The sequence below is a fragment of the Pholis gunnellus genome, assembly GCF_910591455.1.
Source record: "Pholis gunnellus genome assembly, chromosome: 7".
NCBI lineage: Eukaryota > Metazoa > Chordata > Actinopteri > Perciformes > Pholidae > Pholis > Pholis gunnellus.
The window spans coordinates 24,067,861-24,139,949 of record NC_136533.1 but is presented as its reverse complement, the minus strand read 5'-3'; the positions used below and the strand labels follow the sequence as shown (position 1 = coordinate 24,139,949).

The 72,089-nt window shown below is 40.8% G+C and overlaps 1 protein-coding gene across 3 annotated transcripts; it reads right to left on the bottom strand.

Moving 5' to 3' along the window:
• Nucleotides 1-22,272: 22,272 nt before the first annotated feature.
• LOC306699151 (paired box protein Pax-6-like) lies at nt 22,273-41,722 on the bottom strand (the record flags this gene model as incomplete). 3 transcript variants are annotated; one of them, XM_079163669.1, is made up of 10 exons in its annotated part: nt 41,683-41,722; nt 35,447-35,613; nt 34,683-34,898; nt 33,087-33,249; nt 29,364-29,516; nt 26,275-26,357; nt 25,930-26,080; nt 24,883-24,992; nt 23,482-23,623; nt 22,273-22,358 (listed from the first exon to the last, which is right to left on the bottom strand). In XM_079163669.1, exons 1-10 carry the CDS (start codon nt 41,693-41,695, stop codon nt 22,273-22,275), a joined length of 1,284 nt encoding a protein of 427 aa, XP_079019795.1. In that variant the 5' UTR covers nt 41,696-41,722. The 3 variants fall into 3 exon arrangements, with proteins under 3 accessions (XP_079019795.1, XP_079019796.1, XP_079019797.1); XM_079163670.1 differs by having other exon boundaries at nt 35,483-35,613; XM_079163671.1 differs by having other exon boundaries at nt 23,482-23,620; nt 35,483-35,613.
• Nucleotides 41,723-72,089: the final 30,367 nt, after the last annotated feature.

Here is a 72,089-nt window from a genome sequence, read left to right as displayed (position 1 = left end):
AATGTTGACAACATCTTTCAAACCAGGCTGTTCATAGCTCTACTTACAGAAAGTAATACAACATAATTCATATATAACTGATGGAATCAGTTTGTTTCCTCGTCATTTTAAACCAGAACCAGGATCTTTCCCCAAACCTAACCGAGTAGATTTTTGGGCTAAACGGTAAAGTATTTAAAAACCTACTAATTTTAACACATACCACTGATCGCTCAGTTTGCTGGAGGCACAAGAAAAATAACAAAATAACATTTCTTTAAGATATACAAACTGTTGAATTAGGATACGTTCCTCAAACACTGAAGAAATTCAAAGTGCTCTATAGAGGGCAAATTAATTAATTAGAACAACGTTGGTGTTTTTCTATATTTTTATATTTTATCAACAAACTACTCACTATGTGTTACTCTCTCCCAGAATACTTCCTGACTTCCCTACTCGGTGTCAAGCCCATTGGTTCCTTCTACGATATAAATCTTTAAGATCTCACAAGTATATCAATATATTTTCAAAGCTCAGTTACTTCCTAAAACAACTTACCGTAGTTTTAATGAAACGTTACTATAAGAGGACTGCTGCATTTGTACTATTGTAAGCTGTGGATTAATCTACAATTGGTGCTCCAGTGAGTGTTTGTGGCAGCAGGACGGTGTTTGTGTGTTCACGGTAATGAAAGAATGCGTCGTTCAGTATTTTTTAATGAAAATGGAGCTCTATGTCACAGAAGAATATGATATATCAGGCTTTGATTCACACACAATACCTGTTTGTACATTCAGTGATGGTTTGGATCTGCATCTGTGCTGACTAAGAACAATGTAACAATACGTTGAAGATTTGTTTTGAGTGATGTTACACAGAAGTCAAGGCACTGAATACACAATACTCAATTTACTAAAATTACACATTGCCATAATTTTGTGTTTGGCAACTGTAATAGAGTTTTTAGCATAAATTCAAGCAGGGAGACTATCGTTGTATTTCTTCATCACCTCTCAGTTATTATCCAGTGTCCTGTCTTATTGTTCTCGTATGTTGAAGTTTAGGGAGTTAAACCCAGTTTGTTCATTTTGGGGAAGGATGATGGCCATGACTAAATAATAAAACATATCTAAATGATTATGAGATGGGAAGTGAACCTGACGGTAAACCTCCTAACAGCACACTGCCTTTGAACCACTATAGCACAGTTGCAGTAATGCAGCTGATTGGGGTTCATGTCATCACTTTCCTGAGTTAACGTCTTTATTTGCTAACAGTTTTATACGAGCACTGCTTTCAGTAATATCCCTGCTGAACGTTCCCTCACGTTCCCTGGGAAAAAACAATAACATTTTGTTCATGTTGCTCTGCCTGTCTTTGTCTCCTCCTGCCTGTGTAACACGTAGTCCCAAACATTTCCAAGGATTTGGTGATTTTTAATCTTTATTGCACCTCCTCTCCTCCTCAATAAATCCCCTCCATTTTATTAATGAAGTCCCCATCACAGTAATGAAGCTTTAAGTGTAATTGTGACACATCTGACAGTGTGTGTGTGTGTGTGTGTGTGTGTGTGTGTGTGTGTGTGTGTGTGTGTGTGTGTGTGTGTGTGTTGTACTTGCTACACAGTGAGGACTAAAACACATTTTTAACCACAGAGTGAGGACATTTTGGCTGGTCCTCACGTCAGGCCTTGTACGTGTAGTAAACCATTTATCTGCCTTTATTTGAGCTTTATCTTTAAAAATACCTGATCAAGAAAAGGTTTCTTCATTGGCTCTTAAATGTGAACATTTGACAAATACAAGGCTTTCATAAGCCTCTTGGTCACTCGTTGGATGCCATTTACTGAATCATTCTGTTGAGGGATTCTGTGTGTAAAACAGTTTGTATACTTTAATATTAATAGTAATAATATATATAATATTGATGGTAAATAAGATTATATTATTACATATATAATATTAATATACTGTCTGTTGGCTATGTATTGTTTTAAGTGGGTTGCAGCTGTGTGCAGCATTATTGCCCAAGCAAATCTTCCCCTAAAGTCAATGTAAATGAATGTGAAGGTGGTCTAAAGTGCCTTTGATAAAAAGGTATTAAAAAAGGGTCCATAATAGGTCATTGTAGCATTTTGCATCCTCTTTTTTCTTTAAGAAGTTTGTGCATGCAATTTAAGGAGGTCAAGATGAAAATAAAGCCTGTTTGAAGTGATGAGGAAACTGTTGACAGCAATCTGAAAAGGTCAGTTCCCATCTAATATCACGTTTCCAGGGTGCTTGCTCAATGTCGAAATGTTAACCTTCAAACTATCTACCTTGTTTTTAGCGTGAAGCCTGTTTGTTAAGATTTTGGCAAATTTGCATGAAAAGTCCTTCTGCTTTGGTTAGGAGCAGTTCAAGTTCACACTGAATAGATCACGCTGGTCATGATGAAAACATCTGAATCTGATGAATATGAGAACAGATCTTTAGTTAGAATGAACACCATTTTTACATTATTTCTAAATAGATCTATGGATGTTTCTTCCTATCATCATTAGCATCAATGTGTTCCGGCTACCTTTGCTATGTGTCGTTTTTCCTCTTATGTTTCCTGTCTTTCTCTCTTCTGTGAAACGGTTACCTGTTAGGATGCATGAAAGTCAAACACTCTATACGTAAACACAAAGGGCTTCTCCACCAGGAGATCATGCATGTGTAAGTGTGTGCGTCCACAGCTTATCTTGCATACTAATGGACCCACCAGCCTCATTTCTTTTTAGCTCAGTTGTGGTTTATATTCATTCAATCAAACATTAAAGCAGTGGCCATTGCCGATACACCTGGTGGAAATCTGCATTTTTCTTATTAAAGCTGGTGTGACTGGGCCCTTAATTAGGCTGTAAGCCATTGCATTCCATGGCTTGGATATTTAATGTTTGTTTTTTCAGATAATACATTACAAATCTTCTTTAAACACACAAATTTGAATTAAATTATCCCCTACAGCCCACCCTTCTCACATTATTGACAAATGTGGCATGTAGGCATGGCGTGTATCAAATGCATCGACACATGGTTAAAAGGAAGCCACTTTTCCTTCAAATGAGTCCCACCTGATCGTTACAAGCTTAGTCAAAGTGTTTATTCTTCCATTCAGAGCTCAGGAGAGGACAGTAAACACTGGCACACATTATTTGGGGTAAATGTTGATCCAAGGCGGTGTTAGCCATTCTTAGGACGACCAGAGCTGGCCAACATACTTCAGTTAGCGGCGCTGACACCCATTCAGTTTGTTAAGTCAGCGTTAAGCTCCCATCGTTATGAGTCAAGCTGAACTCTTGACTGAGCGTCCCGACTGGAATTCTTTCCATTCTGTCACTCATTCTTCCACAGCAGCAACAAACGGAGTCCAGCACGTCGAGGGCTTCAGGTAGAGACTCTGAGCTGCTGAATGGTCTCTTAGACCAGCTCTGAGGACGCATTTAGATGTGCTGCCGCGGCATTGAGATGTACTGAGCCGTATTAAGATGTAGGGACGGAGTATTGAAGCTGCATTGAGAAGCACTGAGGTTGAATTGAGATGTTTTGAGCCATATTTAAATTCTGCTGAAGCCGTATTGGAGCTGTATTGAGATGTATCAGAGCACAGCTAATTGAAGCTGAGCAGCAGAGAATGTTGTGCTTTGTAGCCGGACGGGATTGTCCATGCTGCAGCAGCACGGCATTGTGGTCTAAAGGGATCCTCCATGCTATTGTGGTGTAAGGAGATTGTCCGCAGTAGAAGATAAGAAAAGGAGAAAAGCCATGAAGAGAAGGAGCACTCGAGCTGCCAGAGGTGATGTAAGTCTGCTGGGCTGTGTGTTGTCCGTCTGAGCTCTCTGTCCCAATAGGAGAGCCAGGGCTCAGATTAAATGTGTCCAGTGTGTGGCCCGGTACAGCCTCGCTGTGTGATGTGTGGCCCGGGCCAGCCCCTCCATTTAATACGTGGATCAGTTTGACCTCCACATTTGATGTGCAGAGCAGCCTAACCCTTCTTTTGTCCCAAAGAAAAGCCCCTAATACTGAGAGCAAAGACCTTTACAAGGATCCGCTCAGGAGTTAGTGTGACACACCAGAACTCTGCCTGATGTTCACACTGAATGGCCATTTGGTTATCACTCCATTAGGCAGTCGAACATTTCAATCAGTCTGGTGTCAACAATAAATCATTCAAAAGTTAATTCTTGAGTTTAGGAATTGCAGTTTGACAACACAATTCTAAGGCAACTTATTAGCTTTTTTCAGCACTTTCAACAGTCTCACACTGTCTTCATCAGTCCTAAAAGTCCTACCATTAAAACCAGCAGCCCCAGACCTGGCATCACTGAGTAAACTCCATCTCCTGAGGCTCCATGAAATCTCAAAGATACAGCTGAAAGCTCCAAAAAAGCTAGCAAAGCTAGCAAAGAAAGCTAGTAAGAGGGCATTGATCCTGCTTTATGTTTGGTTCCGTTAGCTGTTAGCACTGTTAGCCATCCCACCAGCTGCTAACAGCTAACCTACTACGGTTCAGTTTGTCATTTTCTAAGCGGTAGTTACACATACATATTTACATACATATGTACGTATATACATACATACATACATACACACACACATGCAATTGTCTTACCAAAGACAAGCAAAGGAATGCAAATCTGGACAGGAACAATTCCTAATCCGTAGCGAAAACAAAAGTTCAAACTGAAGCAGTCGTTCCGGCCCGTGCAGGCTGGTCCTTGGTAGTGAGGAGTCAGCAGTCAATTACAGTATAAAACAGTCAATAAAATATGTTTTCAAAAAGTGTGAAACACTTAAATCACAAGAGGTCCTTGAGCATACAGTCAGACATGAGCACATACATGGGCAAGATTAGCCGTGGACAAATAGACAGACACACACACACACACCCACACGAAGATACATCATTTCCTGGCGAAGGTAAAAGAAGACAAGACAGCGTCAGAATGAGTATTAGTAGGGAAATTAGTAGTACTGAAACTAGCTGCGATAAACACTATTGAAATGTGCCTGTGAAGTGTGTCTGAACAGAAGGCCAGAAGATGCTCTCTTTCTTTAATACTTTATATGTATGATTGGGATCGTGGAGCAACCAGAATGCTCAGCCAAATACAGTGGACATGAAGGATTATGTTTTCATTAGTATTAAAGCACATTATCCATATTTGCTAGAGGCATGTTTGAATATGTGTAGGTATATTTTGGACTTCAGGCAATGTTTATGCTCCAGGTCATTGGAGGTTTTTGGTTTGGTATTGTTCTTATATCCACTGCTGATTGGCTGCTTGTGAACTAGAGTTGATTCCAGTGTTTACACTGTTTACGGTTCACATGTATATGATATGAAATTGACCTGCAGAACTAAGCCTTTGCAGAAGCCTTATAATGTCCATATCTGCAGTGGGTTCAAACAGGAGAGAGATAAAAAACTGAAGGTGGAAGGGAATAGTACTACTTTTTTTAAATAGATTTAAAAATAGCATCCATTAAAAAATCCTTGAAAAATAGTTATTTAATAAATATCACGTGACTATTCACGTACACTGGGCATGCAGTGGGTGCCGGTCCTACTGGTTTCAAACCTATTGGTTTCCTTCCGTGCGTGTGTTGTGTTCGCGTAACAGCAGCAGCTGTTTTCTGCCTCTGTTGCCAGATTCGTCACACATTCACAAACATATTCCTGGAGATCTAAAAGCCACATCTCATATATATTGCGGGGATTACGATTGTATAAGTGTAGCACTACATCACAGCCACGTATGAAGGAATACATTGAAGAAAATATATTTATGGAAAGATCGCATCAACCTGGATTCGAACTCTGTCGAGCTAAATAGTAAAATATTCAAAAGCGGCCGCGCTACGTGATCCGCCTCTTGCATCTTACGTCGCTGTCGCCTTTCCCTAACGGTGCCTAATCATGATCTGCAGAGCCCCGCCCTCGGTAAACTATCACTGGATAAATCCATAAACAGAAAAGTCAGGGAGGAAAATAGAGAGTTTAATTCTGCGTGGACGTATTCATTTGCTTTCCCTGCTCTCCTCTTCATAAGAGTTTGATATTGTTATAACAGGTAAAATAGCAATAACATGTCAACAAGTGTCTTTATTCTTGTTCTATAATTTCATAAATACAACAAACTATAGTTTTTGTATATATAATATAACTAAATATAAAACTTTATAAACTGTGACATCAAATAGCTTTTGCGGCTCCAGATGAATTTTATTTGGTGGAAAATAGGGCAAAATGGCTCTTTGGACAGTAAAGGTTGCCGACCCCTGTCCTAAACAATGCAATCTTCAGTGTTGACAGTTTAATAAATCAGACACTGATGATCTTTTTTTTCAACCAAAAATGATTTGCGCTGGTTAGGGGGTACTTGGCTGGAAAAATATTTCACAGGGGGTACATCACTGAAAAAAGGTTGAGAACCACTGTACTAGAGTATAGTCCCAGGGGGGGGGGCCTTCAAGCACTTACCCCTATCTGTTATATGTGGGGCACAAAAGCAGAAGAACACAGTGACCTGAAAATTTATTTCTTTGCTTTAGATGATGGTGGCATGACCAGATATTGGACTCCTGCTGAACTGATGTCCACATGTGACCTGTAAATGGTCTGAAAATATGAAATTCCACATGTTTAACCAATGTATTCTTACCCACAACTCGTCAACTATTGCCACTTGGTCAGTGGCCCTTGGCGTCTGATAACAAATCATGCCTAATCTGTATGGGACGCATGGAGCTTTCGACTGACTCCAATTCAAACCCATGAAACTGCATCTTTAAAAAAAATGCATCTATTAATTCACTTTACTATTCATTTACTATTGGGGAACGTTTTAAATACAAATCGCCAATCAAATTAAAATCAGTGGTGGGTCGTCAGGGCCTTCAAGGCCTTCTCTGCTGGCCTCGACAGAATCACAAGGTTATAGCTATTTTATAATTTTTCATAAATACACTACATGTATTATACATTTTTTTCCCATTATCTTATTTTCTCATTGCACAGCTACTGTGTTCCTCAGTTGCTCTGCTTCCAGTGCAGCTTGTAAGTAGAGCTTTTATCCAATCAGATTTCACCTCTGTGTCTCTAGGTAGAAGAGACCCTAGGCCTGCAGACTCACCAGTGCCTCTATGTGCAGTTTAAGTGAATGGGGATGATAGGGCTAGCGTGACATGTTGGGCGGTGACAATCCTAATATCTGCTACCTCTGCTGAGCGGACATTTTCAGCCCTCAAACGCATTAAAACGTATTCTAGAAATGCAACTGGGGAGGCTTGACTGTCTTCACTGGCGTCCGTGAATCCAGAAGGACTTCTTACTGGAACTAAAACGCACGGATGTACTGTGAGATTAAACTCTTTGTTAACAAAGAAAGGAGGATGGACTTTGTCTTTAAATAGTGAACAGAAGCTCTGGTAAGGTAACTGCAGTAGTTTTAACTGCCATAAATATTATTTATGTCATTATAGTTTATATTATATATTATTATTTGTACAACTTGTTTTTATGAAGATGAATTTTCGTTTGGTTTTATATGTGATAGGAACTATTGTTACATCCTATGTTGTGCTGGGGACACATTTAGCCGGTACACAGCAACAAGAAGACGCGCGAAGCGTTAGCGGTCTATATACTCCGTGCAAAGTGTTAAAGTTAAAGTGTTTACGTTTTTAAGTGAGCTACTTTGAAGATTCATGTGTTTTAAAGTGGACTCATTGTCCCTCGCAGTGTTGACAGACGAATATATCCGTCAGTAACAAGAACTATGGAGTTGTGTATTTCCTGGAGGGACTGATAGGAGAGTTACTACTCTGTTAATTTGTCTATCGTGTCATTTTCATGATAAGGGTAATATTGTTCCCTCTGATATGAATAATATTTGAATGGTCCGTGCTCTTGAGTTTGTGGCGGAATGCGTGTTTTAGCTGAATTGATTTGGACTATATGCATTGTTAGTTAATGCCGCCGCATCCTGTCATGCGGGTATCGTCATGTATGTATCTGCACTCTGCAGTTAGTGTATCTGTGTTGAGCTTCATTTTTACGAGTGAAGGCCCAGGTATAAAATGCACGGCTCACCACTGATTCAAATTGTTACAGTTCTGTCGGCGGTGTACTACTATACACGCGTGTGACATAGCGTTATGTTGTGGCCAGTGTGTATGAAAATACTCTGCCCGGAAATTTGCTCGCTTTCCAGCACTGTAGGTCTGTAGCGCTGCCTGATGTCAACAACCCCTCCGGCCAAACATGAAACACGGACCCCGTCTTGTTAAACATGTTTGTGGGTCTGACTTTTTGAGATGTCGTCACCATTGATATCTTTATAACCATTGTTGTGATCCACTTGTACAATTTTTGTTATACTTTGTAGCAAAGCAATGCAAGTATTTTTTTATGACAATCCTTGGTAGAATTCACTAAATTTGGCCACCCACAAGGAAAAACATAAATCAGATGAACAAACGTACTAATTTAAACTCAAACCATTTTCTTTTCCTAAACCTAATTAGGTACTTTTGTTGCGTAGGTAAACCTCAAATCTAAGTAAACCTACATTTGGAAGTTTATTTTGAAAAGACACTATGCACGTAACGACCATAAGCTGACACGCTAAAAGGTTCAATACTGACACTAGAGGGGCTCCTAGAGCGTCATAGTTTGAAGTGTACGGCAGCAGTAATTGACAAGTTTGACGTTAGAATGTATTGGTTTTACATGTGCATAATATAATGATAATAATAGCAATGGAGAAGGCCCTGTCCCCCCAGGTCCAATGCGGGTAAGGAGGTTGGCTTCGGCGGATCTGAGGTTGCGAGTGGGAGCGTGTCGATGCAGGAGGTCAGAAAGGTATGAAGGGGCTCAGGGTTATGAAGGGCTTTGTATGTGATGAGAATAATCTTGAACTGGATTATTTGCTGTATGGGGAGCCAGTGGAGGTTTTGAAGGACTGGGGTGATTTTGATCAAAAATGATACCAAAGTTACGGATATGTGTGAAAGCAAGAACAGTGGTGCCATCGATGCAGAGGGAGAAGTTGTGATGGGATTTGTTTGGTGATGGTGGGGTGGGTGGATGGGGTGATGGATTTGGTGAAGATGTAGAGCTGGGTGTCGTCAACATAGCAGTGGAAATGGAGACCATGGTGGAGGATGAAGAGGAGGGGACTGAGTACCAAACCTTGGGGGACACCTTGAGAGACTGGGGCTGGGACTGAGGTCGAGTAGTCTTAGGATGTTGAGGGAGTGGTCATCAGAAGAGAGCAGGAGGTTGTTGGTGACTTTGATGAGGGCAGTTTCTGTGCTGTGATGAGATCTGAATCCAGATAGAAATGGTTCATACAGTTGGTTCGAGTCCAGGTTGGTTTTGAGTTGGTGTGCAACAGTGCACTCCAGTATCTTGGACAGAAAAGGGAGATTGGAGATGGGTCTGAAGTTGTTGGGGATGTCAGGGTCAAGGTCAGGCTTTTTGAGGATGGGTGTGACTGAGGCTAGTTTAAGGGTGGGATGGCCGAAGCCATTAGACAGGGAGCAGTTGATGACAGAGAGGAGGAGCGGGTGGAGACAAGCCATGACTAAAGTGGAAGGGATAGGGTCAGGTCACAGGTCGAGTCTTCATGCCAGAAAGTGATTTATTGAGATCTGAGGGGGATATTAGGAAGAATTGGGAGAGTGACCGGTCAGTCAGTGGGAGATTGACAGATACAGGGTTGGTGCAGGGCTGGAAGTGGCCAGTTGGTTGTAGATGGTATACATTTTTGCTTTGTAGAACGACAGGAAGGAGTTATATGTATCTGCTGTGGAGGAGTGGGAGAGATTGTCCATAGGTTTGAGAAGTTTATTTATTGTGAAGAAGAGGACCTTGTGGTTGGTGGAACCGGAGTGGATGATGCCAGAGTAGTAGGTGGAGCGAGCAGTGTTGAGAGCCAGTTTGTATTGCTGTATGTATTCCTTATAAGCCAGGGTGTGTACTGTGAGGCCGGTTTTGTTGGAGAGTCGCTCTAGTCTGCGTTTCCGGGATTTCATGAGGCGGAGTTCAGTGATGAACCAGGGAGCAGTGTGGGTGAAAGAGACAGTTCTGGTTTTGTGAGGGGCAAACTGATCAAGGCAGGAGGATAGTGTGTTATTGTAGAGGTTGACCAGGTCTGTGGGGGAGGGGCTAAAGGAGGGGTGAAGTTGGAGAATTTGTCAGTTAGACAGGGATGAGGGGCAGACAGACTTGATATTACGGAGAGTGATGGTGCGCCTGAGTTTGGGTTCTGGGATGGGGATGTCGAGCTCCATGATGAAAGCTAGGTGGTCGGAGAGGTGGTTGGTGGTGATTTCAGTGGAACAGACCAGGTCCAGGATGTGACCGCATTTGTAGGTGGGGAAATTGATGTGTTAAATGAAGTTGAAGCATCTAAGCATGTCCAGAAATTCTGAAGCTGTTTTACAGGCTGAGGAGTTGATGTGGATGTTGAAATCACCGAGCAGCAGGATGGAAGGTGAGATGGAGCAGAGCTGGGTAAGGAATTCAGATCGGTCGGAGAGGAAGAAAGGGTTGGGTTTCGGGGGTAGAAATGACCAGGGGTTTAGCACCAGAGAGTTTGAATGTCAGCTGTTCAAATGAGGATGGACTTTGGATGGTTAGTGGTGGATATCAAGATTGTTGTCAGTGATGAATTAATTCATTAATGATTGGGCTTTTGTTGCTTAGTGACCGGGTGTTGAACAGAGCAAGCTTCATGAAGTGTTTTGTGATTGGTTGTGAGGATTTGGGTTCTGAGGATGGCTGGATTCACATTCTGTTTGGTATGATGACGTAATAAGGTAGTGGTTGGAAGGTGGTGCTGAGTCCACAGAGAAGGAATGGAATTGACAGAAGTGGGGTTGTAGATGATGAACTTGCGCTGGGAGCCGATATGAACATCACTGGGACGGATGTAGCAGAGGTTGATTTTGTTTATGGCTTTGTTATTGCATTGTGGATTGTGACTATTGTCACAATAGTCTGGATGGGGAGAGCTGCAGCTGAAGGGGTTAATGACAAGGAGAGCCAAGAGGGGGAGCAGTCACAGGAAACTGTGCTCTGAGGTGGCAGCGTAGAAGAAGAGGAAGAGGGGTGTGTGTCTGTGGACAGTAAATAGTCAGTTGCGCGGACAGGATTTTATAGCGTTCTGCAAAAAAAAAACAGGCGGCAACCCAGTTTATTGAGATGAATACCATCATTCTTAAAAGAGGAAGAATAGTCCCAAAACTGCTTCAAATTGTCAATGAAGCGCCCTGCAAGCAGACTGGAGCAGGTGTGGAGTCTGAGGACTCTGAACCACTGTGATCCACGGCCAGTGTTGGCTGACATCGTACTCCTGGTTTAAAACAAATGGACGCATGCGCATAACCTCTAAAATTAGCTAATAATATCTAATATGTAGGTGATGTGTGCCAAATGTGGAAGCAAAAAGCATTTGTCTGTATTCAGTTCATGCTTTTGTGGAGCTGTGAGAATACTCAGCCTTAATAGGTATCAGCTAAGGGAAATTATTTATTTCACAGTGGAGCTCAGTGGAGGGAGATTGAATGAGTGAATAATTGCTTTGATAGGATTCCTCCGATGACGAAATAATTCTCTATTGACAGTTGACAAGCTTCCATTGTGATCACAACCCCCGGGTCTTTTATTTGGTTGTTATCAGAGGCTGCAGGACAGCAGCTCTCATCACAATAAGAGTTTATTTATTACAGTGGTCTCTGAGGGAAAAAAAAAAACAACCTTTCCCTGATTGAAATGAAGATGTCAAAGTGAATCAGACAAAGTGAGCTGATTCCCATCTGCTCTGTGCGGTTTCATATCAGTTTGCCTTTATCTCTGTCTGTCCGCTCTGTTCGTCAGTCTCTTTATTTGTCTGTGAAAAGGCAGAATGCTTCCCTGTCACAATACCGCCCCGCTGTGATTACCATGCAAATGTATTTCATTAGGATGTAAATGATCAACATAATGATGATTTTTAATTAGAATGTAAATGATGATTATTTGTATGAAGATATCAGCAGCTGTGGGAGAGGACTGTGACAGCAAGCTCTTGTCTCTGACTGACTGACTGACTGACTGAATGGATGGCTGCTCTTTCATTTATCATCTAACAGCATTATGTTCTTCCCTCTTTCATTCCTCCCTGTTTCTCTTTCTGTTCTTCCTGCCTGAGGAATATGAGACAATACACACACACACACACACCCCTTTATTGTATTCACTGTACACCAGTTTGCAGCAGATGGGGTTCCAATGCAACGCATTCTCACTCCCAACTCGTCAAATACCATTAGTTGCTCAGTGGCCCTAAGCTTAAGATTGTGGTGCTCCAGTGTCAGTTTTGGTCATAATGGTCAGTTTCCGGTCATTCCAAAAATAAAAATCCAATGTAGGTTTACCTAGATTTTAGGTTTACTTATGCAACAAAAGTCTAGGAAAAGATTACATGTTTTAATAAGTGTGCTTCTTACGTAAATTACATACATAGTGTTAGTTAAAGCTAGAGTTGGTAATCTTGACACACTAGCAACGGTATGATAGATTTGTAATATTATCCAACCTAGAAACCCAACCCAGTGTTGCCAACTGTTTTCTAATGAAAGTAGCGAGCAGCATTAGCTACAAGAGTTGCTAAATCTAGCATTTCAGTCTCCAAGTCATTAACACTGACCGGTCCCTTCAGGCCTCCCACCAAAGCCACTCCCCCAAAATTACCATAATGAACGTAAACAACCAACATGGATATTGTTAGTATTCACAGCTGTTAAGCTAGCTGTTTGTGGAATACAAACAAAGATTGCATGGGCAGGTAGACAGACAGACAGGTAGACCCTCTGTCAAAGTTCAGCTTCCATTCTCTCCTGTTTATCCATCTCTCACTCACCTGATCAGCTCATTCATGTTAGTCACACCCACCTCATCAGCTCATTACTCTCACCTGCTCACTCTGCTGCACCTACTATTTAGACCAGTCTCACATTATGATTGTTCTCTGCATTATGCCAGACTTTCCCGCGTTTACCCTCCGACTGGTTTCCCGTTACCGACCCTGCCTGTCTGCACTTCTCCGCCTAAACCACTCAGCCTTCTGTCCCCGACCACGAGAAGCCTCTGCGTCCTCTGGTTTCTGTCTGCCTTCTCCCTGACCGCGTGGCGTTCCACCGAGTGGATTTCTCCACGTGAGCTGATCCGAGACTGTTTGCTTGTTGTGTCTTCTGGAATAAAGCTTCGTTCAACTATTCTGTGTCCGTCGTACTGCTTCTGGGTCCTTACGTCACCCGTTACACCCTCCACTCATTTCATTTGGTGAATGATTATCAGCATGTAATTTCAACAAAAATATCAATGTTTTTGAAGAAGATTTCCAACCCAACTTAAGTAGACTGGTTAAGTAACAACTAGGGTAAAATAAGTCAATGTTAATTCTCTTTCTGTTTCACAGATGTCTCCATACAACCATGTCCCTAAGCGGACCTCCTCACTAGTTATTAGGGGTGTAACAGTACATGTATTCTCATTGAACCGTTCGTTACGAGGCTCACGGTTCGGTACGCATCATGAACCGAACAATGCGTTTGAATAACACTATTGCATTTGGAAAATGCAGAAGCTTAAATTGTGGGAAATTCTCTTCGTGGAGCCACTGCGCTCATTATGGCAACCCACCTAACATAACAGACAATGTGCCACCACGGAAGAACAACATTGTACCCTGAGGCATGCTAAACTAGCTTAGCAGGAAAACAACAGCAGCACACACCCTACAAACTCTCCCCGCAGCGTTTAGGTAGCTGTTCCCTACCGATTCAAACAACCCTACTCTGGAGTGGCATTTCTGCTTTTTTGCTGTATTGAAAATTTACCGAAACGTGGCACCACTGTATCGTATTGAACCGAACCGAGAATTTTGTGAACCGTTACACCCCTACTAGTTATACTTCTCTAGTTGCTCTGACCATCCAATAATGATGCAGATGGGTTTACTTTGGAGTTATTTGAAAGCCTGGTGTTAGTCGTGGAGGGGCACTGACAATATCATCAGACAATATGATAATGGTTCAACACGCTGCAGGGATAGTTGATGGTTTTTGACACATTGACATCTGTTAAGATAAATATCATGTGGTGTGATCCAACATAACACAAACCGTGGATAAAGGATCCAGTTGTCTTGGTTCCAGCCCCAAAATCAAACCCCCACCTCTGCCTCATCTGGCACTTCATAGGCAGGCTGGACCCTGTTGAAGGGACTGAAGAAGTTTGAATTATTTAACTCTTTGGCATGATGCAGTTTTTTTAAGTTCCGTTAAAGATGCCTTCAAATCAAACCTATTGTTCCACACTAATATTGCAATATACTGAATGCATGTATGGATGGTTGAGGTAAGAGGAAAGATCATGTTTATAGTATTCATTGTTTGGCCTGCAACAGGATGCAAACTCTCCATCGTTTAATAGGTTGTTTCTACAGTTGCTGTCAAAGCAACATGTCCTTGATCTCAAACATGAACAAGTGCTTAATTTATGCCATTTCACATGGAATCATGGTAGATGGCAAGCCGGATATGATTTTAGTGGACAAGAGCAGGACGGTAAAATTAAGTGAGGCAGAGAATACCGGTAATGGTAGACGGTCGTGGCATCAAAGTAGAATATCCTTGCGAGAATTTTACAACCAGAAGTTACGTAGCTCCCTCATACAAGGTACGAATATTAAGGGAATGTTTATTTTATAGCTCCATACATTATAACATAATTAAATGAAATACTAGACACATCATACTTTATTTCCCTCTCCATAGCAGTATCATCACGTGTGTAAAGTTTAGCCGTCCTGTCATTCCGTTGGACTGTTTGTTTTTCCTGTGCCGTCCAGAAGGCGTTTTCTGTCTGCTGTCTGCTGATTCCATGTTATCAGCTGTATGTAGTTCTTGGGGAGTCCACAGAACTGTTTAGTCCGAAAATACCTTTTGATTCTATGCTCTGTGCTCCTTTTTGGGCTACGTCATGGACATGATGGAACACGTCATGGAAGGTTAAAAATAAATCTGGTTAGTTGTCCATTGTTGTTGACCTAAAGCCCTAAGTGTGCCAGGCGGGGCTATAATCTGGCCGATATTGTGTAGTCTGAATCCAGCATTAGGTTACAGTGAAAAATGAGAAGAGATGCTTGTTGAGTGTAATTAATGGGGCTGTTCATTCAGCAGCACAAAATCACACCAGACACAGACCAGCAATACAATGAAAGTATTATTAATATTATTATTTACGCTGATATGAGCTGTGTCTTTGTTCATGAAGGTGGAGAAAAGAGGTGTCCGCTGATCTCTTTACCTTGATTGGAACCCTTAAACGTTAACCTCCAAAAAAAAGTGACCGGTAACGAATGATTCAAATTCGTCAGTAGGTGGTTGCAATGCAAAAAAAATTCCCTTGAATAATATTTTCTCTTGTGATTTAAATTAATTTCTGTAGGTGTGGCCAATGTCTATCTCATATGTTATATTAAATATAAGTCCAAAAGTGAGCTGGTAGAGAAGGTGTCGGTGTGTTAAGAGAAGCTGTCTTAGAACCCTTTTTTTTGCAGGGTGTGGTGCATCTCCTTGCACACATACACACACACACACACACACTCATAATCATAGTCCCGTTATGACCAGAATAACCCAATGAGCTCGTCATCCCTCTTGTTTCAGTGGTGGAAGGTAGGAAGCCATCATTGATCACTCTCCAAATGCTCTTTGATGATTAGAGTTCCTATTAGGCTGTTTGATGCGGACAGTAATTGATAGGTGCTGACATGATGTGGATTGTGTGAGATGTAATGGAATGAAACTTTTCAGAGCGAAGCTGCAGGTCATCTGTCTTGAATCCCCTCTCTCTTTCTCTCCATGACAGCCGTCAGCTTCTCTTTCTCTCTTTTTTCCCCAGTCTTTTGTTAGGTAAATGAGGAGAGGTTGACCCCATTCTCAATTTGCAGCCACCCGCTGGCCGATGGAAGACAGAAAAAAATGACGGGCTGAATGAATGAATGAAACAGAGGGAGAGAGCCAATGAATAGTTTTTTTCTTCTTCTATTCAACGGTGCCTCACTTCTGAATTTGCAGTGTATGAAATTTGGTTGTACCTTTGTGTGTGTGTGTGTGTGTGTGTGTGTGTGTGTGTGTGTGTGTGTGTGTGTGTTAGTGTGTTATAATATTGCTGTACTCTGAAGGCCATTTGCCAGTTCATCACCAGCTTCCATCCCCAGCCCAATGGAGCCCAAACCAAACCTCACAAAATCCCCATCATTTTCAGACATGATGGACTACTACTGAAAGTTGGTAGTAAACACACATTGGTGACAAATGAAGGAAAACCCGACATAAACTAAGTTAGTATGGTGTTGTGCCACCACAAGTCTCCCCACAAAAATTGACAATCGATTTCCCAAAGTCGCTGACTGGATTATGTTCAGAGACGATGTTTGTTTCAGTAAATTAAGTGCAGTATTTGTCTAATGCACCGGAGTCTTAGAGAGGTGCTGGAATGAAGCGGGTGTGAATCTGGTTTAGATAAGAAAAGCACTTTGAAGGTCAGGGAAACTCTATCTGTAAAGTCGTCACCTTTCGCAATGTTTAGTGTCCACCGGGTCAATCAGGTGAATCGTGTAGATCTGAGGTTCTGAGTGACTGTGTTTGCACATTAATTGTCATTGCTATGAGAGTATAAACCTTATTTGATTGTACAAAATACAGTGTAGTATTTCATTTCTGTGGCATTTCTATGGGCCAATCAGAACTTTTGTCTCGTCTGCTACTTGAGGGCTTCCTCAACCTTGGTGAATATGTCTAGTTTTCATTTTCCTTGCAAACATTCACTTTCATTGTTGCTCTTGTCATGTTTGGAAGATACAGTACTACAGTACTCATTTTCTCAAGCTAAAGTAAATTACTCAAGAATGATTGTCCATGGCATCAAGAGACTGTCGTTTGTTTACCTGCAGCCTGAGCATATAAAGTGCCTTTAATGAGACAAAGTTGCCTAACAGAACAATGTCTTGACTTTAGCCCCAATGAATCATGACTTCACTTGGGCTTCAGCCTTTTGACTTGAATAATAATAATAATAATGCATTTTATTTGTAACGCACTTTTCATTCAGAAAATCTCAGAGTGCCACAGAGCCAGTACATAGTAAAGACATAGTTATAATATAGTTAAAACAAACTATAATAAAAAACTAGTAAACATAAGCATAATAGAAAACAGTGAAAGAACAGAAACACAAAAGAAATAACTGACAGTGATTTAGCTCAAGGTCAGAAACGCCTTCCTGAATAAAAAGGATTTAGGCCGGTCTTAAAAGAGTCTAGTGTCTGTGTTGCCCTCAGGTGGTCAGGGAGACTGTTCCATAGGCGCGGTGCTGCCGAACCAAAGGCCCGGTCGCCCATGGTGTGGAGCTTGGTGTTGGGGACCCGGGGGAGCGAGCTGTTTGAAGATCTGAGGGTGCGGGTGGAGGTGTGGGGAGTAATGAGTTCTTGTAGGTAGGGAGGTGCATGTCCATTTATGAATTTATGTGTGAGTACTAGGACTTTGTAGTCAATCCGGAATGAGACAGGGAGCCAGTGTAGTGAGTGTAGAATGGGTGTTATGTGCTCATACTTCCGGACTCTCATCAGGATCCTGGCAGCGCTGTTTTGGATGTATTGCAGCTTCTGGATGCTCTTGCCAGTGATCCCAGTGTAGAGTGAGTTACAGTAGTCCAGTCCTGAGGAGATAAAGGCGAGGACGAGCTTCTCTGCATCTGACAGGGTTAAAGTGGGGCGGAGTTTGAAGACGTTTTTGAGATGATAAAAGGAGGTTTTGCACAGGTGTCTTATATGGTCATTAAAGGTCAGGTGAGGGTCAAACCTAACTCCCAGATTAGTGACTGTGGAGGAGAGGGGATGACCTGACCGTCGAAGGTGAGATGAGTTATGGAGGATGACTGAACCTGGTGTGGAGTGCCAAGAAGGAGGGCTTCGGTTTTGCTACTGTTTAACTGGAGAAAGTTGTTGCTCATCCACGCCTTTATCTCCTTAAGACAGGCGGTGAGACATGACATGGCTGCAGAGGGGCTTGGGACAGCTTTGATGTAGAGCTGTGTGTCGTCGGTGAAGATACTTATACCTACCAACAACCCCAAAGATGAAAATCATGAAAAACCTGAATCATCAACACTTAAAAACCTGGATCTTCAGTTGCACTTGTTTTAACAAACTATGATTTGTTTAAGACTCAAAACTTAAAGTTTCTAACTTGGAACTTGACTCAGGACTTTTATTTTCTTGACTTTGGACTTGACTTGGAACTTGACTGCAAAGACTTCAGACTTACTTGTACCAAAACAATGATTGGTCCCAGCTCTGTTAGTTACTGGTTACTTCCAGCACGGACCATTGTGTGTGGACTGGTAGCTGGAGAGGTGATAGTTCACCTTCTTTATGGATCAATAAAGTGCTTCTTCTTCTTCTTCTTCTTCTTCTTCTTCTTCTTCTTCTTCTTCTTCCTCTTCTAGAAGTCACTGCGGACAATTTCTATATTTCTGTGGTTCTGAGTAACCGGAGGTTCTTCTGCCTGACTGAACAGACTTAACCGATGGCTATTCTAGGTGTGTTGCCAGTTAGTTGTATGAATATAGACATAACTTCTAGGAGATTTTGCTCTAGAAAAGCTTCGAGACTCCCTCAACTGTAAGAGATTCTCCAATTGTTTGGAACTCTTCTGCAGATATGAACAGCATCCTTCAAAATTATATTCCAACATTTGTTTTTTGATGATGGTGCCGAAGGGCAACACGCATCTTCCCGGTGTTGATGTGCATTCATTCTCCAGAAAAGCATACATATAATAATACTCACTTCTCGGCACATCCCAGCCCCAACACCTTGACTGCTTCTGTACATCTGCATGGCGAGTTTAGTATTTGACAGGTGTCAGATGACACTACACAATGCGATGTGGCCTGTGTGTGTTGTGTTTAACACGAAATTTCCCAACAGTGTTCTAATTGGGTTGAGATATGGTGACTGTGGAAGCATTAGCATGGTTCCATGGATGCTGGGAGAAGGGGTCCTGAGGGCATAATAAAACCATCAGATTAAAACAAAAAAGTTTTTTACCAACACCTTTCTCCCTTTTTACTGGCATATAAATGTGTAGTACAACAGTATTTGGTGGGACAAAGGATGTACTTTTCATTCATTGCTTATTGTATAATCCTTCCTCCAAAGTGATGTGGACCTGCAGTATACATGTTCCATCGCAGTCGTTGAGGTATTCAGAGGAATTGTTCTTGTGTCCAAATGAATTGAGCTAGCTAGGGCAATGATCATCCTGTCGAACAAAGCCTTGGACCGAGCTCATCACAGCCAGCTGGGTGACTGGAACTCTAGGCCAGTTGCATTTGGTTAGGCGTAGATTTGATTTCATAACTCCCAGAAGAGCGCAAGATAACACTGACAACTGACAGCTGCCTTGTATGAATATGTCCAATGTTGGTGTAATGCACACCATTAGATCTGCTTCATATGCTCATCTCCTGTATGAAATTTCTGCGTTTTCATAGATTATGATGACCTGGTCATGGGCCACATTTCTCTTGCCCGTGCTGCCTCGCTTCTAATTTCTCCTGACTTCCACTATTATTGATTGGTACATGAATAAAGTTATTATTGTTACATTAGTTCGGGTCACTGAAGACTGAACGTGGTCATGTGAGGCAGCTGATGTTGATGCTGGCTGCCTGAGTGCACCATTAAACAACTGATTTGGGACACTTAAGACCACTAATAATTCACCGGTTAATGTAATAGAAGGCTGCATTTGGAAGACCCATTGAACAGGACAACTTTTCATCAGATCATAACTACTGTTGCTGGCACAGTGCTGCCAATTTGAAAAATTTAGACAACAAATGGCAAGAATGTCTTATGTTGCTGTTCAATGACTTTTATTTGTTGTGAAGGCTTGTAACATTTTGGAACCAATTGTTAAGTGCTACTCCCAGAAGGGAAATTAAGCTTGGGCGTTATCCTGTTGACAAAATGTCCTATGGTCAACACATTCTCACTCCCACCTCGTCAAATATCGACACTTGGTCGGTGGCCCTGCATTTCAAACTCTGACGCTCTACGTACCTCTTGAGTGTCCGTTTTGGACGTGTCAGTGACGGCATGTCAGTTTGTTATATGCATAGTGTATTTTCTAAATAAACGTCCAACTTAGGTTTACTTACTTTTCATGTTTACTTGGGCAAAAAAAGTACTTGATTAGCATCTGAGTAACAAAACTACTTAGTCAGGCTTTATAAAAGATTGTGGTTTGGGTTAAAATAGGTACATAACTGGCGTTAGCTAAGTACCTAAGGATGCTTTTACTTGGTTGCGGAACACAGTGTGTCATATCAGACGCCCAGGGGCACTTACCAAGTGTGTATTTTTGACAAGTTGGGAGCTGCTTTAAGTGGTTATGTTGTTCCATAGTGCCATACAAGGGAGCTAAAATTGCCTTTAGTTGCTTTTGGCAATGTTGTTGTTGTACATTAGAGTTGATGCTGCTGCTGATAGGCCGGAACAAGGATCCCTTCTTGTGTATCTTAGGGAGTCACAGTATATAAGCATGGGGGGGTATCCTTGGGATAGCCGTGATGATACACAGTCCAACCAATGTGTTTGTTTGGTGCAGCTGTTGTCAGCATCATACATGTACAGTTTTCTGTATACCCAGTAAAACTGTATATCCTATTGCTTAGTTCCCAGTATTGCTGCTTACAATATTGTAGAGGGCATGGGGCTTGGGCCGTTCAGCGGGCTGATTGCTTGGCTCCTGGCCCCGGACGTGCTGCAGGGAATTATATAGCAAAAGTGAACTGCAGTCAATAAGTCGGCACCTGTAAAGACATGCTCAACTACACAGAACCATAAAGCTCCACCCCTGCTGCCACTTAGAGCAGGTGTTCACTTGTTTATTCAAAGTTTATTAATATTGAACAGGCCGTGCCGTGTGTCCACACTGAACCAAATTCAACCAAGCACTTCATAGGGACCCCAGCTAAAGACCCACCAAGTGTGAAGTAGATCAGATGAGTGGTTCTCGATATAAGTGAAGAACACACAGACATTCCTTGCTTTATAGTTGGAATGTCCTTTGACCATGATAATGAAAAAACACAACATGAATAAATCCATAACAATACCATAGACTGTAAAAAGCAATATAATTGAAATAACTTTATTATGGAAACCCTCCCAGATCACTAGAGAAGACAAATACTTTACACTTTAAAATTAGAAACAGATTTACATCCCAGACACAATCTAATGTTCCCTTTTTATAAGCTAGCAGAGTGTTTGTTCTGCTTCCAGTCTTTCAATAGTTGCTCTACTGTAGAATGTATGGATATAGGAGCTTTGGAAGTAAAACAAACTGAGACCCCCCCCCTCCCCATCATTGTTTTTAAGTTCAAAATCTGAATCCATGCCAGTTAGCAAATCACATTCAGATCAGGTTTTTTTTACAATACCAAGCACGTCACCAGGATCCACATTCTGAAATTCTATACACATTCCAGGCTGGAGCTTTTGGAATCTGCTGATAAAACAAATTCACACATCATTTCAAGTTTTATTAAGTTCCTCCCTTTATGTTTCAGTCAACGTCGTTTTTTTTGTTGTTGCTACAAATACACCAACATGATATAAATTAGGAACAGAAAGTAGAGGTAATATGTCTTCCCACAGAATGTCCAAATGGACACACAGCAGTTTATTTCTGTCTGGAGTTTAGTGTTAACAAAGGATGGGCCACCTTCCTGAGCTTCCTGAGTACAGCTCAGGCTAGAGCTTTTCATTCTGTGTTTGTGCCAAAGTGTCATCACCAAACACACTCTGAATGTCAGCTGAGGATGACGTGGCGACAGATCTCCCCCAAAAACTTTGAACCAGTTGTACAGTGAATGAACTTGTACTGGTTGATAGTGATTTTAAAATCCTTCATTTGGAAGAGTACTTCTGTCCTGCTTGTCTCCAGAATTTGGTTTGAACATTTTCTCGCAAACATTAATGAGAGTAATTCCTTCATATTCATTCGCTGTGGTGTAGTCTGCTTCAGGTCCTTCTTCACATTCCAGCTGTAGAGTAAGGGTAGGTCAGGCTTTGTTGTTGCAGCAGTCACTCCTTGGGATCACCACAGGCGAGACAAATTACCGTGGGAAATGACATCACTGCAGGCGTGGCCAGTACTGTGACATGTCCGCTTCGTTTCCTGGAACTTGGACCGGAACTGAGACACCAGGGGAAATCAGACCTGGTGATAGCAGAACAAAGAGGTCATTAGAGTTGACAGCCATGACACAACAAAGTTGAAAGTGTGTTTTGACTCAACGCAAAGCAAGTTGTAGAAGTTGCACAGTTGCACCATTAAGTGCAGATGGAAGTCTTTCCATATTGAACAGAGTCCACACAAGGCGTCTAAACTAAACTAACTGTGCAGACGTATGGAAATAGCAAAGAGAAGGCTTTTATAGGTACTTGAGGATGCAAAATGGGTTGGAATCAAACCAACAATTGATAACAAATGATCTGAGATTTTTTGTTCTACACTTAATTTTTGATCTAACTTTGTACAAAAATGTATGTGGTACAGCTAAGCAATGTCCAAACCCACATAACGTTATTGTAAATACTAGTGGAGATTCCAAAAATACTAAACATGACGCATGAATCTTTAGTAAATGTGTATAAAAGATATTATTTGATGAACCAGTTAATGAAGGTTTGCTGTACTTCCCCTACATGACCATTTGTATGTATATCCGTTACTCTCCAAATGTTACCTAGAATTCTTGATGTGTTTTTTTCCACATGCCTCCACAACGAACGGAGATTCCAAACTGGAGAAGTCTTGTGTGCCATGTTTTACAACAGCAAAACTATATCAAGAGATCGTTTATAACTCCTATAATGTAATCCAACTCTCATTTATCCAGACATATGCTCACATGCATCTTCCCTAAAATCATCATCTTCCCTAAAGCCCGTGTTATCCTAGAATTCAAGGTAACACAGGGTGTGTAATTGATATACAAATTGTCATTTTGGGGGTGAAGTATTCCTTTAAAAAACTGAATCACTCTAAAATAAGTGAATGTTAGGAATTAACAACTGTTTAGAGTTTAACAGTTTTAGCCTTTACTAATTTTCTCAATGTTTCTCCAAACCTTTAATCAGCTTGAAGTTGAATGTTTTAAGATTTTCTAATTCCAAACATGATTCAAAGAAATATAATTCTTCCAGTCTGGTAAGTATTCAAACCCAAAATGTTTTAATAGATATATCATTGATCATCATCAGTATTCATTTCTGCCCTGTCTCATTTAACTCGTGATCAACATGCATCCTGCAACAGTTGTCAGTCTGTATTTTCCTACCTGTTGACGACGTTGCAGAGGACGTCATTGACTGGCTGTTGATGTGTGGCTGCATGTGTGGAGGAGTATATGTCTCATAACTTCTTCCATTTATAGTGGGGCTGGTGGGCAGCATGCAGGAATAAGAGGGCTGGCTGGATGCCTGGAAACATAAATTAATATTACCCATTAAAACAGCAGAATTTACCATCTTAATGAGCCATTCACCATTGGGTTGGTGTCATGCAAGATTAACACTGTTAACACTAATAATGAATCACTCTATTAATTGCCTTTTTTACCACAGCAAACGTTATGGTCAATTAGTCAAATCAGGGTCGAGAGGCATTTTTGTTTTTATTCAAGAAAGACTGCATTCCATTTTTCAGATGGTCTCGGATTCTTCCAGAATACCCACGTACAGGAGATTACATTACATTACATTAAAATAGCTGTGTTAAAACCATGCAAAATATGGCTTTGCTATGGCCCAGTAGCTACATGTACAGGTCAGAAGATGAAATATGATCCAGTGAGTCTAGTTGTACGTGAATGACTTTTAAAGCTCGTCAGACACCAACACACTGCACAGGGACGTATAACACTGTATGAAGGGATTTACAACTCTGGAAAGTTGGCCACAATAATTTTATCCTCTATCACTACAATCTTAAGGTAACTCTTCAAAAGAACATTTTCAAGGGTTATTTGTAAGACTAAGAGTTAAATTAAGAACTCCTTTCATCCTTTCATCTGGAAAAAGAGCATTGGTGTGTAATGATGATCAGCCCTGGCCATTTAGGAGCCTAATGATGAACCTGGGTTGGTTCTAGATAAGTCCCGTATAATTAGATGTATAAAAGGGTTCTCGATAGACCGCCTGCATGAATTTTAGATGAAACCCTTGAAATATAAAAGGGGACTTGGTAGACCCCCATCATGGGTTCTTGTTAGCTCCCTTTTGAGGCTGAAAAGGGTTCTGGGTGGAACAATTACACCATAGAAGTATGCTCTGTAGAATCTCGTATAGGGTGTTAATTCCAGGTATAACCCTTTGTGTTGGGTTCTAGGAGGGGTTCTCCTATGGCGGACAAGCCAAAAAAGACTATACTTGTACCCTAAACCCTATAGTTAGCACCTTCATTTCTAAGAGATACCATGTGCAACATCAAAAAGTGATATACTAGGAATAACGGTGAGCTCTGTGTCTGGGCTGCCTGACTTTGGGTTGGAAGTTCATAGTGAGCTATGTTCACTGGTGGGCAAACAATTCTACAAAGATGTTCTAAGCTACTGTAGGCAACACATCAACTGTTCACATGGAACCAGAACCTGACACACACGAAGATGCTATCTCTTATTTGAGGTGTTGAGGTGTGCTCGTTTAATTGTATATTGTGCTGTCTTGTAAAATAATCTTACTTGCATAGGCAGGCTGGCAGCCATACTGAAGCTGGGCATAGCTGGTAGGCTGTAGCTATTGGACAGAACTGGATCTGACCTACCCAACATGGATCCTGATGAGAATGACACTAGAGAGATAAGAATGGGGAAATCGTGAGAATACAGTATCCAAGGCAATATAACTTAACATACAAGATAGTACAATACTTCCATGACATTGGTGGACGCAGGGGAGATGGTTGGTCCTTGTAATTGTTTTGTAAGTCACGGGTAAATCTCAAAACTCTACCACCTGAGGTCAAGTAGCAGAACCCATTCATTGTAGGGTTAGTGGTTTAATCCCGGGTTCCTCCTGCCCATGTGTCCAGGTGTAGTTGATCAAGACACCAAACTCCCAAAATTGCACATTGGGAAAAAATTACTTTGGACAAAAGCATTTGCTGAATGAAAGAAATGCAACCCCAAGACTCTGGCCATGATCAGGATCAAAAGCAGCTATGTAAGTCCTATGAACTTAAATGCCTAACTCAATTGTCAGAAATCTTATTGGAATTCATGAAGTACAATACTGGAGCTGCAGTTGTATTGCTGAATTTTAAGGAGTTTTTGTTTTTTACAGCCTATAATTACGGGGAGGACAGTGAGCTAGATGACAGTAAACTATTAACGACGTGTAAATACAATACAAACTGTAGCAATAAAGAAGCAGCTAACCATGCTTTGTATTTGAAATAGTCATAATTAGCCAATCAATTCTTAAGTTATGGCCAAAAGGTGATGTGTTTTTTGTGAGGTCACAGTGACCTTTGACCACCAAAATCGAATCAGTTCATCCTCGAGTCCAGGTGGAAGTTTGTTCCAAATTTGAAACTTTGCTTAAGGCAGTTCACAGAACGGACAAGAACACGTACAGACAGACAACCCTAAAGCATAATACCTCCGACCACAGCGGAGGCATGCAAAATGAACTAGAACAACAACTTGAACAGTATCCATTAGTTATTATGCTCATAATAATAAGTGTCAAATTGTATATGTACTTGTAGTACATGTCCTCGTCAGTACCTGGTGTAGTAGGTTGTGGTATTGGCTGGTAAACACTGGGGTTGAAGCTGCTGCTGATGGGAATATGGTTGGAGGAGTTGGACACTTGACGACGTTGATTTCTCAGCTTTTCTTCTCTTCTCCACTTCGCTCGTCTGTTGGAAAACCAAACCTGCACATGAATAGAAAAGAAAAAGACATACATTGTTATATTAAAGGATGGGTTAATTTCTCTTAAGTCTCTTAAAACAATACTGACATGTCCATATGTTTCATTAATGTTATTTAATGAAAAAAACATGTTGTATTACAAAACAGAACATTCATACATACACACCTAGAATAATGATATATAATAGAGCTTACCTGTATTCTTGCCTCTGGAAGGTCTATTTTGTTGGCAAGGCGTTCTCGAGCAAACACATCTGGATAGTGAGTCCTTTCAAACTCTGGAACAAAAACACATTGTTTCATTACATGATAACTTTAGTTTTGCCATTTCTAATTGTTGTATAATAGGAAAATCAATCTACAGTAACGAAATAATAGTGAAGCAATGCGTTCCAAAATTGGCTGTAATGAAGTGCTGTGAGGGGATGTGTTTTTTCTGTCTGCACAACTGCACAACTCATATTATGATTAATATCAGTCAAAACAGACACCTAAAGAGTTACTTAATTAATAGTAAACTTTACTCCGGCTACAGATTGGGGAATAATTTTACATAATATAACTAGGAAAATGTGTGTATGTATGTATGTATGTGTATGTATATATATATATATATATATATATATGTATATGTGTGTGTCTTAGAGGAGTACTTGCTGTGTACCAAATTCCAGATCAATGTTTACAACTGCATGATTTAGGAGACTTTTGACATGTCCAGAACAATAGGCATGTTCTCCAGGACATGCAATCTTCACGAACATACATTTCACGACAGTAGAACACAGTATCATACTACGAGATTTGCTAGGTGACAGTGTACAAGACATGACACTTCCCCTCTTCTTTGTGACGTCAACATGGACCATTTCTGATTGGATGAATTCAAATCTTGCTGAGCTGTCGTTGGTCTTTCTTGATATTAGTGTGGAAGAACATGGCGTTTGTTACAGAGATATTTTTAATTTTCTCCCTAGGGGAGACACTAGGTGACGAGGATACAAGTTTTAACTTCCTCAGTTGAGGAAGTTACTTACATTTCCACAACATAAATCTAAACATTGGATAAAAACGTGTTCAAAATTCTTCTTTCATTTTTTTGACACACTAGAGTAAAAGTTTTTTACGAGGGAATTTCAGATTTCTCTTTGTATTACTCCATAAATCAGAAAATACTGTCAAATCTATTTTCTCCATGTTTTTAGTAATAAAATGTAATATGCTATGAATGATATATGAACAAACCCCTTTGTAAAAGCCTTCAGAATATAGATAGATAGATAGTTTGGTGTATGTAAGAGCTACTGAAATGATCAGAGTCTGAGAAAAAACTCATTTAGAGAAAACGGCCTTTAAAGATATGTTTTATAAATGACAGGTAAATAGGATCAACAAATTGATTAATATATCCCCAGGAAACTTCCCCAGTTGATAAGTTACATTAAGACAATTATTTTTGTATTACAAGTTTTCTGAAATGTTATGTTTAAAAATACAAATGAGGCATTATTTAATGGTAACATTTAGTGAATTGAGGAAAAATCTACCAACGCAAATAATCAAAACAGCGACTGTGTCTCTGGTAGAACAGGGTCGTCCTTCAATCAGAGGATCGACGGTTCGACAAGGCTCCGCTATGTCAATGTGTCCTTGGTCAAGACACACCTCATATTCACTCCCGTAGCTGTGGCTACGGTGTATGAATGTTAGTTAGTCCTGATGGTAGCCTATCCATCAATGGGTGAATGATGACATGTAGTGTAGTCATCGGAAGACTAGAAAAGTGCTATACAAGTAAGTCCATTTGCCATTTAAAATAAATTCTATTTTGGATGTTTTCTTTCCACTATTCTGAATGAAGACTTGTTAAGGATGTACAATTCCAGTATCAAAATCAGGTTTTAAATAAAATAAATGAAACATTTGGCTATGGAGCGAGGACCATTTGAGGTTCCAGCGAAGAGAGTGTCGTAGAATGCACTTTTCAGAAACGAATATAATGAATGCTACACACGTTATATACCGACTTAACGAAGAAATTCTGGGTAACATTAACTTCGAAGCCATTTTACACACTGCAAACACAATTATACACAAACTAATATAATCAACGAGAAGATGTACCACAATATCACGTATTTGTCGCCACGAGTCGGCGCTCCGCTTCAATATTCCAAAAAAAGCTAACGGCTACACGGACCACCAATACATTGCATGGAATGAGAATTCGACACAGAATCCAGAGATATCTTCAGAATTTCTCTCCGTGAAACCAGTACAGAGCTGTGAGCAAACAAACGCCAGAACAACAAACCGCTTCACCGAAAAAAAATCTTAGCAGCACCTCACCTTTACGCTGAATCACGAAAAGAACGGAATAATTCCCCGTTTGTCGGCTAAACACTGTTGCTACGTATGTCCTGTGTGTTTCTCATCTGTTTCCTGAAGAAGGGGGGGTCAACCTAACTTGTGGGACCCGGGGGTCAGGGCTTAGACTTTTGGCGAATGGAATTTTACGCTCGGGGGCGCGGCACTTTTTCGATTTTTACTGGCTAAAGACTGTCAATCAACACCAGGCTACTCCTACAGCATTCCTGAGACTCTGACACTTCTAAAGAGGTGTCATAGTCTGGATTTGACCAATCATAGGCTCGCCTAACCTCTCTGTACTAAAACCTCTCTAACTTTGTCCTTCTTCACTTTATCAAAGCCACATTTTTTTAGAGACTACTGACATGTTGTGCTATGATTTGGGAGCATTTTTAGGCTAGCCAGGCCCCATTTCATGAACAGAATAACAATAAAAGTGCCTTTCTTTCAGGCGAACCTGAAACTTTTCAATTTGAGCTGTGTGCCATCTTCATTTACTCTTAACCAGTATATAAACACTGATATTTACACATCTGAACAAATCTCACAAGTGTTACCATTATTATAACATCAACATTATTCAAATAGACCTTGTAGTTAGAGAATTAGTCTTTTTGGTATGGGAATGCAATTTTCGAGCAGAGGCCTAAAAATAGGGCTAGGTATTAAAGAGTTAATTCAATATTCCCAATGTGTATAATTGAAATATTTATTTACACGGTTAGAGAGTTTGCAGACCATGTCATTGTGGAAACACATTGTGAATCTGACCTGGCTCGGTTGAGTCAAAGTAGATATTTTCCACATTTCACTCACATACAGAAAAAAAACACAACACACAGGAAATAACTCACCCATATGTATAAATATACGTATGTGGGTGTATTATGTACTGATGAACAACGACCAGTTACCTTTCTCCAGTGCTTCTATCTGCTCCTGTGTAAATGACGTTCTGTTTCTCTGCAGTTTCCTCTTCAGCTGAAGCCTCATCTGAGTCTCCTCTGAGTCTTCACCATTGGAACTAACTGATATGGTGTTCTCCCCTCCCTCTGCCTGTGGACACTCTGCACCAAGGAAGGAAGGAAGGAAGGAAGGAAAGTTGGGTTTGGGCTCAAACAGGTTTTCACGTCGTACAATGTAAAAACGTTCCATTACAAGTAAAAGAATGCAATCAAAATGTACAAGATGAAAGCAAAATTTTATAATATATACATTTTCAAAAAATATATAGATATTATGAGTTTAATTTTCAATAATGCATCATATTTTCTGTTCTATATGTGAAATCTTAAATGATAAAGTAACAAGTAACTCCAGCCATCAGATAAATGTAGTGGAGTGAAAATAGCAATAATTCACTTCAAAGTGTAGCAGCTAAAAATGTAATAAACATGGAAATGCTTCAGGAAATAGTACTTCAAAACTGTGCGTACGTGAGGAGATGTATTTTTTTTTTACCAACTAAATGATCACCTTAATACAAACATAATAAAAGGAAACCAAACCCTAACTCTGAACAGCTTTAAGTAGGTAATGACATTCCAACAATGTACACCCACAGGTGTATCACAGGAGATTTTATTAGGGTTGCATATCTTCCATACACTTTTATTTAAGTTATATCTGCACTACACCTTTGAGACACTTTGCCTCAATTTGCATATTGTTCTGATAATTGTAGCCTACTTATGACAGCGATTCTAATATGAAAGGCTTGTTTTACTGATGAGAGGAAAAATAAACAGAAAAGAAAGTTTTAGTAAACATTGCTTTAGCCGGTATATTAGCAATATCCACTCAAACAAAGGCTGCTGTACTTCACTCAAACCCAGGCCTTGATCAGCGTAGACAATAAAATGTTGTACTCAGATCCATGAAATGAACCAATGCAAAAACGAGTGAAGGTACCGGGCACTTCAGAGTGGAGATCTCCAGCGTGAGATCCCCGAGCAGACGGGAGCTCGACTCCAGCTCCCTGTGGAACTCATGTTATTTGTGGTGCTAGCCTAATTATTCATTATCCCCAGCAGACGGAGACTGCAAAACAGAATGAAGCCATTGCTCAGTGTCACAGTCAGTCAGGCAGAAAGAGACACAAATGAGAGCAGACGCCCCATTCTCCCTCCCCTACTCACACAGACACACACACACACACACAGTCACACACACACACACAGGCACAAACATGCTGTAGACTGATGGGGAGGCAGCAGCCGTGGTAGTATAGCATGACTTTGTTTGACTGTTGTAATCCCAGGGTGCTGGAGGAGGAGCAGCAGCAGCATATGAGCCTCCTCCATACAGCAAATGGGGCCCTCAGCCACACACTCTGAAGGAAACTGCTTATGTCAACTCTATACAATGTGACCTCTGTCCCGTATAATGTGAATTTTGAAAATAATTGAAGGCATGGTACAATGGGGCAAATCTAACTAAAGAAGGCTGCAGTCAAAGTAAGTCAGTAATAGACAGTGGTGGGCCGTCAGGGCCTGCAAAGCCTTCTCTGCTGGCCTAGACACAATCACAAAGTTATAGCTATTTTATAATTTAATAATTTTTCTTAAATACACTACATGTATTCCAATTATTTTTCCCATTATCTTATTTTCTCATTGCACAGCTACTGTGTTCCTCAGTTGCTCTGCTTCAGTGCAGCTTGTTTTAAGTAGAGCATTTATCCAATCAGAGTTCACCTCTGTGTCTCTAGGTAGAAGAGAGGCCCCAGCCTGCTAGCTGGCCTACAAGTGCGTGATTGGTCAGTGGGCTAGCGTGACACGATGGGCAGTGACAATCCCAATATCTGCTGCCTCTGTGGAGCATGTCGACATTTCAGCCTCAAATGCATTAAAACGTGTTCAAGAAATACAACTGGGGAGGCTCCACTCTCTTCACTGGCGTCCATGAATCCAGAAGGACTTCTTACTGGAACTAAAACACACGGATGTACTGAACAACCATGAGATTAAACTCTTTATTAACAAAGAAAGAAGGAGGACTTTGTCTTTAAATAGTGAACAGTAGCTCTGGTAAGTTAACTGCTTTTGTTTTTACATCTGCAGTAGCTTTAATATGCTTGTTTATATATTATTATTTGTACAACTTGTTTTTATGAAGATGGATTTTTGTTTGGTTTAATATGTGATAGGAACTATTCTTACGTCCAATGTTGCTCTGGGGACATATTTAGCCGGTGCCAGTGTTGCCAACTTGCCAACAAATCTGGCGACTTTCCAAACCCTCATGGTGACTTTCTTTTGTCAAAAGCTACTAGCGACAAATCTAGTGACTTGTTCTGGTGTTATTGGAGACTTTTGTGGTATTTTGACTCTGACGTGAAAGCTCGTACGTTCTACAGTTACTGTCGAGACCGAGTAGCGGGCAGCAGCGGGTGCTGCCGTGAACGAGCAGCACGTGCTGCCGTGAGCCCCTCCGCCGCCACAAAGCACTCACAGGCGGTCAGTCTCACAGCAGCCTCGCGCAGCAGTCCCAGCTGCAGTCAGAGTAGAGAGGAGACACTCTCTCGGCGTATTCATGTATCTGCACTCTGCAGCTAGTGTATTTGTAGGTGTTGAGCTTCATTTTTACACAAATAATAACCGTAGCTGTGGCATCATAATCAGGACAGCAGTGAAGGCCCCGGTATAAAATGCACGACCCGCCACTGGTAATAGAGATACTAATACATGCAACTTTTAGGCTAAAGGCTAATGGTACAGAATGAAATTTCACACTAAAAAATTACTTTCATGACCTCTATATAGTGAAAGTGTGTGTACTGGACAGGCAGACAGCTCTGAACACTTGCATTCTTTGTTTTGTACTAAAATGTAGTCCGTCACAGCGATGTGTGCTCGGCCTGGAGATAATGGTTCTCAACCTTCTTCGTGTAAAGTGCCACTTCCTTGTCCCCAAATGGATCCCTTGTGTTTCTCTGTTTCCCTCTCCTGTTTGTGTGGTTCCTGTCCTACTGTCTACCAGGATCACTGTTTACCTGCCTTCAATCAGATCCTCACCTCTCCAGTATTTCAACCCAAGCTCTCAATGTTTCTTCATGTAACTGTCAGTATGCTATCTTACAAAAAAGCTACTCTTAATGTTTCGTACGTTTTCCTACAAATGTCCAGCAACATGTGTCAGTTTCAGCTCGTTACACGCAGGAAACAACTTAGTTAGGGTTTAAAAAAGCACATTAAATACTTCGTTAGGTTTAGGAAAGGATCCTGGTTTGGGTTAAAATAATTACTTAAGTACGGAAGTTATGTGACAAATAAATCAACGTTGACTTCTCATTTCACACAGACTGTTGACTCGTCCACCTCCCCTCCCTTTGATGTGGTTTTTAAACTACCTTGATCATGATTTTGTGGCTAACACATTTGCGGGATATTTATGAATTACAGCACGTTAACTTTTGTCGGCGTAGCTATGAAAGCTGTATGAAAACGGCCCCATCTCTTCTCTCATCCGTTGACAGAGCTTTGTTTCAGCCACAATGGTTAGTTCCTATTATCTCTGGTCTCTTGTTGTTTTCGGCTCATCTGTAATCAGCCACGCTCACACCCAGCCCTCACTCCTGTTTCACCCTGTCTCCATCAGCACTGTAGTTGTAGTAGTAGTGGGAGTTAGTGTCTTACCAGTGGTAGTGAGTGTAGTCCCAGCGTACCACCCCGAGCGTCCTCCCCAGGTGGTTTGTCCATTGAGCATCTTGAGTTTGTCAAACATCCCTTCAGCTCCCACTGTGCCCATTTGCTGCTTATCACTGGCCAGGTTCCTGAGCACTCGATTTATTGATGAAACCTGGTGATGAGCGTAAAAACGTGAATATTTAAGAGCAACAATTTTGGTGGATATGTAAGGCAGAAACAAAAATGACCTAAAGTCAACTATCAGCCAGCCTCATCATGTCCATTTAAAGAAACACTACAGAGCATCAGTCATGTTGGTGTCTCCACATTTTCATTTTTACATGTCATAATTCATTTTACATTAGACTTTCAACCAGGCGGCAACTTCATGTTCTGCAAAGTGAAGCAAATGTGGACATGCCTTGAACTTGCATTCTCTTTACCAATCATCAGGGGGCGACTCCTCTGCTTTTATAGAAGTCTATGAGAAATGACTCTACTTCTCTCTTGATTTATTACCTCAGTAAACATTGTAAACATGAGTTTATGGTCTCAATCTCTAGTTTCAAGTCTTCTTCAATACAGCGTGATGTTCATTTAGTAAATGATGGTCCATTTAGAGTCAAACAGACCATAAAGCAGGGGATGCTTTAGTGATTGACAGGTTGCTACAACGGCGCAGTTCAGTCAGGAGTTCTTGTCCAAGGACCATTTCAGTAAACTGGAAACTCTGTTTATCTCTTCACATTACTTAGTGACATTATAAATATTTAAATTACAATTTGTAATTTTGTACCAGCCATCAGTATGTAAAAAGTTTACAGGTCTATTTTGCTTCTTTTCACTTTTTTAAGTCCATTTCCATTCATGAATTGAGTTACTATAGGTTAGGGTAACTGTTCCACGTACATAACTTTCAACCAGTGTGCAGAGATATAACAAAGGTATCATTTGTTTTACATGGAAAAAGTTGAAAATTGTAAAAAGTATTGTTTTTTTTCCTCAATTGCTTGATTTTGATTTTAGTGAAAAGCAATTTGGCATTCACTTTTGATATGCAAGATGAAATGAAAAATGTTATTTCAACCCTTTTGAGATCACATTCCCGGTTATATTTAACAATATATGTAAAAAATCTATTTCTTCATATTTCTATATTTAAAATCCAGTTAAGTTTTGTTCCTGTCAAACCAAATATGACGTTTGCTTACGTAAACTACTACCAACCAATTTCAAACAATAATATCATGACCTCCATCCATCAATCAAGCCCGCCCACTTCTTAGCGGTCCAATCAAATGCAAAAGATTTGATTCAAATCCTTTTTGTAACTGTACACTGCTCAAATATTCCGTTTCATTGAGGAATACTCACAGTACAGAAGTTAAAGATGCTCTAACTTCTGTTACACTGGGTATTTGGGTTTTTAAGACCGAATCTGCCCACTCCAACAAACTATTTACACCAATTTAACCTGCAAGCTTGCTGTAATAGTGTACAATAACAAATACATCAGCTATTATGTACAATGTTTTGCTATAGTCTAGCATTCTTTGCTCAAACCTCTGACTGCCATGACTTGGCTGAAGAACAGAAGGGTCTTACACTGGGAATATTGTCGTTGGTGCAGACTCCCTCTGCCAGCAGTCGGTCTCTGATCTCCCAGGCGAAAATGGACGGACACTCCCTCTTGTACTGAGCAATCTTCCCCACCACCTCTGTAGTGGCCACCCTGGGTTTACTCCCTCCTATGGCCCGAGGACGGATCGAACCTGTCTCGTAATACCGGCCCAAGATCTTACTCACACAGCCGTTCGACACCTGGACACAAAAACAGCACACATCAAACATGTTATTCATAACTGGGGCAAATAAAAATATTGGCATCCAAGAAGTTTCTCTTTGGTAGATGATCTAAGGAACGATCACAGCAATGGTTAAAGAAGAACTAAATCAACACCTCAATATATGTATACAGGTTTTGGAGAGTCCTACTGCATGTGTGAAAAAGTTGTATGAAGCCTAGGGAGCAGTGCAAAATCTGCTAAATTGCCTCAAGTGATGTCACTCAAGTCAACATTGGTTGAGGCTTGTTTGAGTTTGAAAAAAAAATGTGGGGGTGTGGAGTGAGAAAGAAGTGGGCTGACCAGACCTCTGTAGGTCCCTTGCTACGAGGCATGCCACCTCCCACCTTGTTCCTTGTGTGTTATAACTGTGGTCATGAGTCGACATTTCAGGAAATGAATGCACTCCTGCGCCATTTTTCTTGGGAGGACATTGACATACAATGTGCACCTGGATGCTGAACACCAAACCTCTAACTCATTGTAATATTTCTACTGCGAAGTATCTAGTACTGTTAGTGCCACCTCTGAGAGGACCAACTCTAAGCATGACGAGATTACCTGCAGTATTCTGGATATGTCACAAGGTCGAGCTCCACTGTGTGCCAGCTCCACTATCTTCTGCCTGGTAGAATCAGGTAAAGGTCTCCCATTCACAAACACACCTCCCAGCTGGTTTACTCCACTGTGACCTACACACACAGTAAAAAAAAAGGTTTTCAGCAATTGGTTTACTGCTCTATAGTGATTCAAATAATGATTCAATTTAAAACAGAGAAAGTGAGTGGTGATGAAAATGAACTGAAAGGCCACACTGATCAGGCACATATGAGGTAAGAGGGAGGCGTACAGCAAGGAACACTGGCTAGAGGAGATGAAGAGAGAAAAGTATCTCAAGCCACAAACGTAGTTTCTTATGAGTTCTTATGGAGATCTTGTCTTCTATACTGTACATGCTACATTTTTTTAAATGTTCAAATCTGGTTTCTAGAGACGTGAAAAGCATGTTAAAACATTCCATTTTATTAGTTAATACCATGGGCGGTTAATGATATAATGGGCCCTTGGGCATCCCCACCACCTCTCCTATGTTTTATGTCTCTTTGTAGTCCTCGTGAATCTATGTGGTCATTTTGTGTCCCTTTGTTGTCCCTTTGTGTCTCTTTGTAGTTGTTTTGTGTCTCTTTGGAGTTGTTTTGTAACTCTGTAATGGTTTAGTCCTTTTGTCATTTTTCTTTTTTTGTCCGTGTTTTTTGCTCTCTTTTTGTCGTTGTTTTGCGTCTCTTTGTATTTGTTTTGCGTCTCTTTGTAGTTGTTTTGTGTCTCTTTGTAGTTGTTTTGCGTCTCTTTGTGGTTGCTTTGTGTCTCTTTGTAGTTTTTTTGTGTCTCTTTGGAGATGTTTTGTGTCTCTTTGTTGTCCCTTTGTGTCTCTTTGGAGTTGTTTTGTAACTGTAATGGTTTAGTCCTTTTTCTTTTTTTGTCCTTGTTTTTTGCTCTCTTTTTGTCGTCGTTTTGCGTCTCTTTGTATTTGTTTTGTGTCTCTTTGTAGTTGTTTTGTGTCTCTTTGGAGATGTTTTGTGTCTTTTTGTTGTCTCTTTGTGTCTCTTTGTAGTTGTTTTTTGTCTCTTTGGAGTTGTTTTGTAACTCTGTAATGGTTTAGTGCTTTTATCGTTTTCCTTTTTTTCTGTGTTTTTTGCTCTTTTTGTTGTTGTTTTGCATCTCTTTGTATTTGTTTTGTGTTTCTTTGTAGTTGTTTTGTGTCTCTTTGTAGTTGTTTTGCGTCTCCTTGTGGTTGCTTTGTGTCTTTGTATTTGTTTTGTGTCTCTTTGTAGTTGTTTTGTGTCTCTTTGTGGTTGCTTTGTGTCTATTTGTGGACATTCTGACTCTTTGGGCCCCTGGGCCTGTTCAGTAATCCATCTATGGTTATTACAACATTAAGTGATGCTTTGATGCCATTGGCCTGACCCCCATTGGACTGACCCATGTCTACGCTGATGTCATACGTGACCTCATATACCCCTTTTCCACCAAAATTACCAAGTTCTATGTTTTTCAAGTTATACATATATGTACACATATATATATGTACACATATATATATATATTACACATTTCAGATAGATGATGTTTCAATGTAATCAAATTTGAGCAACACATTTTACTTCATTGATATGGGCTGATTCGTAAATACTATTTACTGTAACTCCTAAATATTATTTTTAAAGAACTATCAGGAAATTGCAGACCCCTAAAGTCACACACCTTCCTTCGTTGCTTTAGCTTGAATTCTGTAATTCTGTTCGTTAACCACTGCAGTCAAATTCCAGCTTCAACGCAGAGGGAGACGAACACTGAAAATGAACAAGGATGGAGCTGCAGACTGGCCCGTCTGCAGGTTTCTGTGTCTGCTCATCAACATGTTGCAGCTCTGACATGTTTCTCAGCAGCAGCAGACCACAGTCTGGGCTGTGACACTGTGCAGGTTAAGTAGGGATTTACACTGAATCAATTGTCTATTGTCTGTTAATGGCTCTGTGGGGGAAAGCATATTGCAGATTTATAAACCTCTCAACGGGATATTAATAAATCACACACACAGACATACACACACAGAGTGAGAGCAGTGAAGTGGGGCTGCTGTAAATCAAAAGATATAAAGGGGTTTCACTATAAACGCTCAGTTTACTACCATATATATAAATAACAATAAAGTATTTATAAAGAATTATGTAAATATGGTTGAAAACACATTGCAAAAATTCTCATGTTCATTAAGACATTTCTGTTCATCACTGAGTCCTAAAAATACGTTTATTGAGAAAAGAAACAGTTTTTCCAGAGACGAATGTCTTCAGACAGGAAGTAAAATGATAAGGATGCACTAGAATCCAGAAAAGGTGATGGACATAAATGACTAAATATGACATTTTTGGAAAGTAAAACATATTGTTTGTCCCGCTGACACTGGCTTTTGTATCTTATATGCATTTAAAAAAGATTCAAGGCCATCGATTATTATCGTGTAGTCATTTAAACTTGCACCTACACTGCTGCTGCTGACCACAGCCAAACCATACCAACAATAAAGAGAACTGCAAAGAGATAGAACACAAGTAAAGAAACACATTTACCATACAACAGAAAACTGGCTCACAACATAACAGAAATGTACCGATGGACACTAAAACCTGATGGGCAATGTTTAAAAACAAGAAGGAACATTTCTCGCTAATTTTCCAAGATCATTAATAAGTGATGGACTTTGTTTAGTTGTGTGTCTGGACGTGTTCATTAGTTTTAGGACCCTTGTCCTACTGTGAGACATGAGTTTCTTCCTGCAGGAGGAGTGTGTCTCTTTGAGACTGTCCTCCCATGGAAATTGACAGCATCACTTCTTGTTCAAATACCTAAATATGACCTGTGTTTATGTTCCTGACAGGCGACCTCTAAAGACCATGTGGGGCAAAGGTGGAAGTTGTGTGATGTTGTAGCACCGCAAACCGGATTGGGCAGAGGTTTCTGTGGATGGTTATGTCAACAATGCAAGTGATTTGAACATGGGAGACAGCTGCTTGTTTCCCACGGTCAGCATGACCACGATTGTTCCTGAACCACAACCGAAGCAAACCCTAAACCACAGAGGTGGCAGAAGAAACAACGGCGACAAACGAGCGATTTTGAAAATTCTCACCTGTGCTGACAAACAACAATGTTGTCTGTGTTGTCAAGTTGCTGCATGCGGAAATGTGTTTTATTGATCCCCGCCACACGTCTGTCTGTCTGTCTGTCCACAGTTAATCTTACACTACTGCTGGACCCATTAGCCAAATATTTTTTGTGCACATTTATGAATGTATGCCCAAGGACCTCTCCTGGTTTCGGTGATTCACACGTTTTGAAAAACCTATTTTATTGATGTTTAATAATGTCATTGACTAATGACTGCTCTTAACCGGCTGGTATGACTGATTCAGTAGCAAAAGGCATTAGAAACGTTTGGTCTCATTTTGAACCAGTGCATCTGCAGATTATTTTTATTCTCGTTATGTTACAATCCACTAAAGTAAGCACGATGTGAAATTAATAAAGCTACTTTTTTGTTATCTTCAGCGACATCTTGAGTGTAAGGGAGCCTGGAGGGACAATTTAGTGAAATGTAACTGTTTGAACTGTTTTCATGTGTTGTCAAAATGATGAGGAAAGACACAGAAGACAAAGGACACACTTTCAGGCGTATGCAGTATAATAAGTAAACAGAGAGAGAATGTTCCTTCATAAAAACAGATGCCATTAGCAAATATAGTCAAATTGAGCTGAATGTGTCCATTTTCATTCATTTCCATCCACATAGAGGACGGAGGGATTGAGGCAAAGGGAGATACTCTGCGTCCTTCGGAGAAGAGCAAAAAAACAAAACAGATGGATAACCTGGAACAAACCTTCCAATACACCTCACACTGTCATGGCTTTGAACTTCTCTTCTGGCTAATTCAATTATGAGAAGAGTCGTGGCCCGCTTGGAAGCTGCTGTTGACTTTGTGACGGCAGATTATTTCACCCTCTAACTCTCCCTCACGCTGCCTCACATCGCTCACTCGCTGCGTTCAGGGGTCGACTGCTTCGCTGCAGAAATGTTAATCACGGTGTCGTTTCCCAGAGGAACACAACCGGGCTTTTCCTCTGCTGACACAATTAATAGACAGACATATGGAGTCAATTTGGCAGTGGTCCCTCTGTGATACACACACACACACACACACACACACACACACACAGAGAGCAGGCGGCCCCTGGGAGCAGCTCAGCAGCTTTCACTTTAAATCAGCTCATTCACACTGAACCTGACTTCAATTAACTTTCACTTTCACCACGTACTGTTGTCTTCTTCATTAAACATAAGTCATTGTTTGCAGAGGCACTCCAGAACAATCGGATGTGATCTGTATTTGTTTGTTCACGGTCGAGAAATAAAGCTGTTTAGCAACGTGACACTGGTTAAGGTTTGGTTTGGCCCAAAAAAAGATTTGGCTTGGTTAAGGAAACAGAGCTTGGTCGTCATGGTTACGATAATAAAATACTTAACGTGCATTAACGCCAGCATTTCTCTCTGGTCTCCTGCTCTCTGTCATCACCGATACTCTACAGGTGTAGCTTTACTCAATGCAATATTATGACGTTATTCTTATTCAATTACAACTTACAAGTGCTACGACTTTATTCTGGACTTCTCAGAGAACACAGATGTGCGGGACATCTTTTGAATGTAACACTTATGTAACAGTGTGAAGTCGAGGTTTACTTTTGGTTTTGGACACAAACAGCGGTCTCCTGTGTAAGAGTGTTTGTTGGACCCCCCCCCCAACTCTTCCACCCACTCTCAGTGGACCTGCTCCCTTGTTATACTCGTCATTATACCACATATTGATATCCTACGTCACTTGCTCTGAACGAATGCAAAAATGAGGACATTCAACGTATCCGTGATTTGCAGAAAAGTACAACATCAACATTTTTTCTTGCCGACTGGGCTGGGAATAATTCAAGTATACACAATACTTAGAAAACACTGTCTGCTGCTCTTGTTACACCAACTAGTCTGCAGTCATGCCAGCTAGAAGCTCCCTCACATGCTGCACACACACATGCACAGACTGACGCACATCCAGAGAGACTGAGATGCTGAACAGAATGTCAGCACTGACTGAACCCACTTTCATTCCAATCAATTACTAATGTAACCTGTGCTTCACTCACTAATGATCTTAGCAAATGAATATTGGTGTTCACCTTCAGTTACACCTCAACAACCTCCTGCTGCTCCATTTTCACTATTTCAAATTAGAATTGATTAAAGTGGAGGTGATGTGATAATAGTCGAACATTTAACCCAATGCTGTAAAACGGGGCCAAAACTGTCAAGCAGCATCATCTATGAAGGCAGAGTAGAAGCAGTGGAGTGTGGGAGAGATGCAGGACAAAGAAACAAGCACACACACAGAGAGAGAAGTAATCCACACACCTTCACTGCAGACAGCATGGACCTCTTGTCCCGCAGTGAGAAAGAAGAGATCAGGTGGAGTTCATTGTCAGTTCAACTCAAAACGTTTTATACAGCCTAGATATTTTTGACTTAACTATTTATGATTCACAATGATATTCAAAGTTCCAATCAGTAACTGAATTTAAAGTTACTACGAGGAACTTTTATGGAGTCATTATTTTGACGGTCCCTGTGGATGAAGGCAGTAGTGTTTCCGAACACCAAATTCACTTTAGAAACCTTCTAATTTTGGGTGATGAACCTGATTCATTTGATCTGATTTTGTGTGATGGCACTGATGACGAGCATTAAGAATAACTACATAGAAATAGCCAATCTTCTCTCTGATGGTCTTGTTTACTGATGAAGCTCATATAGAGGCATCAGGATTCATTTGAGACGGTTTCATAACCAGTTAAAAGTTCCTCGCAGTAACTTTAAGATAAATCCACATGAGTTATTGATGGAAGCTCTGCGTGTCTCACCAGATCCAAATTTGAAATATGGGTCTGTTTTATGTCGGATTTGTGGAGGTTTGCTTTTATTTGGCCCCTGGGAGTAGTTTTCAGCTGGAATATTTAATGTGTATTGGTTGTTTGAATATGTAGGCCTATAGAATGAATGTATTATTAAAACAATTTCATATGAATATTCACAGCACCTATAGTTATAGATACAGTAACATCAAAAGCATAAAGAAAACCTTTTTGGTGTAACTCACTGTTTTGCATCATGGAAGCCACACCAGTCTCCCAGGTTGTTTGATTCCTGAAATCTGCACAGAGAGAGAAATGATATCAGACTGTTGACCACACACCTCTCTCCTTATAGTCCACACTGAATCAGAGTAAAGGAAGAGAACGCTTCCTCTTTAATCTCCACAGGTTGATTCTTGAAACACACAAAATTAAACCTCAGACACTGTCTGGACAGAATGGCCGAATGCCAAGCCGTCTTGTGATTGGTTCATATGCTAATGTGTGCTAATGTGTTAAAGTTATGAGCAGAGACTTAAGTCCCGCTCTGGGAGTCCAGCTCTCTCATGAGGCTAAAACGTTTCTACACACTGAAGATTGGAATCACATTTCTGTCTCTTATTGTACCGACATTTATATTCTTTCTCTTAGAGACATTAGTGTCATTAAAATACACGTTTCTGTTATCAGATCATTTGAAACGTATTTGTGATCCAACACAAAATACCGGAGATTTGTGGGATATCATTGTTAGGAGACAGGGCCGGCTTTTCAACATGAGAATATATCTGACAGGATTTAAGGGCCAGCTGTTGTGCTCTTGAAGAAATTAACAACGTATATTTCAAGGACATAAATTACAACAATTTCCAAATCGTTCTTAGATTATCTTTGGGGGCAAAAGTCAGAACACACCCAAAGGTTTTACCGAATATAATTCTAAGTCACTCCGAGCTGAATGTCGTAAACCGAGGCTGATTTTTGTTTTCCTGCAGGTGTGAAAGACGTCTACATACATCAGGAGGAGTCACACTGAGTCCTATAAAACACAGCCGACTTGTTCTGACTTCAAGAATGCTTCAGATTTTCTCTCAGTTATCACGGAGAGACGACATCTCACCCCATTATGTTGAGACAAACATTATTATCGCTGTAAAGGCCGAAGGAAGAATCCCATAGCCGAATGATGGAAGTGCAATGAAACACACATGAAGAAATACAAAAGATAAGACGGACAAATTAACCTAACCATGAAATTGTGAATTATTAGCGACTGCTTAGGCATTTCATCCAACAGTCAATCACATAGCGGACTCTATGTTTCTCTTGTATCTGATAGATCCACCCTTCACTTTATCATTAGTGGGATCATCACTGGGGGGAAATGTGCCTGGACAATAATCCAGCTAAATAATAATGGAATTAAGTAATAACTAATAAACCAACGTGTCACGGTAAAGGGCAATTGCACTATTGCATGTTTATTTTACTAATTTTGACTGTTTGTTGTAACAATTCTGAACAATTTGGATAAGCAAAAATGTTCCACATACATAAATAGGACATCACAGTCACTACCCTCTGATATTGAAATTGAATAATAGCATCCCATAATAATAATAATTTGTTTTAAATAATTTCAGAATGACTGATATTAACCGTTTGTAACCACTGAACCCAGTTCAGTTCCTGTCTCTCTCTATTATACAGACTAAATGCACATATAAAATGAATCATATTTGTTAATAAAAACATGCATGTCCATAAATATGTAACTGTAAAATACAAGTGCATTGTTATGAAAGGTTGGTCAGACTACCACGATGACCAGTTTAGCTATTTGTTGTCATTAAAGCCGCAGAAAGCACGTGACAGTCATTCTGCTGCATCCCAAAGCCCTTTTAGGTTGGCTTCAAAAAAGAAGCTCTCCAATAAAAGCTTCAAAGCAGCTACTTCTCTGAAGCTCTTGTTATTAACAACCTGCATAATGAACGTGAAGCGGCTCCACACACACACACACACACACACACACACACACACACACACACACACACACACACACACACACACACAGGCCGGCATAGGCACCTTGTCCCCGCTGTAACTCGGCGCCTTTCTCCCTGTGAAAGGAGACAAAGAGCCGGAGGAGCGGAGCCGCGGCTCTGCTCGGTAAATACCCGCCGGGCTTTGTGTGGCGACGGGGTTTTTGGTGTCGCTCCCTCGTTAGTTGCAGCTCGTTAAAAAAAACCGCGACACAAAACCGCGGCGGGGAGCCCAATTTGACCAGTACAGCTGACATAAAGGGGGTTCTGTTGAACACGCTGATGACAATATAAAAGTTTCATTCAGTCGCATTCAGCGCGCCGATGAGCAGAAAAGGACCGAAAGAGACGCGACGAGCTGCGGCCAACACTGCTGCTGATTTACCCAACTTTAAAAGCACGGAAGTTGTTCATAAAAACAAAAAGGAATAATAATAATAATAATAATACTAAATGATATTATTATTATTATGATTATTATAATCATAACAATGTTTTATTCCAACATTGTAATAATTGGATGCCTACCCACCGACAACAGGACACGGTAGAGGCCGAAGTAGAGGCCACATTAAGAGTAAAGGCCTGCATATGCATAGAAGAACACAGAGTCAACTAATATTTAACGGGGATTTGGAAAACACGACAATATCACCAGCTTTTTCAATACTTAATAAAACTTCACAAAACACATGATTCTATGTTCTCCTCGCCTTCAAAAGAAGAAGTGAGTTTGACATCTAGACCTTACAAAACAAATAATAAGTTATACAAATATTTTTAACGGGACAAATAAAGTCGTATTGAACTGAATATAAATGTTCTTTTAATCTCTTCTTTTACTGTGTTTTGTGTAATTGAAGCGCGTGTTTACATGGCGCTTTTATGCTTTGTGTCCGCTGTGTTTGCGTCAATAAGAGATGCACCAAACGAAGTTCCTGACAACTTACACTCGATCAGAAGAAATTGGCCTATTTTGGAAGATCAGTTTCTATTAAGAGAGTTTGTGTTGGAATAACATGCAATATTTTTAAGCTGTTTTAAAGCACGGTCACGTGATACAAAGTAGCAGGCAACAGATTACAAATTCTCCTCTAACTATGTATTTGATATCATTTAGTATTTTAGTGCCCATGGCTGAATACATTCTGTATTCAGCTTCTCAGGCTTTAAACCCTCAAACAGCTTACAATATCACATTTAAAAAGAAAAACAACTAAATGTTATTTATGTGTGATGACTTATTCAAATGTTCGATGGTGAGGCTGCTCTGCTATATTTATCTGCACTATAATATAATAAAATGTGTTGCGTCTCCATCGGAACATATGGAGGCAGCGCGCTCCCGTCCCTCACACACACACACACACACACACACACACACGTTCCAGATTCACATGTTGGATGAATTCACTTCCGACCTGATTAATCATGCAGTTAATTGAATTCGATTTCATTAAGACGTTAATTAACCGCTGATTTAATTAGATCAATTAAGACGCACTGTATCGTCTTGTATTTGGGATCCCCCCCACTCAAAAACAGCATATATTTTAGGCATATTACACTGATATTCATATTCATAACCTCTTTGACTATGATGAAGGATTGTTGATGTGATTTTCTGTATTTTCTTTCTGAGAGCTGTGATGTAAACATTCTCCATGAAGTACAACAGATGTTTAAACTGAGGAGGATGAACGGATACAGCGTTTATACTTTATTAAAGAAATACATATTCTTACATACGGTCCTTTCATTAGGTCACAATAAAACAAGATATGAAGCTCTTTACACGCTATAAATAAAAGATGACGGTGTCTTTATAAAGTTCTAAACCCCCCACCGTCCAGAAGAGTTTAAGAAGAGCGTCCGCTTTGACGAGTATCGACTGATTTCATGGCGATGTGGAAAATGTTCATTTCATTTATTCACCAGGGACAGTTCACATGAATCAATGTATATGTGCCAGAGTTTCGTCTGTAGTCTCTGGGCAGGTTATTACAATTTAGTGGCCTAATAGAACAATTTAACATTAAACACCAGAGTACAACATTGTAATGTAATTAGTGTTTTCTCTTAAATGTGAAGTCATGTGCATATGTTGTCTAGTACAGTAAATGAGGGCGGAGATGCGTGAGATAAAGTCAAGATAGATGACAGAAATGGTTAAAGGTGAAATACATATCGGAAAATATGAGATCGATGGGGTTCAATAAAATATACAAACGTGCTGTAACCCAACAGTTTATTAACAAATTGTTAAAAAATAATTTCTGGACTCAGAACCATGACACGGGATAAATACGCCGTATTGAAGTATTTAGTATTTAGGAGGGAAATTAACAACGACTTAAAACAGCTCACATGTACACGCACGCGCGTACAGTCTGCTCTCCAGAGTACGCTTCGCTTCCAACATGGAGTTGGACTCACGCTGTCATACTAGACAATCTGAGTTTATGATTAATCCGCATCGCACGCTGATGGAGGAGCGGGCGGCAGCACCACGAGCCCTCAGCACGAGCGTCAAAGCGGCAGTGAGTTTTGTCGTTTTGTTGTGTTGATGTTACGTCCGTGTGAGTCCGCGCGATGTGGGGGATTAACCCCGAACCGAGCGCTGCAGTCCGGCCTGGAGCAGGACGCAGTTCGGCTTCAACAGAACGAGCCTCGTTATCTTTAGGTTCAGGAGAGACACTGGACCACGCATGTTGAGTAGCTTGTCATGAATGAACGGTTTCTTTTAATTAAAGGTGGAACACGTGATTCAATATCAACTCTTTCAACACAAGCATCTGTTGATTTTACACTTTGACTTGAAAATCCAGATTTGGGGATAAATCAATAATGCAGCTGATTAATTATAAACTTGTTCTACTTTCTCCCTCTTTGTGTATTTGGATGGTTGATTCACAAAACATTTATTTTGCCACCAAAGAGGCAGAGGGAGTGATCGGAAGACTATCTTTCTTCTCTAAAACACTTATCTCTTCCTTCTTTGCTCCTCTTTTCCTGTTGACCTGCAGAAATCACCAGTTATAATATTTCCCTTTCTAAACTGTTCTTTCTTTTTTCCCTTCTTTCTTTTGTTCTTTCTAAACGTCAGACAACAAACATTAATGTCTGCTTTCTTTCTCAGCCAGGTTCCAAATTCATTCTGCTATATTAAACTTTTTAATGTCCATCCTCAGACTGATGGAGAGAGAGAGAGAGAGAGCAAGAGAGAGAGAGAGCGAGAGAGAGAGAGAGAGAGAAGGATGAGATGGATAGAGGGGGAGAGAGAGAGTGGGAGAGAGAGAACAGAGAGAGCAAGCTTACCTTTCTGTGGCATGCTGTAGAGAAGTAAAGTTTTGGTTCGTTTAGTTTTCCAACAGCTCCTTTCTTCTATTCTTTCCTCCAATTAGTTTCTCCTTGACTGAGGAGACAAGTGCAGAGAGAGACAGAGCTGCTCCTCTGAGGAGGAGGGAGGAGAGCGAGAGGGAGGGCGAGCGAGTGGGAGGGAGGGTGAGCGAGTGGGAGGGCTGAGAGACTGCCTCAGAAAAAGAGGATGGGGAGAGAGAGAGAGAGAAAGTGGAGGGGATGAAGGGTTTGAGCTAGAGTGGTGAGAGCTGAGAGTTTGTTCATGAGAGAGAGAGAGAGAGAGAGAGAGAGAGAGAGAGTGAGTGAGTTCATGAGAGAGAGAGAGAGAGAGAGAGAGTTTGTGTTTGGTCATGCGAGAGAGAGACAAAGAGAGAGAGAGACAGAGAGCGAGAGAGAGAGAGAGAGTTTGTTCATGAGAGAGAGAGACAAAGAGAGAGAGAGAGAGAGAGAGAGAGAGAGGGAGATGGGGGTGACTCCTGTGATCACTCTCCCACACTTGATCCCTCGCTCTGCTTCAGTACAGTTCACCGTACTTTACTGCCATATTAGCAAATACTCAGGATAAGACTAAATGGATACAATTCAAGTAAGAGAATTATAGATATAGTTGATCACTTTTGTCAAAATCACCTTTTGTTATATATGCTGTATATATGCTATGTTATATTTATCCTGACAGAAGCACATAAAAACTAGAAAAATCAGGTTCCTCTTCCTCGTTTTAGTTCTCCTAAATGCATTTACAAGATTCTACCACGTCAAAAACAACCAATCAGAGCAACCGCAGAGCAAGTGACACAAAGAGACACAAAGCAACCACCAATGGACTCAAACCGACTAAAATGAGATACAAATGAAATACAAAGAGACTCAAAATAACAACAAAGAGACTCAAAGTGACCACAAAAAGACTGAACAACTCTAAAGTCTCTGCGTCCTGCTTCCTTGTAGTAGATGTCTTTACACATTGTCTCATAATCTGCCCATGAGTATGGTTCAAACAATCTGAGTTGTACAACGAGGACCAGTGGACAAAAGGTTTCAACCCGTCCTGAATGCTCACACAGTCTGATCCCTCTCCAATAAAATGTAGCGTGTCTTTGCAGTCATGACATCATACATTGTACAAACGAATAGTATAGCATGCAAACTTCCCCTCTACTCAAAAACATTCATTCCAACATTATTACATTCCAGTTGCGGCAACTGACTACTCAGTCCAACTGATTGCCTTAAACATTTGAAGTTGCTTTAACACAATTTAAACACACATCTTAACAGATATTTAGTTTAATTCTGAACGCTCCTAACGGACTACGTAACAATTTAATGTTCAAATCTTCACAACTCTAAAGAGAGATTAATCTTCGCCACTTACTTTGTTTTTCTACGTTTTCAGAAAGAAAAAACATCAGAAGTCAGTCAGATTGAAATAAAACAGCTCCAATGGGACTCTGAAGTATAGAATCCTTCTATGACATTTCACACCAGCTTCCCTTTTTCATGGACACTGCTGACAGAGTCAACCAACGTCATCAGACACGTTGAAGCGCATTTGTCGTTACCATTTACTTACTAACACATTACAATGCAACATAATAACTGCTTACTGTATTGTGAAGCTACCTGCTGGTTCAAGTTCCAAGAAACATCAAATCTTCCATATATGTGTGCACCTTTTTGTGGTTTGTGACCTAAACTATCACGCACCATTTTCATTCAAAATGCTGCTGTAATTGCCTATCGAACTAAAGTAAGACACTTGGCAGATTTGATCAGCTCAACTATATGGTTTATTATTGTTAAATTGTCTCCTCTCCCAATGGGTTATTTAAGGTAACAGTTCACACTTCTACGTATCTGATTTAAAACTATGACGATAAGAATCGTAAAATTAATAAAGATCCATGTTGAGCTGTTTAAAGACACAAAATTCTGAGCTGGAAACTGCTGAGGGGCCACATTTCACTGTATGATGATGATGATCATTGACAAAAAAACAATTGACAGCTTTCCTCCAGCTCGTTTTTCAAGGCTGGCAACTCTCCCACTGAGATTCAAGAGGACGATCTGGAGAATCTGTAGGATTAGCTCGCCCCACTCCGTGATCAACATACAATGTTAGCAAGTGCATTTCTGCTATACTGCTCTGCCATCTCAAGCCATATATTGTTCTTTATTTGGTTGTTGAGGTAGTTGTTGCGGTATTTGACGAACATTATTGGGTGTGAGAAGGGGACGGCCCATTGTTCCCAAAAAACATTAATCCGAAATACCAATAGTCCAAAAATAGTCAATTTGGACTGAAAAGATCCATTTGTCCAACAGCATGTTATCCCGAAATCAAATACACATTCTCTGAGCAACAAACAAAATCTGTGGAACATTGGATTTCATGAAGCAACTTGAAAATTTGTTTCCTTCGGTTAGCTCACCTGGTAGAGCGCATACCATTAAAGGCCTTATATACTAGTGGTGTGGTAAACATCAGAAATGCTCACCTGGGTTATCATATATTTGTCTCTGGCTTTTCTTGTTGCATTTGTCAAGGTTGCAAGGAGTAAGAAAGTTTGCTGCCTTGGCTCATTCTCAGGCTGTTCTCGTCCAGCATTTGTAGCTATGCCTATGAAAAATAAATGCGCTGTAATTTGTAGATATCCCACGAAATCAAATCGTATGTTATCCAAGTAATCCTGAAATAGACTGCAAAAGCACACATGGCTAGCAGGAGAGGCGGTGCATGGGTCAAACAAAAACCATCTGTCACACATTTGTCATGTAGTTTGCGTACTTCTGTAACGGGACGTTTGTAGTTATTCTAACCCAAACTACGATCTTTTCCTAAAACTAACTAAATCATTTCCTGTGAATACGGACGTTTGCTTTGAAAAGGCTGTATGCATGTAACTAGCAGAAATGTACACGTGTTGCTGGATGTTTCGTGCTACAGAGCCTCTGTGTTGTTGTTTCATAAATCAAGGTGCACAACTTGATTGGTTGATGCCTCAATCAGCTGTGCGAGAGCTCAGGAGAATCAACCCTGTTATGGTAAAAGAGTAAGCAGCTTTTTAACCGCATAACCTTTGAATTCTGTGTGAAAGTCTTCATGACCAAAATAACAGTTTCTGAAAGAGACATTAATGTGCAAATTGATCGCATGAAAAAAAAAAGCAGCCGGTTGGAGTCCGGTCCACGGCCATTTTCTGTGCAGCATCCCCACTCTGTCCTCTCTCCTGTCTCCTCCATCACTAGCAATATAAAGCAGAAATGCAAATAGAAGAATTGAAAATAAATAATAATAAGTAAATCAATACTTGTTGATATATAAAGAGTGTTCACGTTTTTTGTAAGACATTTAATAACAATACAAAGTGTATCTTTTGATTCTTGGTACTACACCTTTGTGTTAATTGTGTAAATAATAAAAAAAATAAAACTTGATGAGTCTAAAATCTTGTCTTGTAATGAGCTAAAAAAAGAAAATGAAAAATAGAACAAATGTATTTTAATTGCATGTACTGCGTAGTATTTAAACTGAGTAACACAGTGAGTTACTGTTACAATGTGTGGCTCAGGGAACTTCACACAAATAGATATCAAGCTTTTTGATTCATCGATTAAAGAACTCCTTGTCGACACGCTCTACTTTTTAACTTCACATCAGAATCATTTGCACTATTTAACTCACTTTCAGTTGAAATAAAAGGTTTCCATCTCCTCTCTATATATAGCTGACAGAATAATAATACCTACTGCCTGTTCATGTTCATACTAATCACATATTTCACCTTGATGTTTCATGACAACACAGTGAGCCCTAGAAAGTCTTTATGTGATATTTATACATAGCACCCTTTTGCTCAAGTCTTTGCTCTCAATCAGGAACAGAAAGTGTTTTAACCCACTTTTTTATCGTGTTACGACATTTGAAAATTGTAATATTTTACTTCAGTCAGCCTGTTCACAAATCATTGGACTTGGAAAACAAGCAAGATGTCCTCACAAGACAAACAACAACATTGGTTTCCATTGCTTCCCAGAGTACGTTTTTTTAACCAACATAATGTTGCTATGGAAGGCCAAAATGTTCACTGGCGTTGCGTGTCATCATTTCTTTCATCATTTCTTTAAAAAACATGATGACAGGCAACGCCAGTGAACATTTCTTTCTACAGCTTTCATTTTTGCAGCACAATTTCAGCTCGAAGCAACTACAGCGTTGACACAAATGTATAAGGAGATATTTGTTCCTGCAGCACTTGGTTACAGGTGGAGACAAATGGTGGTCTTGGTCTAATATTGAAAAAGTAATTGTTGACTTAAAGAACTGCTTTGCTTTATCTAACATTTGACTGAAACAAGCATCCATCCCTTGGGTAGGGTAGGGCTGTTATTGTAAAAGGGGAGATCAGAAGAAGTGGATCTGGTCAGGTTGAAAGAAGTCATAAAATTGGTTGGTTCACACCACGGTGCCTCCATGTTATTGTACAATTTAGTTTACTTTTGAATATGTCCAAAATGCACATCATCACATCATGATTGGTTGATGCCTTTGTTCACGGTGCGAAAGCTCAGAAAAATCAACCTTGTTTGGAAAAAACTATTGCATTGCTTTTTAGCTGAGCAATATTCGCATTCTGAGTGATAGCATTCATGACAAAAACAAGAGTTTGAGAAAACATAACGACGTGTGAATTAATAATGTGGAAAAAGTGCCCCCACTCTGTAAAGGCTTTATGGATATTTTCAGGATAAGCTCTCCAAAGTTCCACTCAACTCCCCAAAATGTTACAACCAAACGTATGATTTTGCCTCGCTCTCTGGAACAAAAGCTACAAAGTTTTTTTATGTTCTGACGCCACTATCGACAGGACGACATATCTATGAAGTCGTTTTGCGTGTAATCGCTTGATTTATTTGCTTGGCGTGTCATTTGGTGCTGCATTGGGACGGGTCAAACAAACACATGCCTCTCACCGCTTTGTGTCCCGTGTGAAACCGAATGTCCACCATTGACTTATTGATGTTGACCACTTAACTTACGTACGTAACTTAATACACAAAACATTTATACTTCTTTTATCCCAAACCAGGATTTTTCCCTGAACACAACCAAGTGGTTTTGTTTGAATACACGTTAACCATGTGTTTGAATCTGTGACTTCCTGTATGTGACGAGTTGGGATTGAGAACGGTGTTAAATGATACACGAAAAGCTTAAAATGTGTAGACAGGACACGCAAAATGTCCTTTAACTGCCGTGCTGTTCATCCGCCATTCCATGAGATCACGCTGAACATAGATCTATTTTATGATTTTGTGACAATACAATGGCTCAGGTTTAGTTAGATTTAGTCACCAAATGGCATGGTTTGGGTTGAAATAGCATTTTGCTCTTCCCTGACTTGATACGGCCACTAGAGGGTTTTGTCGTTTCGTTGCACTTGCTGAAGCGACTGATTCATTCTGTCATTCTTCTTGAGGGGACCGTCTCAGTGCTCCTCATTTTACACAGCATTTGCATATGCCACGGGTCGGCCCTGCAGTTAATTTAATTCAGAGCAGCAGTTAAAAGCATTACTGTAATTGGCAGTTGTGAGTGTGTTATATTTTAGCCAGTTCATGTCAGCCACATATTTCAGATGTGGTCTCCTTACGGCCGTCTGTCTCTGCAGTGAATGAGAATGAAGCAGTGTAGGCTAATGTATGATCAGATGCAGCTGACCTGTACATTAAACTCTGTCCTGTGCTCTCTATTAGCCTTATTAATGTTTCTAAATTCACGTCTGTAACAGGGCGATATCTCTCCATCCCCTGCTCCATCCCTCCCTCCTCACTCGCCACCCTTCCTCTGTCCATCCATCTTTGCTTTGTACCTGTAATGCAGTAGTATCTCTCCATCCCTTATTCCTGCTACCAAGCACATACTGTACAGTATGTTTGTAAAATGGAACTGAAAGATATAAAAAGTCTGCTTTTTCGTTTTTATGTGTTGCTTTGTTGGTTAATTCTATTCGTCTGGAACATGATTTGATGGAAAATACAACAAAAACATATGAGGTCAGCTAGGGATGACTTTAAATTGATATTTAATGAAAATGGTTATTGTAACAATCAGCCTATAATACAATTAACTTAACATAAAATATAAAAAAACAACAACATGCATACTTCTTGTAAAAGAGACAATTACAAGAGTTTAAACCAACCTCAAATTGAATCAACCAATGAATTAGCAGTGTTGTTCAGTAACTTGACAAGTAACACATGATTTTACTAAATCATTTCATCATTTCAAGTATTACAGCATAGGATTAAGTTATTGCAGTTTATATAAAAAAGAGACTCCAGAATTTTACTACAAACATTATGGACAGGCGATGTATTATCAATCAAAAGGTTTATTTGTATAGCACAATTATTATATATAATATATAATAATATAATATGTATATACATATTTATAATAAAAAGTAATTAAAATACACTTTAAAGCGAGAATAGATAATAAAACAATCTAAAATAAAATAATACAGGTATAAAATACAAGAATGAAAGCAACATTGCTATGATTTAATGTAGAAAACGCAGCTTGGTTGGAGCTCCGTGGCGTTTGACACCAACACTAATTTAAAGCGTATGAAACGCACACAAGCAGGATTACGGGCAGAGCGTCTGACATGTAAAGTGCAAGCTAGTCCACTTTTGGGGGGAGGAAGAGGAAGAGGAGGTGGATGGTCAATCAAACACAAGATCTTCAAACAGGAAACCGCTGCTTGCTGTTCGTGTCCCATGTGAAAGTGAAAGTAAAGTTCGCATTTTGTCACATCAGTTGTTCGTCATGTCACGCTCAGTAGCGTCATGAGTTATTAGTCAGTCGAGTTAACGTCAACCAAGCTCTTTTATTAAACCTAACTTGCTGTGAAGACAGAAGTTTAACAAGCGTATATTGACACACCGACACGTACAAAACAGTCGCTAGCAGGTTTGTAGAACATCATAGCTGGAAGCTTCATGCCACTGACCAGGCTGTGTTATTAATGTGTTGGGCAGGAAGCCAGTGTGAAGACATCAGAACTGTAGTGATGTGATCCACTTTGTCTTAGTGAAGACTTGATTGTTTCATCGATTTCTTAGGGACACCTGTAAAGAGTTACAGTTGTCAAGTCTGCTGCAGATAAATGCATGGACACGTTTTTTCCAAATCCTGCAGATACAAGTCCCTTAATCTCTTTTTAATAATGAAGGTGATAATATGCTGTTAATGCTGTTGAAATTCAGGTCTAAGTCTTGAAGATCTCTGGCTTGAGCTGTGTTTTTTAACATTGCTGATTGAAGCTGAGCTCTGACTTTTAATAGTTCCTCCTCGGCTACAAAAACAACTACCACATTTTTGTTTTTATTTAATTAAAGAACATTATGGCGCATCTACTCGTTGATTTGTTCAATGCATTTACTAAGTGCATGTATTGGACCATAGTCCCTAGTGAAAGCATGTCGATATCAAACAGAAGAGGCCCCAGAATGAAGCCTTGGGGAACACAGCAAGTCATATTTGACCACCCAGATATGAAATTACCTGTGGTCACAAATTAGCCCTCATTCTGTAAGTAGGATACAAAACTGGTTTAGTACTGTGCCAGAAAGTCCAACCCAGTTTTCTGGGTGGGTCCAGTAACATGTTGTTTGAATGTGTCAAATGCAGCAATGAGATCTGAAGTTGCTCCCCGGGTGCTTCACAGCAATCTAATGCTACTCATGCTTAGGAGGGGTTAAATGCAGAGGTCAAATGTTATGTTTGTACTTTACCAGTTTTTATTATATTTGTGTCATTATAGTATTAGCAGTTATTACATACTGTAGCCTATGTTTCTACATTTAATTTTAAATATATTCAGTAAGTTCAAACTCAACACGGAACAAAAGAACGACGAAGGAGAAGCATTTGAATGGTTTCCTGAACAAGGTAGGATTTTTTTATAAAATAGTAACTATCAGCAGAGCGGTCCGTATGACGTCACTGTGGACATGGACATTATACTAAGTCTACAAGTCGTCCAATTCACCTTCAATGTTTTTTCTACCAATACCTTTCGGGGCCAGCAGTTATTTGTCCAAGCCGGTCACATCCCGCAGCTATTTTTCCAGACTGACATTATTTGAATGTCGTCTTTTATATGACAATTTATCAATTTATCAACACGCATCAACAACATCACAGCAATGAGTGCTTGTAGCAACAGAAAAGATCTAAGTACCACCTAACTGTCTCATGACTTGTGAAAAAACCCAGCATCACTGTCATCAGGGAGCAGATCAGTAGTCCTGCAATTACAGCTGCTGTCAGAGGTCTGCTTCATCTCTGCAAATGAAGAGGAGATTAATTCACTAGCACTTTCTGATGGACAGCAGCTGAAAGAAAAGATACAGCAACCGCTTGACCCTGGCTGACAGAAACACATGTCAACACTCTGCTCTCTGTCCTCCATCCCCTTCTACCCCCCCGCCCCACCTCCCTTTCCATCACTCTCTCCTCTTTGTCCTCCTCCCTCTGTCATCTCTGCAGCGAACACCTCCGCCCCCTTCCAACTTTTCCTCCGATTCTACCTTCCTCCACCTCCATGTCCTCCCCGTCCTCCTCCTCATGTCTCAGATGCTGCGTTTCTGTCAGATGCTGACAGCTAACAAGTAATTACAGGTAATCATCTAAATGGACAGTAATTATTTCAAGGAGGGAGGGGCTGGAGTTTGTCTTTACAATATTGTGAGTTGGAGCCTAGCCCTTGACTTGCTTTTGTAAGTCCTTAACCCAGCAGCAGCGCACAGACACACACACAGACACACACACACACACACACACACAGACACACACACACACACAGACACAACCCCCCCCCCCCACACACACACACACACCACACACACTGTTTGATTGTGTCACTCTCATTTCTTTCACTTTCGTTCATTCACTGGTTGTTGTGCTGTACCACGGAAGATAAGTTCTTGCAATATTCAGATGAGAGATGGAGACTCTTGTTAAAGATGGTCTCTGGTGTGGTTGAATGTCTTCCTTGATCTTTTCTCCGGACTCCTGGTCAATGACCTTTGACCTCTTCTTGTCTATACAGCAAGGTTTTGGTCAAAGAGTGGTTTGGCTGTTCATTCAGTCTTTTTTGTCCAGACCCCTTGTTTTTTCACTGATGGACTGTTCCCCACCAACCCGTCACTCTCACGACTGCACCTTTTACCGGCGGTAGGAGATGCAGCGGGCATTCAACTCACTTTAATGTCGACCCAATCGCATCATTATTAGAAGGTTTGAGCAGCTGACATTGTGTAAAGACCGAGAAGGGCTGGTGAGAGGCAGCGACTTTCACTTCACTTACTTTTGTTACGTAACTTCCATACTGTACGAATGCCAGTTACCAAACAAGTGAACTTACTAATTTTAACCCCAACCATGATCTTCTTCTGAGCTGAACCAAGTCATTTTGCTGGATCACAAACCTAAAAACTAAGTAAGCCGACGTGTGAGAACTTTGGACATGGCGAGATGGTACAAACTTATCTTGGGTCATAGTTTGCAACAAAATGCTAGTTTTTCTGCCTTTAATGTTTACGTTTGACATTAATGGCTCTGTGCAAAAATGATCAGTACTGCCAGGGTCGAGAAAGGAATATATTTTATTATGATCACTTTTGCTGCTTTTGATTTGGACAGGAACAATGGACAGTTCGCAGTCATTCTTAACGACCCCAGTATGGCTACACGATTGGTAGTTTACAGGTTGACTGCTTGTGGCTCCATCTGCTGGACATTGCTGTATCCCCGGGCTTTTCATTTCCTCTTGTACTGTATATGAAGAACTCCTGGGTGTGGTTTTTTACACTCGTCAGGAGCCTTTTGCAATCTTTGCTCATGTGTCCTTCTGTGAGACTACGAAAATACATTCCATTTGTTCTCAAATGTCTATCTCGGTTACACTTGTCTTTGCAAAGTAACGTTTGTCATTCAGTCATGCCAGGACACATTAACTGTGGAACACATATGGATCCAATCAGACAGATCACATGCCAAGTTGGGTTCAGGAAATGAAATGTGTTTAACACAAAATTAGATCATAAAACAACATGTCTACTGATGCTGTGGAGGAAGAGTGAGCAGCAAAAATTACTTTTATTATGAGGAAATTATAGGAAATGAAATGTATTTATCTATCGTTTTTACCGTCGCTACTTTGACTACGAAATAAATCCGATCACTATCCAATCAAGGTGGCATTGAGGTGTGGACACACGTATGTGGACACAGCTCCAATGTGGTGCATCTCATCACAATAGTTACTTTGAAAAGACAAGTGTAACAACTTTCTTTGTTTGACCTTCTTGAAGTGAAGACATAAAGCGAGTGTGTGCTCATCACTGGAGAACGTACAGCTGGTTGAGCTGATGGCCGGGTCGATGCTCATGGTTAAACTTCCAGTCCATTTGAGGGTGGACTGAGCTTTCAATGTATCCTTTCCTTTGACTTAATTTCTATCTTGGAGATTTACAAAGATGGGTCAAAGTGAATTTGAACTTGCTCTTCTCCAACATCCCAGTTGCAACTATCCAAGTTAATTTCAACAGAAAGACAATATTTAGAGCTGCAGAGCTGTCGTCACATAACCCAGCCCCTATTTTAATATTTATTATTCCTACATAATGTGCTGTCCAGGGTTTATGTCATACAGTCAGAAAAATATATAGTCATATTAATATTCATCAAGATCTATGAAATATGAGCCTAATCAAATCAGACTGACCCGGAAAAGTAATTTGATTATTGGTGACCCGTCTTTAAAAATGTAGACAGCCATGCAATCACCCAGTCAATTGCTAATATCATTTATGTGATATTAGTGTTGTTAATCCCTCTTGAGTGAAAACAGGATCAAATTGGCGTATTAAACCCAGTCCGTATGAATATGAGGAGAAGTCACTTGAGGTCACATTGGACCATTAACGTAAATTGGTTACTGGTGTGGTCAGCTGAAGACATTGTAGTTTTGGATTTATATATCATCATTTAGAAAATGAATGCCATTCATAAAAATAACTCAAATCATCACAACAGACAGGGCTTCTATAATTGAATCACCCATGTTAGATACATTTTAATGCAGTCAAGGTTGGCCTTTATTTTTCTGCGGGTGGGGAAATACAGTCATGTTCATGTTTTACCATGAGTGTGACTTTACTGGTTACAGTGTTCACCCATGCACAGTGATTTAGTGATTATAGACAAAACGTATATCTAAACCAACTTTATTTTGAGTGAATGCACCTGAGATGCCCTACTCCCTTACTGTACAGAAAAACAGTGCACACAACTGCAGTAAGTACAGTAACCTATGAGTATTGGTACTCGGGACATTTTTAGTATTGACCGAACCCAGAACCAAGAACTATCTAGAAAAGAAAATGTTTTTTCTTGCAGCTGATCACCTCAAACGTTTTTCAATTTAATGTGACGTGTGAATGGCCCACTGCACACGGATCTCAACATGGAGATGGCTGAGCAAGTGGGCGGCGGTGAGCAGTTTAGGGTACTAACAGTGCGAACAGCGCTAAGAATGACAATAGTGCTAACATGTTAACCTGAGGGGGAACCAGAGGGTTGGCAACGGCTGACATACTGATTACTAGTTCCGTTAACCTTTAGCCAAACACACCGCCCCAAAACACTAAATGTGAGCAATGTGTTCTTCCACACTGAGTTTCTGGGTGCAGAGTAGTGGCTTGGGCTTGGTGATGCATTTGTTATCATTAGCCATTAAGAGTAGTGATTGAGGAGTCAGCAGGAAGTTAATGGCACAGTAAAACATGCAACAAAAGGTGTTTTGAGAAAGTGTGAGTCACCGCAACCACGAGAGGTCCTTGAGCATGAAACTGGCCACCCAAAATATTATTAATATAGATTATTAAACAGCTGTGGACAGACACAGAAGTTCACACTCACTCACAGACACACACACACACGTGAGTGATCCCATGACTCTCCTGTACAATTTATAACAATACAAGCTTAAAACAAGGCACTTTAATGAAGGAAAAAAGAGTAGAATAGAGTAGAATTCATTCAAATCAAAGTACAATAAAAACAAATACAATATAACGAATAAATAAAAGTGTGATTTGATATGATAAAAAGTGTATATATATATACACATGTGTATATATATATATATATTCATCTGGTTATTTGCTGTTCCGTCTTACTGAAAAGCAGCTGCAGAGTGAGGGGCCATCTTCATCCATTTCCTTCTTTCGTGGTCTGTGCCGTCGTACCGTTGACACTGAGAGAGACATCATTCATCTACGGAGCTGTGACATCTACTGTCTCAGTGTGATGGGTGATCTCTCTCCTCGCTCTAATGACTATTATCTTTAATTCGCAGAGTCTCAATTAACGGCTTACTGCAGGTCAGTGATTAACAATTAGCTGATAAAGACCCTGACACGCTAACAGGACCAAAGAAGGGGGCTTAGGGGCCACGTCACAGAAAATGTTCCAATTGATGGGGGGTTTTTCTTCTTTTTTAAATGCAGATGTTTACAGCGAGAGGGTTAAAAAACATTTGATATGCATGAAATTTTAAGGAATATTTTTATAGTCTTTCATAGTTTACTGCTGTGTGTGTATAGCATGATGAAGGTGCCAAATCCTCCAACAATCATTTTAACAGGCCTAACATATAAGAATACCTTCCTGTCTGTAGTAAAATATTTATTATATTTATTATCTGTTAATTCTAATGAGCATATATTCCGCTCTGTTTTGCGTCAGGCCGAACGACGCCCCTCAGCTCTGGTATAATCACAGCATACCACGGCCTAGCACAGCTAGTGCTTTTGTAAAAACGATCATCAAGAATAGCAATACAAAAGTTAAAGACACATTCCAATTCAAATACTTTTTAATTAACAAATAATAAAGTTCACAATAAAATAGGCCCTGCTGTGCTGCCTACCGAGGCGCTTGCTATGGAATGGCGGTTGCTATGGAATATACTGTACACTAGTAGCCAGTATATTTCTTTTTTTCATCACTAGTGATTGATTTAATTATTTGGGTCTTTATTTACATTTTTTGAATGTTGCCATTTATTGTGCAACTTTTAGGAACTGCCCAGTGTCAGTAGGATGACTATGATAACTGCTTGTATAGGCTTGACTAGGATGGTGTTCCACTTCTCCAGTCCCTGAGTTTCGGTTGCCAATAGAAAGAGGTTTGACACTTGTGGCAAATTGGTGTGAAGGGTTAATGACTGTATACTCACCCACAAGCCTGTAAGAAGTCAGATACCTTCCATAGTCCTATTGCTGAGATGCACATGAGAATTGCTGTAATCTTTGTTGATCTGTTTAAGAAACCGATTTCATATAACAGTAATTTGGCCTTAAAAGAAAAGCTTGTTATATCTGTCTTCACAGTACACTTGTAAAACTATTTGAGTTAAAGGGGGCAGATGGGCTTTTTACAATAACTTTAATCATGAATTCCTGCATTCTACTACAATGAATAACAAGGAGGATTCAAATATGGAGTACCCTGGACAGCTCCCACAAGCATAGCCGTCGTAGGTTTAACACCGGTTGGGACACTTTATATTGTTAAAAAGCTCCAACACAGTACAATTAACTCACACAAAATATTTACTGATGAAAATCAACATAATTTCCAGGAGACAGGGTTGACCAATATTTCCAACATATTAAAGGTTAATCATAATTATTATTATTAATTATATGTTGAAAATAGTTTTTTATTATGTTTTCCTTGACAAAGATCCTATGGTGGCTCAAACATCATGAGTTACAACCAGTGAGGGTTTGGTACAACAGCAAAGCATGGCAAGCAAATTTGTAAAAGGGCTGTTGAGTAACGTTAAGCAGATAACACAGGATGGGGAGATTTGGAGACTCAGTCTGACCTGGATTCTAGTTCAAAGACTTGAGACTTGATCTTGACTCTAGATCAAAGACTTGAGACTTGACTTGGACTCTAGTTCAAAGACTTGAGACTTGACTTGGACTCTAGCTCAAAGACTTGAGACTTGACTTGGATTCTAGCTCAAAGACTTGAGACTTGATCTTGACTCTAGATCAAAGACTTGAGACTTGACTTGGACTCTAGTTCAAAGACTTGAGACTTGACTTGGACTCTAGTTCAAAGACTTGACCTTGACTCTAGCTCAAAGACTTGAGACTTGACTTGGACTCTAGTTCAAAGACTTGAGACTTGACTTGGACTCTAGCTCAAAGACTTGAGAATTGACTTGGTCTCTAGTTCAATGACTTGAGACTTGACTTGGATTCTAGCTCACTTGACCTTGACTCTAGCTCAAAGACTTGAGAATTGACTTGGTCTCTAGTTCAATGACTTGAGACTTGACTTGGATTCTAGCTCACTTGACTTGGACTCTAGCTCAAAGATTTGAGACTTGACTTGGACTCTAGTTCAAAGACTTGAGACTTGACTTGGACTCTAGTTCAAAGACTTGAGACTTGACTCTAGCTCAAAGACTTGAGACTTGACTTGGACTCTAGTTCAAAGACTTGAGACTTGACTTGGACTCTAGCTCAAAGACTTGAGACTTGACTTGGTCTCTAGTTCAATGACTTGAGACTTGACTTGGATTCTAGCTCACTTGACTTGGATTCTAGCTCAAAGACTTGAGACTTGACTTGGTCTCTAGTTCAATGACTTGAGACTTGACTTGGATTCTAGCTCACTTGACTTGGACTCTAGCTCAAAGATTTGAGACTTGACTTGGACTCTAGTTCAAAGACTTGAGACTTGATCTTGACTCTAGCTCAAAGACTTGAGACTTGACTTGGACTCTAGTTCAAAGACTTGAGACTTGACTTGGACTCTAGTTCAAAGACTTGAGACTTGATCTTGACTCTAGCTCAAAGACTTGAGACTTGACTTGGACTCTAGTTCAAAGACTTGAGAGTTGACTTAGATTCTAGCTCACTTGACTTGAACTCTAGCTCAAAGATTTGAGACTTGACTTGGACTCTAGTTCAAAGACTTGAGACTTGACTTGGACTCTAGTTCAAAGACTTGAGACTTGACTTAGATTCTAGCTCACTTGACTTGAACTCTAGCTCAAAGATTTGAGACTTGACTTGGACTCTAGTTCAAAGACTTGAGACTTGACTTGGACTCTAGCTCAAAGATTTGAGACTTGACTTGGACTCTAACTCAAAGACTTGAGACTTTACTTGGACTCTAGTTCAAAGACTTGAGACTTGACCTTGACTCTAGCTCAAAGACTTGAGACTTGACTTGGACTCTAACTCAAAGACTTGAGACTTTATTTGGACTCTAGTTCAATGACTTGAGACTTGACCTTGACTCTAGCTCAAAGACTTGAGACTTGACTTGGACTCTAACTCAAAGACTTGAGACTTTATTTGGACTCTAGTTCAATGACTTGAGACTTGACCTTGACTCTAGCTCAAAGACTTGAGACTTGACTTGGTCTCTAGTTCAATGACTTGAGACTTGACTTGGATTCTAGCTCACTTGACTTAGACTCTAGCTCAAAGATTTGAGACTTGACTTGGACTCTAGTTCAAAGACTTGAGACTTGACTTGGACTCTAGTTCAAAGACTTGAGACTTGACTCTAGCTCAAAGACTTGAGACTTGACTTGGACTCTAGTTCAAAGACTTGAGACTTGACTTGGACTCTAGCTCAATGACTTGAGACTTGACTTGGTCTCTAGTTCAATGACTTGAGACTTGACTTAGATTCTAGCTCACTTGACTTGGATTCTAGCTCAAAGACTTGAGACTTGACTTGGTCTCTAGTTCAATGACTTGAGACTTGACTTGGATTCTAGCTCAAAGATTTGAGACTTGACTTGGACTCTAGTTCAAAGACTTGAGACTTGAACTTGACTCTAGCTCAAAGACTTGAGACTTGACTTGGACTCTAGTTCAAAGACTTGAGACTTGACTTGGACTCTAGTTCAAAGACTTGACTTGATCTTGACTCTAGCTCAAAGACTTGAGACTTGACTTGGACTCTAGTTCAAAGACTTGAGACTTGATCTTGACTCTAGCTCAAAGACTTGAGACTTGACTTGGACTCTAGTTCAAAGACTTGAGACTTGACTTGGACTCTAGTTCAAAGACTTGAGACTTGATCTTGACTCTAGTTCAATGACTTGAGACTTGACTTGGATTCTAGCTGACTTGACTTGGACTCTAGCTCAAAGATTTGAGACTTGACTTGGACTCTAGTTCAAAGACTTGAGACTTGATCTTGACTCTAGCTCAAAGACTTGAGACTTGACTTGGACTCTAGTTCAAAGACTTGAGACTTGACTTGGACTCTAGTTCAAAGACTTGAGACTTGACTTAGATTCTAGCTCACTTGACTTGAGACTTGACTTGGACTCTAACTCAAAGACTTGAGACTTTATTTGGACTCTAGTTCAATGACTTGAGACTTGACCTTGACTCTAGCTCAAAGACTTGAGACTTGACTTGGACTCTAGCTCAATGACTTGAGACTTGACTTGGACCTGTGACCTAAGACTTGATTTGGACTCTAGTTCAAAGACTTGAGACTTGACTTGGACCTGTGACCTAAGACTTGACATGGACTCTAGCTCAATGACTTGAGACTTGACTTGGACCTGTGACCTAAGACTTGACTTGGACTCTAGTTCAAAGACTTGAGACTTGACTTGGACTCTAGCTCAATGACTTGAGACTTGACTTGGACCTGTGACCTAAGACTTGATTTGGACTCTAGTTCAAAGACTTGAGACTTGACTTGGACCTGTGACCTAAGACTTGACATGGACTCTAGCTCAATGACTTGAGACTTGACTTGGACCTGTGACCTAAGACTTGACTTGGACTCTAGTTCAAAGACTTGAGACTTTACTTGGACTCTAGTTCAAAGACTTGAGACTTGACTTGGACTCTAGCTCAAAGACTTGAGACTTTACTTGGACTCTAGCTCAATGACTTGAGACTTGACTTGGACCTGTGACCTAAGACTTGACTTGGACTCTAGCTCAAGTCTAGCTAGACTTTCCCACTCAAAGCGCTTAAACACTACTTGTCATCATTCCGTCATTCACACCCATTCATACACCGATGGAAGGGGCTACCATGCCACCTGCCCATCAAACTAACATTCCCACACCGTAGGCACATATGGGAGCAATTTTGGGGTTAAGTGTCTTGCTCAAGGAAACATCGACATCCACTTAGCCACAGTCCCCCAAAGTATCAAACCCTTAGCCTAGTGTCTGACTGCTCTTGTAGCTGTGCACTGATGTTTTCCTCACACATCCCACCCGAGTGTAACCGACTGAGCCGTTTGTCTCGACTTTTCTAAACTTGTTTTTTTCTTCGTTTCTGAACATGCTGCTCTGATTAATTACTGCCAAACAAAGGGACAGGTACTGGTTACCTGAGTTACGTGTGCATTCTACAAATAGTCTAAACTAGAAAATCCTCCTAAAGAACAGTAAATGGTGGCCTGTGAACTTGGAGAATTGAAACACACAAACACTTACACAGAGCACAAACCCCGCCTTCCTCCTACCCCACCCCCTCTCTATCACTACACGCACACACACACACACACACACACACACACACACACACACACACACACACACAGTTAATAGCTGCTAAGAAATCACATTTGGTAAATTGCATTGTGGCACTAACCTTTTCTCTAGCAATTAAATGAGTGAGGAGAGGAGGCCTGCCTTAATATGGAAGTCAGCAATTTACTATTACACACACACACATGTCTACCAACAGAGTCGGGTGGGGTAGAACAGCCTATGACGTTTTTTAAAAACAGGATATTTTAATCTCTTTATAATGGAATTTGCATTTTGTTTCAGTATCTTCTTTCTTCATTATTAAGCTGATAAACTCAACTATGAGCGGTGTAGAGTTTCAAACCTTTGGAGTGGAAACTTTGGGGATAGTGGGGCACTGCAACTGGTCTCACTGCTTTGATAACGTAACATGACGTTGCATCCATAGTTTAAGTAACTTAAGAGACCAAGTAGTTTCGTGAACTAAACCTAATGTTTCACAAAGTTAACCACGTGTTACAACAATGAACCGTCTGGGTCAAGATATTATGCATAAGGCTGCCTGGGGGCTTTTATTCAGATGGAAAAATATGACGAGTAGTGATGAGATCACGTTGTTCAAGGACAGATTCTGAGATGAGGAAAGTGTCCCATAAGCTGGTGAACTTTAATATCAAAAGAATCGGATCACGAATGCAGGAGGCCAAATTGAGATTCCTTTGCAGGATGGCTTTAGAGATATGATAGGGTGAATAGCTCAGACGTCAGGCAGGAGCTCGGAGAAGATCCATTGCTCCTTTTCGTTGAAAGAAGTCAGACCAGGTTGCCGCCTGAAAGCCTTCCTCTGGAGGTGATTTTGGGAGATAATGGGCCAGACCCAGAATACGCCAGAGGGTTTGCACATCCTATCAGGCATGGGTACATTACATTACAGTCATTTAGCAGACACTTTAATCCAAAGCGACTTACAATAAGTGTATTCAACATAGGTATTCAAGAGAACTACTAGTCACCAGAAGTCATAAGTGCATCTCCTTTTTTGCATATAAGAGCATAAACCAGAGCAAAAGTACAGAATTAAACTAATACGAATACAATAAGTGCTAAGTGGAAGGCTCAGGGTAGTACTTCTTGAAGAGGTGAGTCTTCAGCCTGCGCCAAGATGGGCAGCGACTCTGCTGTCCTGACGTCAGTGGGGAGTTCATTCCACCATTGTGGGGCCAGGACAGAATAAAGCCGTGACCGGGTCGATCGGCCACAGGGACCTCTGAGCGACGGGGCAACCAATCGCCCCAAGGTGAAAAGGTGCCTTTTCTCCATTTACGCTCAGCCTCTCTTAGGCTCCGTCTATCAGTACCACTGAGTCCAACAGCCATGGGGCAGGTGGGGTTGGCCGTGCAGGCCTGGAGGTGAAGGGACAGAGGTTGTCCAAAGAAGAGGAAAGGGTGCCGAGGAGAAGATCAGTAGCAGTATCAGGGGATAGGAGAGAAGGATTCAGGGTCAGGGAGGGCAGAGGTAACAGAAGAGGAAAGATCAGCCGAGGAGAGGGAGCAAAGATGACTACGGGTAGAAACCATGTGGGTAGGTGGACGAAGTAAGGGGGGAGAGGAGAGGGAGTAGGACATGAAATAGTGGTCAGAGAGCTGGAGGGGAGTGAAGGAGAGGTTAGCAGTACAATTCATGGTCACCCAAGCATAGCTGGAGGACGTAGCTTGGGAGAAGGCAACACGTTCTCAACCCCTCGTCAAATACCGACGCTTGATAAGTGGCCTTAAGTTTTGAACAATGATGCTCTAGATACCCCTCTAGCATCTCATTATAATGCAGTTTCTTTTCAAAATAAACTTCCAATGAAGGTTGACTTAGTTTTTAACTTTAGAGCGGGTTGTACTTCAATTGGTTGGATCTCCAGCTCCGCTAGTCTATGTCGATGTGTCCTTGGGCAACACACTTAACCCCAAATTACTCCTGTAGGCTGTGGGGTGTGTGGTGTATGAATGGGTATAAATGGATGAATGATGACATGTAGTGTTAAAGCGCTTTGAGTGGTCAGAAGACTAGAAAAGCTATATACAAGTACAGTCCATTTACCATTTACCACTACTGAGCAAGGTTTAGTCAAAAAAAGATCATGGTTTGGGTTAAAGTAAGTATGTATTTTTTCTTATTAAGTATGCTCATTAAGTAACTACTGTATGCGGTGGTAATTAAGAACAAAAGTAAGGTAAAATAAGTCAAAGTTGACATGGTTTCACACGGTACACAAACAGCGGTCTCCTGGGTGAAAGTCCATGTTTGACTATTGGCTACAGGAAGAAATAATAATATCCCTTTACTTTCATTCACCCCAACCCTGAACTGTCAAATGTTTCTATCTGCTCATGTAAAACCCAATTCACAGGTGAGTTTCAACGAAAATACAAACAACATAAAATCAACATTACTGTCAGAGAGCAGCGACTACATGGTGGCCTCAGAGGAGGTTCAAGAGGCAAAAAAGAGATTATGCTGTCCCTGGCTACAACATCACACCGCTGTCTGGGTGAAAAAAGATGATGGCAGATTGAGACTGTGTGTTGGCACACGCTCCAGCTCTCCACTGACTCTGTGTTGTCCTGTCTTCTCTCTGTGGGTCAGCGGGCCTCCAGCTGCTCCTGCAGACCCTCTGCTGGTGTTCTGCATGAGTTCAGGGGTTCAGTGTGAGTGTGTGTGTGTGTATTGTTTTGTGGGGGAATGGATGGCATGCTTCAGTTAATGTGGACCAGCTCAGCAGCTTGCCTCAATCTGTTGTCAGCAGTAACAACACACTCTCCTTCCTCTTCTCTCATTCTGGCCCAGGCCTGGAACAAAGTGCTACAGGGGTAAGAACCTTTAAAATTGTGTTTATTAAAACAAAGTTTGACATTTTCGACAATAATACTACGTATATATGCAAGTTAATCCATGGTGCCGCGGACGGCTGCCTCGACGTGTTGGTGCGCTTTGTTTTGTGTTGTTTTTGTCGTTAATTCAGTTCTGTGCTGCGATACCCAGAGCTCTTTCACCAGAGATGAGCTCATGAACATCAGGGGAACAACTCCAGCGGACTTACTTCCAACTTTTCTGTTAACTTCTGTGGAATTACTGTACATTCTCGTCAAAGGTGCGCTCACCTTAGCCCATGCAGTGAAGCGCCGTAGGAGAGGGAAACGGGCCGGCGCGCCTGTGCGTCTCCGCACACGTGGATCTCGTAACGCCGCTGCCGGGCATATTTCTCTCCAATGTCTGCTCACTGTGCAACAAACTGGATGAACTTCAGCTACTGGTGGGGAGAGACAGAGACTTTTCTTCATCCTCCGTTTTGTGCTTCACTGAGACCTGGCTCTGTGGATCGATACCGGACTCTGCGCTCCAGCTGGCTGGCTTCCAGCTGTTCAGAGTGGATCGCGACACGGAGCTCTCCGGCAAATCGAAAGGTGGAGGAATCTGTGTTTATACCAATAGTGGCTGGTGTAACGATCTGACAGTGGTTCTGCAGCACTGTTCTCCTGATCTGGAATCTTTTATCATAAACTGTAAACCCTTCTACTCCCCCCGTGAGTTCGCTTCATTCATACTGGTTGCTGTTTACATTCCACCGCAGGGCAACGTGCAGGAGGGACAGCGGACACTCACCTAACAGATACTGTGTGTGGAGCGGACCAACCCGGACTCTTTAGTTATTGTCCTTGGTGACTTTAACAAAGGAAACCTCAGCCATGAACTCCCCAAATACAGACAGTCTCTTAAATGCCCTACCAGAGAGGAGAACATTCTAGATCACTGTTACACCACAATCAGCGGGGCCTATCACGCCGTCCCTCGTGCTGCACTGGGTCACTCTGACCACGTCATGGTCCATCTGATTCCTGCATACAGGCAGAAATTAAAGCTCTGTAAACCTGTGGTGAGGAAATTCAAGCAGTGGACCAGTGAAGCTATGTAGGATCTTCGGGCATGCCTGTACAGACTGGGATGTCTTCAGGACTGCTACCAACAGTCTGGATGAGTACACAGAGGCTGTGATTTCATACATCATCTTCTGTGAGGACAGCTGTGTTCCATCAAGCACCAGGGTGAGTTACAACAACGAAAAATCCTGGTTTACAGCGGAACTCAGACAGCTAAGGTTGCACAAGGATCAGGCATTTAGGAGTGGGGACAAGGACTTGTACAAAGAGGCAAAATACAGGTTTAGTAAGGCGGTGAGAGACGCTAAACGACTGTACTCTGAGAAACTGCAACACCAGCTCTCAGCAAGTGACTCTGCTTCTGTCTTGAGAGGCCTCAGACACCAACTACAAGCCAAAAGCCTCACACTCTATGAATGACCTCCGCCTGGTAGACGAGCTGAACGAGTTCTATTGTCGCTTTGATGGACAATGGGACAGCCCTGACTCCATCCCCCACAGCTCCATCAACCAGCCCCAGACCACCAGGCCCCTCTCCCCCAGCCCAGCGGGGGCCCATGCCTCTTTACCACCCATCCCAGTGTCCCCCCGACCCCCGTCTCCAGTGACGACTCTCTATTCTGGAGAGAGACGTCAACAGGCTTTTTAAAAGACAAAACCCCCGCAAAGCAGCCGGCCCGGACTCTGTCTCCCCCTCCACCCTGAAGCATTGTTCTGATCAGCTGTCTCTGGTGTTTACAGACATCTTCAACACCTCCCTGGAGACATGCCACGTACCAGCCTGCTTCAAGGCCTCCACCATCATCCCCGTCCCCAAAAAAACAAGGATCACAGGACTTAACGACTACAGGCCCATTGCCCTGACCTCTGTGGTCATGAAGTCTTTTGAGCGCCTTGTCCCACCTTCAAACCCTCACCGACCCACTCCTGGACCCCCTGCAGTTCGCCTACAGAGCCAACAGGTCTGTAGACAATGCAGTCAACTTGGCCCTTCATTTCATCCTCCAGCATCTGGACTCCCCAGGAACCTACGCCAGGATCCTGTTTGTGGACTTCAGCTCTGCCTTCAACACCATCATCCCGTCTCTGCTGCAAGACAAGCTCTCCCAGCTGCACGTGCCCAACTCCACCTGCAAGTGGATCACAGACTTCCTGTCTGACAGGAAGCAGCACGTGAAGCTGGGAAATCACATCTCAGCCTCCCGGACCATCAGCACCGGTTCCCCCCAAGGCTGCGTTCTTTCCCCTCTGCTCTTCTCCCTGTACACCAACAGCTGCACCTCTAGTCACCAGTCCGTCAAGCTCCTGAAGTTTGCGTATGACACCACCCTCATTGGACTCATCTCTGGTGGGGATGAGTCCGCCTACTGGTGGGAGACTGACCATCTGGTGACCTGGTGCGGTCTGAACAACCTAGAGCTCAACGAAAAGGGCAGGCTGCAGCCCATCATTCCCTAGGTTCTCATTTAAATACACTCGACAGTTTTACACTACACTTACATCTCACTGGTTTATAGTCCTGTTATCTGTTCGTTTGTGCACTTTATTTTATATTTCACTTTATTTTATATTTTACTTTATTTTATGTATTTCTGTAAATTGTAATATGTTTCTACTTTGCACTGTATTCATTGTTGAACGTTCTGCACTGATCCTGATAGTTTTAGATGCAAAACCCAATCCAATTTTTCTGTTGGGTTTTCACAAAATAACCAGTATGTTTGAATGTATCCACAGTTTTAAAAACAGTTTGCATTCAGCTTCTTTGGCTGAGAAAGCTGCAGAGACTGCATCATCCCAGTATCATCAGCCCCTTCATCAGTTTGCACTTGTTTTGTTGTGATCATTCTGTTTTCTAGCCCTATCTTTAATATCAGCTCTTTAATCCGACACACTTAAATTGTTATAATCAAATATATTACATTTACGAACAAATCGGAATGATTCCCTCTTTGTAAATTCATCACCCTCTCTTCAGAGCATGCTCTGAAAATCAGTCTCTTCCTAAAAGACCATTTCATTAACTGTATCCATTTAGTTCCCAAATTGAAAATCTAATTGGGAAGTCGCTGTAATATCTGTGCGTATGTATATGTGTGAGCGTGCGTGTGTGTCCAGTGAATAAAAGAGAGCTTTTAATTGCATTGTTCTTTGATCAAGGCATGTTTATTAGTGGGTGAAAGTCACATTAACCTTTCCATCGGCCCTGACATTTCCTCTTCTCCTAAATGGAGAATTAAAGACCATTGGAAAGTCATTAGTGAAATTTACTGCTTCTGTTGGCTGGTCAGCCATTAGAGAGGCTGAGAGACCACAGAACACCGTTCACAGTCTTCTGCCAAGTCACTTTTTATTGTTTAAAGGAGAAGTACATGTAGATTAAAAGATTTTCCTTCCAGAAGAACAGTTATTTCTGTCAGTTAAGAGCCAACATAGATAAGAATTACAGGTTGATTCGGCAGTACAAAACAACTACAAATTCTACCAATCTGTAAATTTCATCCTGTGCCAGGCTACTGATGTGTGTTACACCTACATAACAAAATGTATGGTCAGCTGTTGGCTTTGTGATATACTACCAATGTTAAAACTCCCTGTAGGGCTGAATCATAGGTTGTATTTGAGAAGTGGACGTAGTCGTCGTGATGTAGTCCATTGGTTAGTTGACGCCATTTCGAAGCCTGGAATTTGACTTGGGTTTTTGCAACCAGAGAACAAACAATTGAGCAGTATGAGCATATGAGAAGTAGAGTCATTTCCTCATAGAGTTCTATACAACCAGAGGAGTCACCCCCTGATGATCAGTAGAGAGAATGCAGCTTTAAGACACTAGAGGTTGCAGCCTAGTGTTAAATCATCTGGATCAGCAGACTGTGTTTAATAGTACAGCTCAAAATGCTCTTTTACTTTACCTTGTGTTTAATGTGAATATAAGTAAAGTTCACCAGCAGGAACAATAATAGTTAATAATAGTTTGTTGATGTTATTTTAAGAGAACACATTTTCTTTGTCCTGTGAACTTACATAAAATTATCAGCTGAATCTGCATCTCCTGGATTTTCCAATGTAAACTATTACATACATATAATACAACTCTCCGCAAGCACCTGCCCTATCAGTACTGTGCATGTGCAACTGTCAACACAGATGAGAAAGGCCCCTTGGACCCCCTTCTTCTGGCGGCCACATAAACATTCGTAAACATTAACTTTCACAGTACAATTATCCATTTAACTTGTTTTTCCTTTTCTGTCTTTGTACATCTAAGCTGGAGTGTGAATGTCATGGTATCTAAGGCCGTGGTTATATCGGTCTTTTCAATGGGACTTTTGTGATTGAATGCACCCAGATCGGACCTCAGCTGTATCCTCATGTTATTGTCCTCACTTGACACTTCAATGTTATCTGTGATTGGACTTCATCTCCTATAAATTCTTCACAATAAAAGTCCTTTGTTATATATGCTGCTTACTCTGCCTCCCTGCAGAATAGCTGATCCTCTAATTTTATTTGTTATTCCAAACCTTTTTTTTCTGAAGCAGCAAAATCAGGAAATGTTTTCATGTTTACCTTAACAAGACTCAGACAGCAGGTCTCAGCTGCCCTGGTTTTCCTCCTCTCTTCCCTTTGCTTTCCTTGGGAGAGGAAGTGCAGCGTAGGAGGAAGATGATGGAGACCTATGTTTGATAAATTG